Below are 72,089 nucleotides of genomic sequence, written 5' to 3' on the forward strand. Positions count from 1 at the left end.
CAAGCATATTCTCTAGGTGCTAGCCTTTGTTGTCGCAGAGTAATTCCATCTAAGGGCATATGAATAGGTACTATATATAAGTCACAACCACATAATAATAGACCTCACCAAATGAGATCAAGTAGGGCTGCCATACAATGGTCAAACATGATAGCTCAATGAATCTCTTAAGGATGGCTTCATGCCATTTCGGCCTACCTACCCGAAGTCCATCATTCACACAAGAAGGATATAGTTACGACTTTCAACTTCAAGGATATCATAATCTTCTAACTAGGTTGAAGGTTACACATAAATGACCCTCTTAACTATGCTAAAGGTCATATTTCAATCATACATACACATACATGAAAAATATGCTTTTGCCTACTAAGTCAAGGATATATCTTCACATTCTTCATGTATCAAGTAAGTGACAAAGGTCTACCAAAATAAGACATACTTCATTATCATCTTATCACATGTACAATATCATTCAAGTAGAATATAGGAACAACCAATTAAACAACAGATCACCCTACAAACCTTATAAAACATCACTATAATTCATAACTAGACTCATATAGTCAACTAGGAAGATTCACACTCCAACATCAAGTATACACATATAAGGCATCATTATCGTCTATCATGGTCACAGATAACCACTTAGAAAAACACATTATTGAACTTCACATATACACATAAACCATGTAGGCCTTCACAATGATCACATATTCAAGTTACAACATGAAAATATCATAATTCATAAAGTAATACCGACAAGGTCACATTCTTTCACAATTCATAAAATAATGCAGAAGAGGCCACATTGTTCACAAGTATAGCACATAAGCACCGCCTGTAAAAGTGGACCATACCAAACATCATAATTGAAATACCTATAATACACAATATAGAGAAGTTTATATCAAGATACCACCATTCCAACCATAACATCTCCAATCCATAGCCAATTCAACAAATTCAATCCTCAAAGGCTCTTACCAATAGCCATAGTCACCAATGCAACTCAATAATCACAATATATAATGATACAAGATAATAAAATAAGAATTAATCAATTTATCATAGGCTACATACAATTCTAACATGCTTCTTCAATAACTAAATAGCCTAAATCAAACTACACAAGAAATCAATATAATTGAAACAGGATCAAATCACCCATGATATAGTCAAAATAAGAAATCATGATTTGCATGGGTTCATGTAGTTTTTCGTATAAACTCACAAAATTAACATAAATTCAATCATAATTCATTGATTTAAAACATTTAATGGAAGAACCTATGTCTAGATAACAAAATAGGACAATTCATCTTTTGGAAAGATCTTAGAAATCACTTCGAAGATTGGTTCCTTGTAGAAAAGAGATTCAAGGATGAAAACCCATACCTTATGTGATGATTATCCACGAAATTGAATTAGAATATATGGATAAACCAAGCTCCAAGCTCCAATACCCTTCAAGCTTCAATGGTGTTCAAGAGAGTTCTTCTTTGGGTTTGTTGTTTGATTTTTGAATAATGACTTGACTTGGAGTTATAGATTTATAAAACTAATTAAAATACCCTAAATATACCCTAAAAACCGCCCAAACCATTTTTATAACATTAGATAAATTTCCCAAAGTAGCCTTGGCTTGGCCGAGACACCTACAGAAAATTTGCATGTGTCAATCGACGGATCAAACTACGCCCCTTAGATCCACCTACAGACCGTCCTGGTGGTCCGTGGTTTGGGTAAGCGGATAAACAAATGGGATCTTAATCTCTCCAGGATAAGTATAGACCCACACCCATATCAATGGGGCATCGATTGACCTAAGAGGCATCGATTGAGACGGGTTTTGGTTGTCTTTGCTCATAAGTTGGGTCCTCCTCAAGGACCCTTAGGTTTTTCCTAGGGTATTTTTACCTAGATGTTTCCAACCCAAGTACACTAGCATACTTGTTAGGAACATCTCACATCAATTTCGACCAAAATGAACATGTAAAAAATGCAAAGGAACAACTAAACATACAAGCACGTCTCAATGTAAATCTTTCGAACATCATGGACGTTTGACCTCCAAACTTTAGACACTGCTTCATAACACAACTATAAACTATTTTAAGACCTTAAAAATTTATGAAGCACATGGTTTTAGCTTCACCTAATTTATTTTAGAAGTGTTACATCGTGGTTCCACACTTAGTCAGATTTCCCTGAGCTTTCACACTGACTTCGCCTGGTCCTCGTACGATCCTCACCTACAGGCCATAACTCATTCTCCTTTAAGTGCCTCTGCAGGTGAACTTTTTTTGCAATTTCTTCAGTTATCTCTTTAAATCTCCGCACCTGAGTTTGTTTCCTAAAATTACAACAAAGCACATAAAACTAACACAAAATGACCCTCAAACACGCACAAATCATGAGTGAAATGTATCATCGTATTAAAAATTCACGGTACATCAAGGTGGGCAGCAGAAACTGACCTATTGTCAAAAAAATTGTAGAAAAAGCAATGGACAACGTGGTCTAGTCCGTTGCTTTTCTTGTTTTTTTTAAAAATAATTTCCAGAAAAGAGACGAACAGTGGCCTTTTGTCCGACACTTTTTTGGGATTTTCCAAAAAATGAAATTTCTACAGAAGTGACAAACGGCGTCGCATTTTGGAAATTAAAAAAAACATATCGGCAGAGTATGCCGCTTATGTTTAAAAAAATTAAAAAATAATAATAATAAGTTCACGACAGTGTCCGTCGCTTTGGGAAAAGCATTGAGAAAAAAAGCAAACGACGAAATTGCGCCGCACATCCGTCGCTTTTCCCAAAAAAAGCAACAAACTGTGTAGCTTTTGTTTGTCACTTTTTGGTTGTTTATTAGTAGTGATTTTTTACATAGTATAAGGATGTTTTTTGCTCACTTAGATAATATAATGATGTATGTTAGATTTGAGCCATAGATAAGGGATGATTTTAGCCAATAACTCGCCTGAAGACTAAAAATTCGAAGATTTATAGAAATGCTTATGAAGTTACATGAAAATACATATGGACTTGTTGACCAAGCATCTTCTATCTAGTGGTTCTGAAGAATCTAATGTAGTAGGAACTATAGGTAGACATAAAGAGATTGACATTGATTATGATTAAGAGGTTAAGTATTTAAATTATGATGGGATTATGGACCTATGATACAGGGAATAAATGTTTAAATTATCAAACGGATGGCTATTTGATAGAGTTGGAAATCGTGATCACACAAATAGGCACAATAAGGAGAACTTCAAAAATGATTGCACTGGAGTTTATGTACCTCCTACAAATAGAGATAGGAATGATAATGGAATAGGTAGCTCAATAACGGAAAATATGTTACTCAAAGCACTGCAAAGGGTGGAATCTATAGAACATCTAAAATGTGATCTATCAAACATTAGCCAAGTGGATTCACACTCCATTTCTATAAAGTAGTTAGAGTACCAAATAGAGAAATTGTTTGCAACACTAAATTAGAGAAAGCATGGTACAATTCTGGGTGATACTGTCAAAACCCAAGGGTGGATGGAAAGTGTATGACTATTACTAGTAGTAAAATTTCAAGATACTCCTTGATCCAAATCGTGCAAATATTGAGTATAAAAAATATGTCGATTTTGAATTAGTATTGAGTTAGAGGTTTATCAAAAGCTCCTTGTTGATTCCAGAGAGTCGAAGAGTATGAAAGTCGCCCTAGAGGAGGTCAAAGGATTCAAGAGAATAGATGAGCCAAAATAGAGGTTTTACAACCTCTACCAAATATTCCTAGATCACCACCTCCATTTCCACAAAGGTAGAGAAACAAAGGTAAGAATGGTAAGTTTTTTAAATTTAATTCTATGGTTTGATAACTTTCAATGAATAACCTTTGGTAGAAATTTTTTATCAGATGCAAGATTATGCCAAATTCATGAAAGATCTGGTTCCAAATACAAGACATTTAAGTTTGAGGCGGTGAATAATATCCATCATTGTAGAACTATTGTTACAAGATCCTTGGTCCTGAAAAAGGAAGATCCTAGATCATTGTGCATTCAATTTGGCCAAAGTGTTGTTCGACTAAGGGGATAACACAAACCTTATGTAATTTTCCATATACAAACAATTAGGATTTAGAGCCGCCAAACCAATTACTATGAGGTTATTGATGGTTGATCAATTTGTAAAGAGGTGTGTGGGTATTGCGTATGATGTGCTTGTAAGGTTTGAGAGTTTTGTCTTTCTAGTAGACTTTATTATTTGGATTCCGAGGTGGAATTTAAAATTCCTATAATATTAGGGAGGACATTCTTCTCCATAGGTAGAGCGATTCTAGGCATAGAAAATGGTAAGCTCAAGTTTAGGCAGAACAGTGAGGAGGTGAAATTCAATGTGTGTCAATTAATTAAGCAACCACGAGATATTATTATTGTACCATTGATTGATGTAGATTATGAAGAATGCGCTGATGTTTGATTGGTCATAAAGTTTGATGATGAGTTCATTAAAGATAATATGGAAACTGCAATTACTTTGAACGGCATGAGAGGATATCCTTATTCCGTAAAGAGGTAGACCTAGACCTGAAGAACATGCATGTTATTGTGGTTGTATATTTAGTTAAGGAGCATGTACAAGAACCAGTGGTAGTGCTGAAAAGGTTCAAGAGAGCAATTAATTGGACCATTACTGACATAATTGGCATACCACTTCGAATCTACACACACAATACCTAGTTGAAGAAAGATCGTAGCCAGAGTATAGACGCCTAAAGAGGCTAAAACCACCTATGAAATATGTGGTGAAAAAAGATATCATTAAATGGTAGGTGCATGCAATGTGTATCCCATCTCAGATGGTAGTTGGACTATAGGAAATTAAATAGACGGACCCTAAAATACCATTTTCCAATGCATTTTGATTAGATGCTAGATCAGTTGGCATGTAGAAGCTCGTATTATTTCCTTTCTGGCACTTTTACATTCAAATGCATGTCTTTTGGATTGTGTAATTCACCATCCACATCAAAGGTGTATGACGTCTATATTTTTTGACATGTTGAACCTATACTTAAGATATTTATGGTGACTTGAATATTGTTGGTGATTATTTTGACAAATGTTTGATGAATCTTAGAAGGGCACTACTAGAATGTGAAGAGGTCAAGTTGGTACTGAATTGGGAGAAATATCACTTCATATTGAATAAGAGCATTGTGTTTCATTACAAGATTACTCAGAAGGGTTTGGAGGTGGATATGGAAAAGATTGAGGTTATTGAGAAATTTCCCCTATCATCTAATTTAAATGAATCAAAAGTTTTCTTGGTCATGGAGGATTATACCAATGATTTATCAAGGGCATTTCCAAGAATTCACACCCTTTGTGCAAATTGTTGGAAAAAAGTGAAGTTTACTTTTCATAAAACCTTCTTACAAGCTTTCAAGTGTCTAAAAGAGAAATCGATTTCGACATCGGCCAACATTGCTCTAGATTATTCTAAACCTTTTGAGGTAATGTGTGATTCTAGTGGTATATACTGGGGAGTTGTTTTGCAAAAAAAAGTTCAAAAAGATCTTGCACCCCATTTATTATGCGAGTAAGTCACTGAATAGAGCAGAAAAAAACTACACAGCCACAGAGCAAAAATTGATCGTTGTTGTCTATGTTTTCTTAGAAGTTCAGGGTGTATCTTTTGGGTACAAAGGCAATAGAGCACACACATTATGTTGCAACGAGGTATTTGATTATGAGGTCAAAGAAATAAATGGTAATTAAAACTAAGTAGTCGATCACCTATCCCCGCTTGAGGCTGAAAAAGAGATGTTGATGAGCTAGAAATTGATGAATGATTTCTAGTTGAACATGTAGTACACACAACTCTTCACCTTATTCCTTGTTTTTTTTCTTTTATAACTAACTTAGTGATATTATATCAAAAGACTTGATCTTTCAACAAAGAAACAAGTATTTGCATAATGTAAAAAATTACTTCTGGGATGATCTATATTTTTTCAGCTTGTATGTTGATAAATTGATTATATGATGTGTGCCTGAAGCTGAAACGTTGAGTATCTTAGAGTTCTGTCACTCATACCTAGTTGGAGGGAACCATGGTGGGGGTTCTCACTCCTCAAAAAAGTAATCTTGAGTGATTATTACTGCCCGACTATTCATAAAGATGTATATGATTTGCTAAAAGGTTGTGATATGTGCCAAAGGCGGGGAGAAATATCAAGGAAAATTAAGTTTCCTAAAAATCTAATCTTGGAGGTGAGGTTGTTTGACATATGAGCATCAATGTTATGGGAGTTTGTGAGATCTTATGATCAAAATTACATTCGTGGGGCAGTTGATTATGTCTCCATATGAGTAAAACTTGTGACATTAGCAAACAATGATGGGAGGAGTGTTGCTAGATTCTCAAAGAAGAATATTTTCTCTAGATTTGGTACCCTTGAAATGATTATTAGTGATGAGGGCATATTTTTACCATAAATTCTTCAAGACCTTATTAACAAATATAGAGTAAAGCAGCATAAAGTGACTACCCATACCATCCGCAGTTAAGTGGGTAAGCTGAAGTGTCAAATTGGGATATATAAATGATATGGACAAAGACTTTAAATTCGAATAGGATCGACTAGGCAAGGAAGATTCATGATGCACTATGAACGTTAATAGAAAACTTTCAAGACACCCATTAGTGTGTCACCATACAAGTTAGTGCTTGGAAATACATGTCGTTTTCCTGTGAAGCAAGACCATAAGGCATAGTGGGCATCAAAGAAGATGAATCTAGGTTGGGATGAGATTGCAAATCGAAGGCTAGATCAAATAAATGAGATAGACGAATTCTAGTTGAAGGTGTTTGGAAGATCTGCTCTCTACAAGGAGAGGATAAAACTATACCATGACCGGTGGATTAAGAAAAAGGAATTAAATCATGAGGACTTGGTGCTCTTTCTTAACTCGAGACACTAATTAATTTTGGACAAATTAAGATCCACATGGTTAGATTTGTTTAGAGAGGCACAATTTTTCCATTCAAAGCTTTAATATCAAAAGGTAAGAATTTCAAGGTGAAAGGACAGAGGGTTAAGAAATATATAAAGATGCCAGAAGGGGTTTAGGCAATGGAATTTGTGTAACTTGATAAAGTCTGAGTAATCAAGATACTTGAGTCATGCCGCGACGTTAATCAGGTGTTATGTAAGAGGCAACTGAAAATTATATATATATATATATATATACACACACACACACACATTATAGGTATGTTTTGTATCTTGTTGATATGTTTGAAAGAATTATTAATTGTGCAAGCCTAGGAAGATGAAGTTTACTATTGGGAGATGGTGGGCTGATATAACAAACTGTTCAAAATCCAACGATTATGTGCCATAAAAATGCCTAAAATTAAAGCATATTATTTTAGAATGACGTGAAGGGTGACCTGTTGTCATAATTATGACGGATTGTTACACTCGACCATCAGATCCATTTTTCACACCGCATTTGTGGATGTTTGACGAAAGTAATATAATAAATGATGGACCATCGCAGGTTTGATAGATTGTCATGTGAACATGCATACCCAAGTAAGCTCATTTAACCCTAACATCAAATCTGACCCATATCCTAGCCTAAGAACAACACATCTACCCTCTAACTTGACCCACAGACCTAGAATTCATATAACCCTAATCAACTCACAAACAACAAAACACATGATTCCCTATATTATTAAACCATCATCCTCCACGTCTTGACCATTACACACTATATCGTTTTCCTTCTAACTTCTCATCTCCACAACTCGAATAACAAGCACAAAAAGAGGATGATCAAATTGGAATTGAAGCTTCATAAAACTTATTTTATATTTCCATATCAATTTCTCATCTCAAAAAGTATGTTGCTTGGTTTAAACTTGATTTAAATGATTATGGTGTGTTCCTATCGAGATATTGGTATTACACGTGGTCAAATTCTAAGAAACCCCAAGAGATTAAATAGTGATTCTAATATTTGTTCTTATGGGTTGTAAGTGAATTTGTCTTTGTGTGTGTGTGTAAATAATATACATACAAACAAATAATAACTAAAAATCCCAAAAATATTTTGAATTTGAGTGCTAAATGACGGTTCCCAATGATAGATTGAGTGATGACATTCTTAAGGGAAATCATCATTTTGGTAATTCGATTATCGTAAGACAAAGGAAAAGTCTAAGTACCCATAGTGTTTTCGAATTTAATATGAGAGTGAAGTCTGAGTAACCTTTGATGTGATTGAATGATAGTTGATATTTTTTTATGCTATGATATTCACGACTCATTTGATTGGATAACATTAATAACATAGTGAAACATCAATGAATATCTTTGAAAAAAATTGAATATGGCTAATGTTGATACACTTGATGGACCATTACAATTGTGGCAAATCTTGAGAGCCATCATCAATAAATCTAAAATAATAAGGTTACTAATAAGGCCTTGATAACTTGTCCAACTGACTGTCATACCAGTGATGAGCCATCAAAATAAACATTAGAAATGGAAAAATAAATTAATAATTGGAAGACATGTGTTCTATGCTGTTGAGAACCAATAACAAACAAAGTGATAGTCCGTCTCACTGATGATGGTCGACCAATGGTGACTAGTTGTTTCATTTTGCACTTTTTCATATGTGCTTTGCTATAATTGTGTGCAACAACATTTTTCTAAAATTGTAATTATGATGTAATACCTCACAAATTAAAAAGTCAAAAAGAAAGTGAAAATTATGATTATTGGCTCTAAGGTAGATTACAATTCCTTTCTACGGGTCGTAGGAAGTCATATGGACCGTAGAACAGGAATCTTAGACTTGGGGGTTGAGTTTTTAAAATTTCAAGTTTTTGAAGTTTGACCTACGACTGGACGATAGAGTTGTAGGAAGTTTGAACTTTCATGGATGGGTTCCATAAAAAGGTTCTATACTTAGTGATATTTTGAACTTAACCTTAGGTTATGCACATAGGATATACGGACCATAGGAATTTAGACGAACTGAAGGAAGGTCTTATGGTAAGGAAGGTGAATTGGGTTTCTGAAGTTGATTCTAAAGTTCACGATCAGTAGAATTTCTACGGACCGTAGGTATGAACTGTAGAAATTGTCGGACCGTTATTTAAAAGGGTATATGAGTCTTCAACTATGCATTAAATGCATATACCATGTACTTTTACCCCTACTTTTAAGTCCTACAACTACTCTTAAGCCCTAAAACTACCCCAACTCTCTCATTTACTAAAATATCCAAATCTCATTTACATTCATCTTCCCTAATTCTCTCGTGAGTTCAAGAAGAAAATTTTTGGTTGCAAACTTCAAGTCTCCTATTCCTCCTTTTCTTTTAGGATCTGATCTGCAAGGTATCTAGCGTTTTATCAATGGTTTCATTCACCCATTGAGCCCCAAAAGTTTCTCAATTCTTCAAGTTTAGTTTCACTAAATTGATTAGGTTTACAATCAATTCTTCATGGGTTCGTATTGCGGTGATTCAATTATTTGATTTTGATTTTTTTAATATTTATTTTGAGTCAATTACATATTTTCCTATTTTTTAATGTGAACCCACACATTATTCATGATTTTGACTATCAATTGTTGAAGGCATGAATTTATGAAGAAATTATGAATCTAGGAATGAAGTTTTCACGAAAGCTATGCATGATTTATGATAATGAATGTTTTATGATCTAGTTTTCTTTAAGATAAACATCAATGAATTTGTGAAAAGTTTTCTCACACATGAATAAATTGTGAAATGTATTCTCACATTATGAGATAATAATTGTTGAAAGTTTTTCTCAACATGGTTGCTTAAGCTTGGATTAGTAACTTAGTTGCAATTTTTCATGTCTGATGATATGTCTATGTTAATGACTATTCAGTTGTGATGGTTACTTAGCAAAAAGAGGATATTGAGATGGAGGCTCTCCTGTTAGTAAAGGTCGAATCTTTAGTAGCAATCTCCTTGTCCTAACTACATGGCCCAGAAGGATTTGTCTTAGAAAGACATAAGTAGTGGATCCATCAAAGTTAAAAGTTAAGGTCCTTACCTTGGCAAGTAAGGACATCTCCTTTCAGTGTGGGAGCAAGACACCAATTTCCATGTTATAGCTCACATGATTTATGTCGGTTAATGGTAAATATCTCACAAAATAATATATGCTTTCTCTTAAGATTTTATGAGCATTTCATTATGATTTTAAGATACATTAACCATGTTGATAACTTATGATTATTCTTTAAATATTCTACTAAGTTTTATCTTGATCACTCATATCAAGTTTATCATTTATGTCCCCTTATGATCATTTTTTACATTTCCATGCATACCCCTCATATTTACTACATTCCATTTACTAATACATATTTGTGTCTACATTGTCTGATTATGTAGGGTGTGAAACTTCTTGTCCTTCCACTTGTGGCTAGTGTCTTGATCATCCACATTCAGAGTTGGTGAGTCCTACTATTTAAAGGACCATGTCACCTTTACTTTATTTCTTATATTTCAGCCTTCATAAATTGTACGTAGTGTAGGGTTTACCTCTCGACCATTTCGTTTGATATATTAGAATGGCTTGTCAATACTATGATTATACTTCTGATTTATGTCAAAATAATTTATGATATAAGATGTTGTTTTTAAGTTCTCATATTTTCTATTATGTTATGGTGTATGCATATCACGTGGCTAATGTAGGTCCTCTCGGAGTCATATATACTATGTCACTTCCAGTGTGTACTTTGGATAGTGACAAACGTGATATTCAGAGAATAAGGTTTTAGAAAAGGTCCTTGGATGTTTGAAAAGCCGTGTTGAATAGAGTCTTGTTCATGAATGTGAAGCGCGTCATATTTATGAATAAGTGTCTACAAAATATTTAGGAAACTTAAATTTTTTCATTACTCTAAAATCGTGTCATAGAGTTTATCTCTATAAAGATCCTTCTCCTAAGTATTGTCAGATGTTTTTCACCATATGGACCTTCAAAGATCTTACTTGGAAAGGAATGCAAACAACAGATTTGTGGAGCCCGAGATTACTAAAGTTTCTATTGATCCTTTGGGGGAGCAAGTGATTCATGTTGAATACTGTGACACTTCCCAAGTGTTATCTCAAGCTGTGAAGGGTTATGAGGATCCTCAAGAGTTCATCGATGAGGTATATAATATAGTGCGACTAATACAATTTTCTATGGTGGAGAAGAAAGAATTGGTACCAACTCAAAGGTGTGGCTAAAGTTTGGTTCAACCAATGCAAGGAAGAGAGGAGGTCGATGCGGGTCCTCTTGATTGGGGATAAATTCAAAGGACCGTTTATTGATCATTTCTTTCCTTTTAATATGAGAGAAGCAACAGTTCTTGAGTTTATTAATCTCAGGCCGACATTATTTAATGTGGGATTTACAAAGGTGCTTGAGTTCATTAATCTCAGGCCGACATTATTTAATGTGAGATTTACAAAGGTGCTTGAGTTCATTAATCTCAGGCCGACATTATTGAATTATTAGAGAGGCCGGCTGAGGTGTTCGTTTAATGGGTTTTCTATTATGTTAGATAGAAAATGATGAAAATATAAAAATAAGTTAAATAGTGCTAAGTGTTTGACAAAACAAATTCATGATGGGAAACCATCATATCTCCGAAAGCTTGCCAGCTCCAATAGTGGAGACTAACACAAGAGATGTTAAAAAGAGGCTTCTGATGATCCACCTTACAGATTAACACACCTCTAACAGATTTCAGGAAGACCATTATGAAGGTCTTTCTTACCAAGACACAGACAAGGGACAACAAAGTAAGTAATGGACTTTCACACCTGTGACGGGCCATTAGGTGAAGCGTTAGGTGAACCTAAGGGGGATAGTTTTTGATTTTTAAATTCCATACATAGTAGAACTATAAATAGTAGGATCTATTTTATCATTTTTAAGCGAAGAAAACAGTACGCTTGAATGAGAGTTTGTTCAGACTTGATTTTCAAAATGAAAGCTTGTGTGATTGCCTCTTTTTGTAAGTAAATTCCTATTCAATGAATCCAATGCATGATACACTTTAAATTATTATGAGTGGTTAAAACCCACAACCTAGGGTTTTAGAATCCATGACAACTTAACCTAAACAAAGGTTGCTTATTGAATAAAATCGATATCGTGATTGTATTTCTTATTTGCTCTTGTATCACAATTGTTTTCTAATGGTTGTAGACATTAAAGCCAGCCATAGGTTTGAATTCTTTGAGGAAAAATGTGTAAAACCTAGGAAAAAAGTTAATATGAGGATTCAAGATTTCAAACTCATTTAATAGTTGATGTTGTAGAAAGACTAACCAACATTTTGTAAATGTCATTGATTTGAGGCTATCACTTTTATTTCAATAAATTGGTAAACTGGCCTTACAAGGTTGAATTTGGTAAGAACCAAAAATAAGTAATACAGCCTTGGTGAGCATAATCTAATTATAAATTTTCAATTAAAATTAACATTGTTGAAAGATTCTAGTTATATGTTGATAATTCAAAGCATTCAAATTCTTCCAAACTTTTCCTTTCCATTGTTAAATAACAAACTAATAGTAAACAATTACATATAAATTAGTTCTCACCTTATTTCTGATGGGATTTGACTCTTAATCTTATTAGGTTTTTATATTTAATAACGTGCACATTATATTTTTTGTTGGAGGTGTAATTTGGGTGTATCAGTATTGTTGTCTAAAACCTTTGGAAACTCTTGTAAATGATTTCATACATCTTATTAGGGTTAGACTGTCAATTTCATCAATCAAGATCCACTTCTCAAATTTCAAATCTTTAGATTCTTCAAGAAAACTAGGGTTCCTCATTACCATGCCTTGAGTTCAAAGATTCTATCAAGATTTTTCCATTCATCTATGTAGAATTTCATCAATGGATATCATTTACCATTAAATCCCAATGAAAGCATTATTTTTCAATTAATTAAATTCTATAGAATCTAAGGTTCCTATAAAAACATGACTTATTTCATATTTGAGTTCCAGAAAAGTCCATGAATACATTTTTTAACCTAAAATTCGGTATTTTAGCTGTTTTCATTAGACCTCCGAATAGGAAATATTTTTTTCTTTGAGATTGCATTGGTTAAATTACATGTTTTATTCAGACTGGTAAAATTTTTCATGATCAGTTGTACCTTCGGTATTTTAGTTCCAAATGTATATAACGCTTTCATATAAAGTGATATTATTTTAGACACAACTTTCAGTATAATTAAACTATCCAGTATTATGCATTTTACTAATATAATTTAGTTTGGAGTATTACTTAGCATCAAGTGAATATACGGATGAAGGTTCATCTGTCAATTACCACTAAGACCTTTTATAAATTTCTAAAAGTCATACAACTATGTGTAACCGCAGGTTTAAGGATTATCCATCAAGAGTAACACCTTACTCTTTTTCCAATATCAGCATAGTGGATACATGTTAGACAGTGCTCGTACATACAAGTTGGACTATGGTTAGCTAAGCACAAGTATATCAATTAGATATTGAAAGACCTTGTATTTTAATTGCTCATTTAAGTGTCGATTAGTTACATGCTTATTACTAGGCCACTGTATCAACTTATTTATTTAAGTTTATATCTATCTCCTTATATCATATTTAGTTTATTAGATTATTATGTTTATCTCACATACTCGGTACATTCAAAGTATCAATCACATAAGTCTTTTCAACTATATTAAACGCTTAGTATTCAAGTCGTTGTTAGTATGATTTTGTATCCTCTCATTAGTAGAGTTTGGTAAATCCTCATCTTTTAAGGACAAGAACTATTGTTAGTTCCACTACAACAAAAATAAATTTTAGTGGCAATAAATAGACATATTAATAAAGATTACTAAAGTTTTTACCAACACTAATTAAGTATCATTAGATAAAATATCACTAAAGCCGTTAGGGACATATACATGCTGCTAAAAATACATATTTAGCGATAGTTGCTAATTAATTGTCGCTAAAGATCATTTTTTATGTAGTGTTCTTTCATTTAGAATTTATGTTTTAGGATGCTTGAGTTAGCTGGGGGCTTGTCCCATCAGCTCATCTTAATAAGTCCTTTCAGAAAGTTAGGCAATAGTTTTTGCTTTATGGTTTATTCAAATGAATTATATTTTGACTATTCAGTTATTTCAGATTTGTTTATTGTTATGTTTCGCTAAAAGACATTTAGTAGTTATTTTAATCTTATTGTTATGATAGACTTAGTGTTAGCTTAGAATCATTTGTGCCTTTAAATAATTTAGTACAACTAATGGATAGTCTCAAATCGCAAAAATTTTAATCTATATGTATTTGTAACAACTCTACAACTAGAAAGGAAAAGTTGTAGAAAATTTTGTTTTAGTATGAATGATGAGTCGATGTACAAACTGTATGAAATTCTATGGCTAGTAGGAAATAATTTGAGATTTTAGAAAATGTCATGTCCGAGATGATGTTGTACAAATAAGCAGGACAAACTTCAAGAATCGTTACAGGTTGTAGGAGAGATCCATAGAAGTGATCCAAACTTAGTGAGATAAAGTATGCTTTTAGATAAAGTATCAATGATTTGTGAATGGTTTTATCATATTTGAAAAAAACTCATGATTTAGATGCTTGAAAAGGGAGTGTCTTATGAACTAGTTTATGAAATCATGGTTTTGAAAGGAGCTACTCTATTATGAACTTATGATTGATTTTATAGTCTTGCTTTTTGCTTTTCCAAGTATTTTTATACGATTATGGTTATTGATTTTCTGTTGAGATTTACTTCAAACCAAGAGGACTTTGAGATGGAAGATCTTTCGTTAGCAGAACTTAGTCATTTGTTGGCAGAAGCATCTCTTTGTATCTAACTATGTGCTACCTAGGATTGTATGAAATGACCTACCTAGTGGATCCATCATAAAAGTAATGAACGAAATGTAGTTCTACCTTTTCAAGTAGATTCCTTTTTTCGGTGTGAGGTTCATACTAGATTCTATGTTATAACTCACATGGTCTTATTATTGGTTAATGGTAAATATCCCACAAATGAACTATGTTTTCTTCAAAATCTATTCAAACCTTTTCTTTATAATTTTAAATTATGCCTCGACCTTGTTCATAATTTATGATTTTCTCTCTCTAAAGTCTTTTATTACATTTACTTGGTCATGCATATAATGTTTAAAGTTACACATATCATTATGCTTATGTTTTGTGCATTTTCTCATACTTAGTAAAATTCAACATATTAATGTATATTTGTGCCTATATTATCTCATAATATATGGTTTGATGCTCCTCCTCCTGCACATGCTTAATTTGAATTGCTCCGCTTGAGCGCTTAGATTGGTGAGTCGTCATGGTACTATGGTAAATCCGTGGATAATTTATTTGCTTTTATAGTCATTTTTGTTTCAGACTTGTACACGGTGTATAAGTTATGGCTCAACCACTCGTATGATGTTATAAAGACTTATGGAAAACATATTAGTGCTCAGCGTATTTCTTATATATTATATTGGTATTGTTTAGGACATCTTATGTTTTAAGACATATTGTGTATATCTTGAATTGTATTTTATTACCTCATATTTATGTCAAATTTCTTGTTTAGGGCATGTTAGGTACTATTTGATATGTCATGTTTAAGGTGTACATTGGATCATGACAAACTAGGTATTTAGAGCATCAAATTTTAGAAAAGGTCCTAGGATGTTTGACAAGCGAGCCGAGTAAAGTCTTGTTCAGTAGTGTGAACGCCATCACATTTATGAATAGGAGGCTACATGCCAATTAGGAAATTTCACTTTTTCACTACTCTAAAGTTTAGAGATCTTCTCTATAAAGGTTTTTCTCTTAAATATTGTTCGATGCTTTACAGGATATGTCTCAGACTTAATGAAAGAAGGAATGCAGGTAATGATTTGGAGATTAAAGTTTGTCATGTGTCAGTCAATCATTTTGCCTTACAAGTGTCTCATGCAAAATCTCCAACCACTTTTTAAGTGTTAGCTCAAGTTATGACATCCCAAACTAATGCAGGTTGTTGCTCCAATGAATACAAATATGGTTACAACTGCAATAATGTGAGGGAGATCACTAGGATTAATTCCTCGGAGTTCTTTGGGTCAAAAGTTGGTGAAGATCTAAAAGAGTTTGTTAAGGAAATACACAAGTTTATGGAGATTATGGGAGTTGCACTAGTAGAAAAGGAAGAATTGGTTGCCTACCAACTTAACTATGTTTCTGAAGTGTTGTTCAACAAAAAGAATGAAGAGAGGGTAATTGATGTGAGTCCTCTTGATTGGGAGAAATCCAAAGGGGCTTTACTTGATCATTTCTTTCCTATTAAATGAGGAAGCGAAGATGCTTGAGATCATCAATATTCGTCAAGGAAATATCAATGTGAAATCGTATGCATTGAAGTTCAATTAATATACAATATTTTCTACTACCTTTATTGTTGACTCTAGGTCAAGGATGAGTAAGTTTGTGCCTAGTGTGTCTAAATTGGTGGTCAGAGAGTGTCACACCTCGAGTCTACCCCCGGGCACGAATATCGGACCTAGGATCACAAGTAACCCTAAGTTAACCCTGCTGTATATAATAAGCATACTAAAGTAAATTTAATCAATAAATATTGTGAGGATCATGAGATAATTTGAAATGATGGGGAATACCCATATACTAAATCTTAATATATGAAGTTCAGAGTTAGAATATAAAAGAGAATCACACTCTAAAATTGAAGTAAAAGCTAACTATACCTGAAATAAGCATCTAAACCGACTAGAAGTGTTGGGATATGCCCCAACTAAATCTAGAAAAACTGAAAACGAAAGACTAAAAGTAATAAAAATAATCATGTCACTAGTTGCTGAGCCGAAGATCCAGAACCAACCTATGCGTGATCTGACAATTGAGGATCTGAACCTACATCATGAGAAGATTTAGTGGAAAGTATGTGTTTGTACTTGAAAGGTATTGAGAATGAGGGATAGAGTAAAGTTGAAATAACATATAACTTAACAAAGCAATAAAGCTGAGAGTTTGAATAAAAAGAGAAATAAAACTCTAAAACTAAAGCTGAAACTAATTATGTCTGAAATAAGCCTCTAAACAGACTAGATGTTCTGGGACATACCCAAGCTAAATCTAGAAAAACTGAAAACTAAAGACTAAAAGTGATAAAAATAGGCATGTCACTAGTACTCGAAGAATGAGGCTCACCACTTATGTTGCTGAGTTGAAGATCGGGTACAAACTTATGTGTGATCTGACTGTTGAGGACCAGAACCTATATCAGGAGAAGATATAGCATAGAGTATGCGTCATTACTTGAAAGTAATTGAGTATGAGAGATAGCATAAAGCTGGAATAACATATAACTACACAAAGCAATAAAGTAGTAACATAGTCTGAACATGATAAGGATACGGAAATATTGAACATAACTAAACTAAATGTAACGGCCAAGTTATAACATGCTAATATTGAATAGTAACTTGATCAATGCAATAGAGTATAACTTAACTACGAGAGCTACTAATAACCAATATAAAACCACATTAGCTAAATGTAAAGTCTGATGTATACGCCCCATCAAGAGGACCCACTACACTCGGCCAAAGGTGTAGAGGCATGATAGTGTGATCACTAGAATGATATCTATATAGGGGACTTACACCCTGCGTGACTCGTACTTCTAGGACTATATGGGTGACTGATCGTTGTCAAACTCAGTATTATGCTGCTCCCAATAGACTAAATGACTAACACATTGTGACTGAGTTGTTGTAATATACTAGATATCTCAAAACTAACATGTAAACTTGGAATATATACACATTGATATGCTGATAATGACATATTCAAGACTGAGGTATGTATAACCTCGCATGTGTAAATCAAAAGACCTAAAGAAATACATAAATAGGGTTCTGAAATTCATGCAAAAATGAAGTAATAACATGACAATATGATTTGAAACATGTAATAACTAACTCATGATAATGTGTTGAAGTTATAGAACTCCTAGGTCTAGTTATGATAAAATAATCAAGAATGTGATTGAATTCATAGGGACTTATTGAGAAAAAGGAATCCACTAGTGAAATCCCACATACCTGGTGACGGATTCCATGGAGAAATCTTTCGATTTTGGGTTTATTATTGATGGAATCTTATTATGTTCTTGAATAGGTTTTTATGCCTCTTTCTTCTCTCTAGGTTTTAATTTTCTTAGTTTTTATGAAACATCTGACTTAGGTAAGTTCTAGTAATGTTTCTAGGCTAAAACTAACCAAACCATGTAGTTTAGGATTAAAACGACGTAGTTTAGGAGTCCTACAAAATAGGAAAAGATCAAAGACTCTGACTTAAAATAATAATACGACCACTTTCACGGACCATGAAAGGGACCACAGACCGTGAAGACTCTCATGGTCTTCACTTGGTCCTGTGGTTCTGAAGACTTGGTCCACGAGCCACTACCACGGCCCATGTAAAGGACCACTTGGGCTGAGATCAGGAGGCCCATGTTTGGGAGGCCCAATGGTTAGAATTCACTGACGTTCCCATGACCTGTCACTAGGAAGGTCCTCGTGGTCCTCACTTAGGTGTAGGATGTTAAGGGGTTGTCTAGGGGAGGCTACTTCCTCAACTTCTATGGATTCTACCATGACCTGTCTTCAGTACTACAGAGCGTGAAGGTCCCCAGTGGTCCTTACTTTTATGAGAGGGTATGAGGGCTAGGCTTTATAGGGATACTGTTTAAGGCACTATGGACGATGCCATGATCTGTCTTCAAGACAACGGCCCGTGAAGGGTCTTGTGGTCTGACGTTTGGGCCTGGTGGATTTTAACTCTACACCATGGGCAAGTCAACGGATTGTGGACCCTATCAACCCTATCGTGGCTAACTAGTTTAGGTAAGTTTCTGCAAATTTTTTCTAGGTCTGCTTTTCGAGGTATTTATTAGGAAGATGGATATCTCTCGTTTGATGATACATACCCAATAGATTGAAGAGGAAAATCTAAAAAACAAATCTTGGGAGTCTAATGGGTGAAGGATTGATTATGGTGACGTTTCTAATTCTAAGTCAGATGGACATAGACATCCTCAATTACGGAAAAATTTATCTAGTCAAGGTTCTTCACGTTTTTCAAAATCAAAGTTCAACAAAGATAGGGAGTCCAACCCTAGGTCTGAATGAGACGGTGGTTGTGGACCATCTATTCAAGCTTTCCACAAGTATGGAAAGAGTCATTCGGGAAAGTTCTAATCCAATACAAATGTTTGATATGGTTGTGGGAAGAGTGGTCACAAGGTGAGAGAGTGACCTTTTCTCACTAAGAAAAATGATGGTAGGCAAGCTTAGCCTAGTGGTTTTGGTTTGGGTTCTCCTCCTCAAAATATGTTTTTATGCACTTCAAATTTGATAGGATCATGAGGGTTCTCTAGATGTTGTGATTGGTCTGTTGAAAATGTTTCATCACAATATATATGTGTTACTTGATTCGGGTGTTAAATTTTCTTTTGTGACTCCTTATGTGGTCCTCAAGTTCTTTTCTAACCATTTTCAATCTCTATACCAATTAGTGATTCTACTATTTCTAAACAAATTTATGAAAAATATCTTGTTTCGGTTTCTCATAGAGGCATCTATGTTGATTTGGTAGAGATTGATATGTTAGATTTTGATGTTATTCTTGGGACAAATTTGCTTCATTCTTTTTATGCTTTCATAGATTGTAAGACCCGATTGGTTATATATCAGGTTCCAAACAAACCTATCTTAGAATGGAAAAGTGGGAAATTCAACGCCTAAGTTTTAGTTTATATCGTACCTAAAGTATAGAAAAATAATTTCAAAGAGTTGTACTTATCATCTTGTTTGCGTTAGGGATACGAGTTCTGAACCCCCCTACTCTTGAGTCAATTTTGATCGTAAATGAGTTTCTAGAGATATTTCTTAATGATTGTCCTGGTATTCCCTCCTAAAGAAAAATAGACTTCAGTATTGACCTACTCCAAATACACAACCTATATCTATTCCTTCTTACCAAATGAATCTGGTAGAACTTAAAGAGTTAAAGGATCAATTGAAGGATTTTTTGGCTAAGGGTTTCATCCGTGTACTCTCAGGCATGGGGTGCTCCGATGGTGCTTGTACAAAAGAAGTATGGTTATCTTCGTATATGCATTGACTATTGACAATTGAATAAGGTTATAGTGAAAAAGTAAGTATTCTATTATTTGGATTGATGATTTTCTTGACCGATCTAAAGTGGGATTCTCTTTTTGAAGATTGAACTTCGGACGGGTTATCACCAATGAAAGGTAGAGAAAAGTGACAGTCTAAAAATGGCTTCCAAAATAGGTATGGTCACTCTAAATTTGTGGTGATACCATTTAGTTTGTAGTATGATTGACTCTCGGAGTGAGGAAGAGCAATATTTAAAATTTAAAAATTGTGTTTCAAATTATTAAGGATAGTTAATTGTTTGATAAGTTTAGCAAATGTGAGTTTGATTGAGGTTAGTTGCTTTCCTTTGCATATTTTGTCCGATGAAGGTATACAAGTCGATCCTAAGAAGACCAAGGAATTTAAGTATTGGTGTAGACCTTTGTCTTCTTCAGATGCATACGTAGTTTCTTGAGTTTGGTCGGTTACTATTGAAATTTGTGAAAGTATTTTCTTCTTTGCTTTTCCTTTGACGATGTTTATCCAAAAAGTTGAAATTTCTACAGTCACAACTCTGTGAGAAGAGTTTCCAAGAGTTGTAGGATAGATTCCAGCCCTTTTACCAAAAGAATCGAATGTTTTTGTGGTATATTTTTATTCTTCAAGAATTAGTCTTCGTTGTGTCTTAATGCAACATGGGAAAGTCATTGTTTCTGCTTCAAGGCAACTGAAGGTACATGAAATGAACTATCCAACACATGGTTTTGAATTGGATGCGGTGGTTTTTGCTTAAAATATTCAAAAACATTACCTTTATGGTGTTCATATGGATGTATTTACCGACCACAAGAGTTTGAAATATGTGTTCACCCTAAAAGACTTAAATCATTGCCAAAGAGATGGCTTGAATTGATTAAAAGATAACAACATGACTATCCTTTGTCATCTATGTAATAAAATCTGGTGGCAGATGTTCCTAGTCAACTATCGATGGAAAGTGTTACTCATGTTCAATATGGTAAGAACGAGTTGGTTCGCAATGTTCATACATTGTCCTGATTGGGTGGTCGCTTGGTCGATTTTATTAAGGGTGGTATGTTGTAAAAATAGGTTTGGAATCGTGTCTCATGTCGGATGTGAAGGCTAAGCAAGACCTTGATCCAGTTATGGTTGATTTGAAGATGTTGGTTTCCGAAAAAAATCATTAAAGCTTTTTCTCAAGGAGAGGATGGTGCCCTTCGATACTAAGGTCGATTATGTTCTCCAAATGTTGAGGATTTGAGGAATTAAATTCTTGTGAAAGGTCAAAGTTCTTGCTATTCTATTCACCCATGAGCAACAAAGATGTACTGTGATGTGCGAGAGGTCTATTGGTTAAATGGGATGAAGAAGGATATTGAAGAATATAAGTCTAAGTGTCCTAATTATCAGCAAGTGAAATTTTATCATTATAAATTGGGTGGTTTGAATCAAGATATTAACATTTCTACTTGGATGTGGGAAGATTTGAATATGGACTTCGTTACGAGTTTACCTCGTACTCATCGTTGGTTTGACTTAATTTGGATTATTGTGAACTGAATGATAAAGTCAGCTCATTTTTTTAAAGTGAAGACTTAATTCTCTATTGAATATTATGCGAAGAATTTTATTTAGGAAATGGTAAGATTGCATGGACTGCCTTAATACATTATCTTTGATCGTGGTACTCAATTTGCGTCTCAATTTTAGAGGTCTTTCTGAAAGGGTCTTGGTACTCAAGTGAAGTTTAGCACAACTTTTCATGGTCAAACTGATGAAGAAATAAAACTTACTATTCAGACTTAGGATAATATGTTAAGAGCTTGTGTGATTGACCCGAAGGGTAATCGATGATTATTTTCTTTGATTGAGTTTGCTTTTAATAATAATAATTGTTATCATAATTATTAGTCAATTATCCAAATGGATCCATTTGATGATCTCTATGGTAGGAGGTGTAGGTCTTATATTGGTTGGTTCAAGGCTGATCAGGTCGTTTTGTTAGGGTCTCAGTTAATATATCTATGAAAAAGGTTCAAATTATTCAAGAAAGGTTGAATATGACTCAAAGTCGACAACAATTTTACGCCGATTTTAGAAGAAAATAGTTTGATGTTGATGATTGAGTTTACTTGAAAACTCACCCATGAAGGATGTGATGAGATCTAGAGAGAAAGCAAAGTTTAGTCCCTGATATATGGGCTCATATCAGATTTTTGAGGCGTGTTAGAAAAGTTGCCTATGAGTTATAGTTACCTACCGAGTTAGTATCACTACATCCGATATTGCATATCACATTGTAGAAGAAGTGTGTTGGAAATTTGACAATCATAGTGCCATTGGAAATTCTTGGAATTAAGGAAAGTCTATCATATGAAGAGGTTCCGATTGAAATTTGGAACATCAAGTTCCAAAGTTGAGAAATAAAGAAGTTGCTTTCGTGAATTTTTTTGGGAGAAATTAATTAATTGATGGTGCAACTTGAAAAATCAAAGTCGATATGATGTCCAAGTATACTTATCTATTTCTCTCTACTTCTATTCTAGATTAAGGTATTAGTTCCTCACGGTTAATTCATTCGAATTATGCATTTTAGTCATTTCATCTTCCCATATGCATGCATGTTCATGAAACTTGATTTTTGATGTCATGATTAAGGTTGGAGTGATTTCTTCTTGTTTATGTACATTTTATGTGATATGCATGCATTTGGGTTGTAAGATCTCTCTCTATACTATATTCATGCTCTCTGAGTCTAATTCGAGGACGAGTGTTTTCAAGAGGAAGATATTGTAACACCTCAGAAATTGAAAAGTCGAATTGGAAGGAAAGTAACAAAAATTTTTGTTGAAGCGAGTTCTACGAGTTGACCTACTAATATAGAAAGTTCTATTAGTCGCAAAAAGGAATTCCTAAGAACCAATTTGAGTTTTTGGAAAATTTCAAGTCATTGATGATGGTCTATGGATGAACACAATGAATCGTACAAATTCATGTTACAGACCATAGAATCGATTTGTAGAAGTGATGCAAACTTAGTGATATTTTGGGCACAAACTTAGGTTTTGGGGGTTGGTCCTATAGACCGTATAAAGTTCCACGGACCATAAGAAGGGTTTCGTGGAACTCAAAAAAATGTTGAGTTTTAGTGACGATTTCTACAGTTGACCAGGATGGTCTGTAGAAAGTCTTACGGACCGTAGGTCCAACCGTATACCCTGTCCGACAGATTTGTATTAAAGGTGTTTTGATATTCTCCTGCCTAATTAACTCCTAAGCTATGTCGTTTTGGCCCTACAAATATTTTTACTCTTTAACACCTAAATCATTGTGTCCCATTTAATCAAATTCACAAATTATCTCAAAGAATTTCTTGTCCAATTCTCTTTCAAGCTCCAAGGAAGAAAATTAGGGTTTCAAGAACTTCAATATTTTCTTCTCCATTTCTTTTGGGTTTTTATTTCTAAGGTATGTCGGAATTCACCAGTGAATCTCTTTCGTCGATTGGGTTCCAAAAGAAAACTCAAATCTTCAATTCAATTTCACCTAGTTCTCTTAGAGTTTTATGTGATTCTTCATTAATTCAATTTTATTGTGATTCAATTACTTATCTTCAATCTTATTATGCACGATTTGATACAATTACATGAGTTTTCATTGATTTCACATAAACACGTCCCTATGCCTATACCTATTTTATTGATATGAATGATAGGTTATGAATTTATGAATTATGATCATGTTTTTTGAAAATGATGACGTAGGACTAAACAATTCTTTTAAGATAAAGTGTTAATGATTTGTGAAAGGTTTATCACATATGAAAGAGATCATGATTTAGATACTTCAAAGCAAAGTGACTTATGAACAAGTTTATGAAATCATGATTTTAAAATGAGTTACTTTATTATGAACTTATGATTGGATTGATTCTTTTTATTGTTGTCTTTCCAATTATTTTGATACGATTACGGCTATGTCTTTTTTCTTTGGGATTTACTTAGAATTGAGAGGACTTCGAGGTGTAGTCTCTATCTTTAGTAGTGGTCGAGTGTCTAGAAGAATTCTCCTTCTCCTTAACTATGTGCCTTGTAGAATTGTTTGAAATGACATAACTAGTGGATCTACTACAGCAATAATTAATGAAACAGAGTTCTACCATGACATGTAGGTTCTCATTTGGTGTGATGGTCAATATCAAATTTCATGTTATAGATCATATGGTATTATTGTCAGTTACATGTAAATATCCACAAATGAACTATGTTTTCTTAAAAATCTAATGAAAGCATTTCTTTAGGATTTTCAAGTATGCATTGACCTTACTCGTGATTTATGATTTTCTCTCTCATAGGGCTTTTATTATGTTAACTTGGTCATGGAATCATCATGCTTACATTTTGTGCATTTTCTCCATACTTAGTACATTCACCGTACTAATATATATTTGTGTCTATATTATCTTATAATATATGGTGTGATGCTCCCCCCGCCCCAAACGTGCTTATCAGGGTTGCTCTGCTTGATTGCTTGGATTGGTGAGTCATCATGGTCCGAGGGCAGTCATGGATACTTTATTTGCTTTTATAGTCATTTGAATTTCAAACTTGTACATGGTGCATTGTATATGAGTTACGTCACAATGACTCATACAGTGTTAGAAAGTCTTATATCACACTTATTAGTGGTCCGCGTATTTGTTATTTGTTGGTATCAATTATGTCATCTTATGATTTTCTTATTTGTTGGTATCAATTATGTCATCTTATGATTTGAGATTTATATTGATTATATCTCTTGAATTGTTTTTTACCACGTCATGTTTATGTCAAGTGACATATTTAGGACATCTTAGGATGTTATTTGTCATGTCACATCTAGGTGTACTCTGTATCGTGACAGTATAACTTGATTGAAGAATGATACATCAAAATAGACCAGACAAAACATATTTCACCTAAATTCTTTTTCATACATGATCATAAAAAAAAATTGTGAAATAGAAATTCAACAGACCAGTTCAAATTACAATCTTGCAGATTTATACACTAAGGCATTGTCATGTCAATATTTGAGAAGTTATGATATAACATTGGAATACATTATCTCTAGGATATCAAATAAAGTTTTCATCATATGATGAAATACACATTGTACTCTTTTCCTTAATCATGTCTTGTCTCAATTGGATTTTCTTAATAGATTTTTAATAAGGCAACATTCAGTACATATTATAATATGATTGTACTCTTTTTTTCTCGCTTAGATTTTCGTTTTTCTATTAAGATTTTAACGAAGCATATTATATATGAATTATATCTTAAAAAAGTGTTGTAAATTCATTAAAATTTGAATTGTTCATTTACTTAATGTATGTGAACTGCTTATATCCATTATAATATACACTTAAAAGACATTTGAATAATGACATCTCTAATTCTATTCTACATATCTTTGATCTATATTCTTTTACAGTATACTGTTTATTTCTTATAACAATTTCAAATAGTTTTATGAGATTGCACTATAATATCTGGGTTTTTTTTTAATTAAAATAAAGGGAACAAGCATGCATAGTAAAGTCAGGCGAAAAGTGAATAAGATAGTTTTCATCTTTACTTTGTGACGTTATTTTCTGGTTTTTCAGATTTTGATTTAGTAGTTTTCAGTACTGGTTTTCAAGAATTGTTTTTCCGTATTCATTCTTTTATTTGTTTATTAATTTGAGAAAAAAATATTATCATAGAATTTTGAATCTTAAGAAATAATATTAAAAATAAATAATTAAGAATCATTTGCTCTGAAACACAAGGTATAATAATCTCAAGAATAAAATACAGTGAATAAATTAAAACTTTAAATTTTTTATAAAATTGAATTTTTTTTAAAATAATTAATTGAATATATACTAGATAAAAATATTTATAATTTTTTAATTTGTTAAAATAAACATGTAAAAAGGAACAAGTAAAAAAAGAAAATTAAATGATAAACAGAGGGAGTAGCAACTATTGTTAAAGAAAGAAAATATTATATTTTTGTAAAAAGGAACAAGTAAAAAAAGGAAAATTAAAAGGTAAACAGAGGGAGAGGGAGTAAGCAACTATTATTAAAGAAAGAAAATATTATATTCTCTGCCCCAACAATAACTTTTTACAATACTAAATATAATTGTCCAATAATATTAGTCTAAATTTAAAAAATTAAGAAATTATTTATTTTTATTTCTATTATATTATTATCATTAAATACTTTCTTTGTTTTTAATTAGTTATTCACTTTTGAACTAACATATTTATTAAAAATATATATAATTAACATTGTGAGTTTACCATTTTGCCCCTTTTACTTATGAAGTGGATAAATTAAAACTTAAGATTGTCAAAAAAATTGTCATTTTTTAAAATAAAAAATTGAAGAGATAATAAACTAAGAAATATTTTTTCTTAATTTAATAAAATACACAAATAATTAGAAACAGAGAAAATATAATAGTCATCTAACATCTTTTTCAAATATTAAATTTAATAAAATCAAAAATCATATTATAATATTACTCTATTATTTATTATTTGTGATGTATGAAACTTTTCGAACAAGAGTAATATTGAAAGAGGGAATAACAAAAATAGGGCACAAAACACAGCATTTTACGTTGAGGCTTGTAGGTTTAAAAAGTCCACTTCAACTTTATTTAATGACTATGTTTTGTGTGGCTGCTTTGCTTAGAGATGGGAGAATCAGAATTAGCAGTGAAAAGAAAAAACACTTAATTAATTGTTTTGGTGTATACATTGGAAAAGTGCAAACAAATTGTCGTAATAAATAAAATATGTTTTTTTCATTTAAAAATCATCCCCTTGTTCTTTAAAAAAAGTCATAAATCGGAACAACAATTATTTTGATTTACTCTTTTAAACTATTATTTATTTGTGACTTATTTATATTTTTTTATTTGAAAAAATAAAAATTATAAGAGTAAGATGAGAATATTTTAAATTAATTTTAACATAATTTTATAAATTAACAAGTACTAATTTAATATAATTATCCATAATAAGATAAACAATTAATACAAAAACTATGTTAAGAAATATACTTACGATTAGGAAATAAGAACTATTTTTATGAACTTGTTATTAACTAAATAGAATCTATTTAATATATTTTCTTGATTACATAAGAAATCACTTATGGAAATTGTTACAAGTTTGCAAAAGATAATTTATATTTTTATTGCATAATATACCACGTATTTTAAACCAAAATAATAAAGTAAAAACACCAAATATAAATTGGAGGGAATGTGTGGTATTTTAGCGGGATATAAATTTAAGGTTTTTTGAAATTTATAGCTTGTGTATATCTTTGTACCTAAAAAAATATCTCATAAAAAAGCTAATGAGAATTTAAAATTAAATTACTTTTTATACATTTAAATAAGTGGATGAAATGAGCTAGTAGTAGGTAATAAAGTAAATAGGCGTTTGACATGAACCTGGTAAAACTGGGAAAAAATATTGATTTGGACAATTAAGTTAAACTTTTTTGAAAGATAATTTTACTTTACAGCAATTTGTTTTAAAAGTAGTAAAGCTTTGTGAGAGAATTTTCATTGAACTTACTTGAAAATCGATTTTGTTTCACGCCATTAAGTTTGTTAATGTAACGATCCACTAGTCGTTTTGAAAACTAGGACTATTTTGATTCCTTTTGAATACTTAAAGGGGTATTTTTAAATTATTCGATAACTACGAGTATCTAGTTGATGAGAATTTATTAAATAATTAACATAGTAATAGTTAATGGGGCATATGTATAAATACTTCTTAAAATTTGACTTATACAAAAAAAAAATAGATTAGAAGGTTATTTTAGAAAAGGAGATAAAGGTTAGAAACTACCTGTGGCGGTGAGTGCAGAACGTGAGGGACAACAAGATCTTCAGGTAGGAGGCAAATTGGAAAAATTTTCTTGATATTTTTATGGATCATAATGATATTATGTCAACGGTTTATTATTACTTTGATGGGTTATGAGGTTTTGAATTAGAGTAGTGCGAGAATATTATTGTTTAACTTTTCCGTGGTTGAAATTGAATTTTTACTCGTTAATATGAAATTTTAATGGCCATAGTTATGCAGTGCAGATGGATTGCCTATTTATTAATATTATCCTTAGTGGATAGGAAAAGTTGATTGGAATAGTTACAGGGAACAAAATAAAACGAGTGGCAGGGAATCATTTAGTTTGTTGTTTCTTGATAATATTAGTAGTATAGGTATTTGTAGGTAGAGAGTTGCAGGGAATCATTTAAAGATCATATTAATGTGTATTAATGGAGGGGGAAACTTTTGGGTTTAGGCGGTCACAGTTTGTGACCAGCGATTACATTTTTAGTTGTGAAAATAAAATAAAATAGAATAGTTTGGTCACATTGCAAATTCAATTTAATATATTGAGATAGGTAATTAATTATTAGGTGTATATTATAGATCTAACATTGAATTCTAGGGTATTTGGAGAGCTTAAGGTTAAATTCTTGGCTTGAAATTTAACAAGTATGATAATTTGGCATACACATTATATCAAGATTTGAAGCTTGATTAGAAATATGAGTGAGTTTTAGGGTCTATGATAGACATACTATAATTTGAATATCTACAAACTTTTTTACTTACGAATATTGCATAATTGGTAGATCGTGAATGTTCTGAAGCCTTGCGGAAAGGAAAGGAAAAATCTTGAGGATTGTGACGCGTGTTCTACGTTCGATGTATGTTAAGACTTTTAGACTTGTTGAAGGACATTTTCCTAATTAAAGATTAAAAAATAAAAATAGACAAAGGGGTAAGGGCGAAAGATGGGGTCTCGTATCAATGGTGTGACGGGCATTGGTACAAGTACTGGTGTTATAAAATGGAAAGTTACTACTATGGAATGTGGATTGTAATTTGAGAATTTGCCAAAGCATATGGGCATTAGCTGATATATTATTAACATGAAATTTTGATGTGATTGTGTTTTCTTTATTACACCCGTATAATTGTGATAATTGAGGTGGTTATGTATTATGTTGATACTGATTGAGTGAGATGCATCATTATCCCCTTATATTGATATAATATTGTATACATGCATTGACATGAGATTGAGTATGGTGAGATGTTAAGATTGTAATTTGGGCACGTGGAGACCGTCCGTGCGGAATTTATTTGATATTATGATGGTGTGTTGAGATCATCCGCACAGACACGTGGAGATCGTCCGTGTCGGTATACGGACCTTGCGAGTCCCCCATGGGTCATGAACTCTCGATGTATTTCCGAGGAGTATCATGTATATACGGTTGAGTGAGTACTGGGTATTCTGAGACATATCATTAAATGGTATCATATTGCATTGCATTTCATCCCATCATTCATTCTTGATGATAATATGTTTCCTTTGGTGTTTGGAAAATACTTAGTGTTGATTTCCTTTATTGATGAAACTTAAATAGTAAGTGTAATATATATATATATATATATACTAGTATAATCTAAGAATTTATTTTCTTATATAACTCCCGTCACTACTTCTTCGTTGTCGGTCAATGCGACATACTGGGTACACGTGGTTTCGTACTCATACTATACTTGTTGCACTCTTTGTGGTGCAGATTTGATTCCGAGTAGGAGCACATCTCGTGGAGAAAATTGAGTCCGAGCTTGGAGTTCTTGGAGTTGTGGTGAGCTTCTTGGCTGTTCCGTGGCCCACACCTCCCTCTATCTTTTATTCATTCTGTTATTAGTATTCAGATAGGATATTCCTTATGTTAGATTTGTCATTTAGTTTCAGACTTGCATCGAATTTTAGAAGCTCTTGTACTTAAGACACCAATTCTTGGGGTGATATGTTTTAGCTTCCGCATTTCGTACTTATAAGGAACTCAATGTTGGAGATTCTTGCTAAGTGTTAGCCTTTTACTCATTTATTGGTTTAGTTGGGTTAATATGTTGGGTTGGATTACCTATTGGTTGGGAACATAGGTGCAATCAAGACTTGCAAATTTGGGTCGTAACAAATTTGGTATCAGAGCCCTAGGTTCATCGGTCTCAATAGTACAAGAGCAATGTCTAGTAGAGTCTTACGGATCGGTATGAAGACGTCCATACCTATCTTCGACAGGCTATAGGACATTTAGGAAATATTCTGTTCTTTTATTCATTATCGTGCACACTTGACCTTGTAGAAATTCTAATCTTGATATCTCATTCTCTCTCAGATGGCGAGGAATCGTACATCGGCAAGTGGTGGTCAGGATCCTATTCCTGCGCCTGCTTCTGGGAACACTATCCGAGGTAGAGGTAGGGGACGAGCTCGAGGTCGGGGTAGGGGCCGTGTTGCAGCACCTGTGGATGGTCAAGTACCAATAGCTACCCAGGTTCGTGATAGGACCGTACCTCCTGATGCAGAGGTTATTCATGGGGATGTGCAAGATCGTGTCGAGGGGGATGGGCCATCTCAGGCTCCACCAGTACTATTGTCCCCCAAGTGCTTCAAGATACCTTGGCTCGTATGTTAGGAATCCTAGAGGGGATGGCCCAAGCAGGAGCTCTTCCTGTCACTTCTGATGGCTCAGAGACCCGTATTGGAGGTCAAACTCTAGATCTGGTATTTGCTCCAGATTCTCTGACTCCCAGGACTCAGGCAGCTGCCGCTGTAGCTCCTAGTTTGGATAGTATGGAGTTTCCAAATATGACATCACATTTGGTGAACAAGCCTTCTATGACTATTGATGAGCAAAAGATGTTTGGGAGGTTCAGACTAATGAATCCTCCTACTTATACTGGTGACCTACCTGAGGATGCATATGAGTTTATAGTTAGTTGTCATGAGAGGTTGCATAATCTTGGATTAGTGGAGTCTCATGGAGTTGACTACACAGCGTTTCAGATGACCGGCTCTGCTAAGCAGTGGTGGAGGGATTATATTAGTAGTAGGCCAGCTGGATCCCATCCACTATCCTGGACTCAGTTTACTCAGGTATTCCTATCCAAATTTGTTCCACGCAGTGAGAGGGAGCTCAAGAGGGCCGAGTTTGAGGGTTTGCACCAAAATGGTATGTCAGTTGCAGAGTATGAGGGTAAATTTCATGCCTTGGCTAGTTTTGCTTCGATGATACTTCCCACAGAGGCTGAGAGAGTGAGAAGGTTTGTTAAGGGGCTGATTATTCCGATCCGTCTAGGAGTTTCTCAGGTTAATGCTTCTGGGGTTCCATTCCAGAAAGTGGTAGATGCTGCTAAGGAGTTGGAGATGATTCGGCGTGAGGGATTTGAGCAGCGAGAGGGCAAGAGGACTCGTTATTCAGGTGATTATGGTGGTGCTCCGCCTAGGAGTCGGGGTTACTTGGGCAGAGGCTATCACCCTCAGTCCAGCAGACCCATTCATGCTGCTATACCAGCGTCTGAGGCTGGTTACGCTGGGCATAACTCTTCGAGCTCGGTGCATACTTCGCAGGGTTCATCTTCTAGACCTGTAGTTTGCGGAGGGCATTCTGGTCATTCAAGTTCCTCTCATCATCCTGCGTCTCGTAGGGGCTGCTTTGAGTGTGGTGATATGGAACACTTCGTGAGAGACTGCCCTAGGACCAGACGTGGTGGCTTACATCAGGGTTCTCAGGCTTCGACTTCCAGGGCTGCACAACATCCAGCTAGGGGTGGTGCACAGAATGGTAGAGCTGGTTCTCATTCAGGTAGAGGTGGTTCTCCTTCTGGTCGAGGTGGTGGTCGTGGAGGTTCACAATCTGATGGAGGTCGTTCTCACTGTTATGCTTTTCCAGGTAGGCCAGAGGCTGAAGCCTCAGATGTTGTTATCACAGGTATTATTCTGGTTTGTCATCGACCAGCTACTGTATTATTTGATCCAGGCTCTACTTATTCTTATGTTTCCACATATTTTGCTCCTAGTCTGGATATATTGTGTGAGTCTCTTGATTTGCCGATACGCGTTTCTACCCTTGTCGGGGAGTAGATCGGGTGTATCGTTTATGTACTGTTACTTTGATGGGGTATGACACTCATGCATATCTAAAGGTCTTAGATATGATAGATTTTGATGTGATTCTTGGTATGGATTGGTTATCTTCTTACCACGCAATTTTAAATTGTCATGCCAAGACCATCACTTTAGCTATGCCTAGAATTCCTATAGTAGAATGGAGATGTACTCTTAGTCATCCTTCTAAGGGTATGATATCATTCCATAAGGCTCGTCAGTTGGTACAGATAGGATGTTTGGCGTACTTGGCCCACATTCGAGATACTAGTATTGAGACTCCTATGCTTGAGTCTATTCCAGTAGTGACTGAATTTTCAGAAGTATTTCCGACCGATTTGCTAGGTCTTCCACCAGATCGTGATATTGATTTTTGTACTAATGTGGAGCCAGGCACTCGACCTATTTCCATTCCTCCTTATCGAATGGCACCGACTGAATTGAAAGAGTTGAAGGAGCAGTTGCAGGACTTGTTGAGCAAAGGTTTTATTAGACCAAGTGTATCTCCTTGGGGTGCTCCAGTGTCATTTGTGAAGAAGAAAGATGGATCTATGCGTATGTGTATTGACTATCGGCAGTTGAACAAGGTAACCATCAGAAATAAGTATCTGATACCTCGTATTGATGATTTATTTGATCAGTTGCAGGGTGCTTCAGTTTTCTCCAAAATTGACTTGAGATCTTGCTACCATCAGCTGAAGGTTAGGGCGGAGGATATCCCTAAGACTGCTTTTCGGACACGTTCTGGTCATTACGAGTTTTTGGTGATGTCTTTCGGATTGACTAATGCCCCAGCAGCTTTTATGGACTTGATGAATGGAGTGTTCAGACCGTATTTAGATTCCTTTGTTATTGTCTTCATAGATGATATATTGATATACTCACGCACTAAGGAGGAACATGAGAATCATTTGAGGATTGTTCTTGGGATTCTAAAGGAGAAGAAGCTTTATGCAAAGTTTTCAAAGTGTGAGTTTTGGCTTAGTTCGGTAGCATTCTTGGGACATGTAGTGTCCAAGGAGGGTATCATGGTGGATCCTAAGAAGATTGAGGCGGTTAGAGATTGGGTCAGACCTGCTTCAGTTACTGAGATTCGAAGTTTCTTGGGTCTTGCAGGTTATTATCGACGGTTTGTTGAGGGTTTCTCATCCATTGCATCTCCATTAACTAGATTGACACAGAAGGAGGTGACTTTTCAGTGGTCTGATGAATGTGAGGTTAGTTTCCAAAAGCTCAAGACTTTATTGACTACTGGTCCGATTTTGACCCTACCTGTGGAGGGAGAGGGTTTTGTTGTATATTGTGATGCTTCTCGGATTGGTCTTGGTTGTGTGTTGATGCAGAAGGGAAGGGTGATAGCTTATGCTTCGAGGCAGTTAAAGGTTCATGAGAAGAACTACCCTATTCATGATTTAGAGTTGGCGGTTGTTGTGTTTTCATTAAAGATATAGAGGCATTATCTTTATGGCATGCATTGTGAGGTGTTCACGGACCATCGTAGCCTCCAATATATGTTCAATTAGAGAGATCTGAATTTGAGGCAGCGGAGATGGTTGGAGTTGCTCAAGGACTATGACATGACTATTATTTATCATCCAGGCAAGGCAAATGTTGTAGCAGATGCCTTGAGTTGAAAGGCGGTAAGTATGGGTAGTCTAGCCATGTTACAAGTCGATGAGCGTCCTTTAGCTAGGGATGTCCAATCCTTGGCCAATAGCTTTGTGAGACTTGATATTTCAGAACCTGGTAAGGTATTGGCTTATATGGAGGCTAGGTCATCCTTGTTGGAGCAGATTCGGGCTCAACAGTTTGATGATGGTGATTTATGTAAGATTAGGGACAAAGTGTTAAAAGGAGAAGCCAAGGCTGCAATTCTTGATAGTGAAGGAGTTTTGAGGATTAAAGGTCGTATCTGTGTTCCTCGTACAGGTGATTTGACTAGATTAATCATGGAGGAGGCCCATAGTTCGAGGTACTCTATTCATCCGGGGGTTACTAAGATGTATCGTGACTTGAAGCAACATTATTGGTGGTGTCGTATGAAGAGGGACATAGTAGATTTTGTATCCCAGTGTCTGGATTGTCAGCAAGTGAAGTATGAACACCAAAAGCTGGAGGTGTGACACAGAGGATGCCTATACCTGAGTGGAAGTGGGAGCGTATTGCTATGGACTTTGTGGTAGGATTGCCATGTACTTTGGGTAAGTTTGATGCTATATGGGTCATTGTGGATCGATTGACTAAGTCTGCACACTTTGTACCAGTTCAGATTACCTATAATTCAGAGAAGTTAGCCAAAATCTATATTCGAGAGATAGTTCGTTTGCATGGGGTTCCTATTTCTATTATTTCAGATCGTGGCACTCAATTTACATCTCATTTCTGGCGGTCTATGCAAAAGGAGTTGGGCACTCGGGTGGATCTTAGTACAGCCTTTCACCCTCAGACTGATGGTCAGTCTGAGAGGACTATTCAGGTTCTTGAGGACATGTTGCGGGCGTGTGTGATTGACTTTGGTGGTCACTGGGATCAGTTCTTGCCATTAGTGGAGTTTGCTTACAATAATAGTTATCATTCGAGCATTGAGATGGCACCATTTGAGGCTTTGTATGGTAGGAGATGTCGATCTCCAATTGGTTGGTTTGACGCATTTGAGGTTAGACCGTGGGTACAGATTTGTTGAGGGAGTCCTTGGACAAGGTCAAGTTGATCCAAGATAGACTTCTCATGGCTCAAAGCAGGCAAAAGAGTTACGCAGATAGGAAGGTTCGTGATTTGGAATTTATGGTTGGAGAGAGGGTTCTACTTAAGGTTTCACCCATGAAGGGTGTGATGAGATTTGGAAAGAAGGGCAAGTTGAGTCCAAGGTACATTGGTCCTTTCGAGATTGTGAAGCGTATTGGTGAGGTGGCATATCAGTTGGCTTTGCCACCTGGGTTGTCATGTGTCCATCCTATATTTCATATTTCAATGCTTAAGAAGTATTATCATGGTGGTGATCATGTGATTCAATGGGATTCAGTGTTACTTGATCAGAATTTGACTTTTGAGGAAGAGCCGATCACCATTTTGGATAGGCAAATTCGAAAGCGGAGGTCCAAGGAGATAGCTTCAGTAAAGGTTCAGTGGAAGCATCGTCCAGTGGAGGAGGCTACATGGGAGACAGGGTCAGACATGAGGAGTAAATATCCTCATCTTTTTAGCGTTCAGGATAGCTCTTTTCCTTTTCCATTCGAGGACGAACGTTTGTTTAAGTGGTAGGTGATGTAACGACCCACTAGTCGTTTTGAAAACTAGGACTATTTTGACTCCTTTTGAATACTTAAAGGGGTATTTTTAAACTATTCGATAACTACGAGTATCTAGTTGATGAGAATTTATTAAATAATTAACATAGTAATAGTTAATGGGGCATATGTATAAATACTTCTTAAAATTTGACTTATACAAAAAAAAAATAGATTAGAAGGTTATTTTAGAAAAGGAGATGAAGGTTAGAAACTACCTATGGCGGTGAGTGCAGAACGTGAGGGACAACGAGATCTTCAGGTAGGAGGCAAATTGGAAAAATTTTCTTGATATTTTTATGGATCATAATGATATTATGTCAACGGTTTATTATTACTTTGATGGGTTATGAGGTTTTGAATTAGAGTAGTGCGAGAATATTATTGTTTAACTTTTCCGTGGTTGAAATTGAATTTTTACTCGTTAATATGAAAATTTTAATGGCCATAGTTATGCAGTGCAGATGGATTGCCTATTTATTAATATTATCCTAAGTGGATAGAAAAAATTGATTGGAATAGTTACAGGGAACAAAATAAAACGAGTGGCAGGGAATCATTTAGTTTGTTGTTTCTTGATAATATTAGTGGTATAGGTATTTGTAGGTAGAGAGTTGCAGGGAATCATTTAAAGATCATATTAATGTGTATTAATGGTGGGGGGAACTTTTGGGTTTAGGCGGTCACAGTTTGTGACCAGCGATTACATTTTTAGTTGTGAAAAAAAATTAAAATAGAATAGTTTGGTCATATTGCAAATTCAATTTAATATATTGAGATAGGTAATTAATTATTAGGTGTATATTATAGATCTAACATTGAATTCTAGGGTATTTGGAGAGGTTAAGGTTAAATTCTTGGCTTGAAATTTAACAAGTATGATAATTTGGCATACACATTATATCAAGATTTGGAGCTTGATTAGAAATATGAGTGAGTTTTAGGGTCTATGATAGACATACTATAATTTGAATATCTACAAACTTTCTTACTTACGAATATTGCATAATTGGTAGATCGTGAATGTTCTGAAGCCTTGCGGAAAGGAAAGGAAAAATCTTGAGGTTTGTGACGCGTGTTCTACGTTCGAGGTATGTTAAGACTTTTAGACTTGTTGAAGGACGTTTTTCTAATTAAAGATTAAAAAATGAAAATAGACAAAGGGGTAAGGGCGAAAGATGGGGGTCTCGTATCAATGGTGTGACGGGCATTGGTACGAGTACTGGTGTTATAAAATGGAAAGTTACTACTATGAAATGTGGATTGTAATTTGAGAATTTGTCAAAGCATATGGACATTAGCTGATATATTATTAACTTGAAATTTTGGTGTGATTGTGTTTTCTTTATTGCACCCGTATACTTGTGATAATTCAGGTGGTTATGTATTATGCTGATTCTGATTGAGTGAGATGCATCACTATCCCCTTATATTGAAATAATATTGTATACATGCATTGACATGAAATTGAGTATGGTGAGATGTTAAGATTGTAATTTGGGCACGTAGAGACCGTCCGTGCGGAATTTATTTGATATTATGATGGTGTGTTGAGATCATCCGCACAGACACGTGGAGATCGTCGGTGTCGGTATATGGACTTCGCGAGTCCCCCATGGGTCATGAACTCTCGATGTATTTCCGAGGAGTATCATGTATATACGATTTAGTGAGTAGTGGGTATTCTGAGACATATCATTACATGGTATCATATTGCATTGCATTTCATCCCATCATTCATTCTTGATGATTATATGTTTCGTTTGGTGTTTGGAAAATACTTAGTGTTGATTTCCTTTATCGATGAAACTTAAATAGTAAGTGTAATATATATATATATATATATATATATATATATATATATATATATATATATATATATACACACACACACTAGTATAATCTAATAATTTATTTTCTTATATAACTCACGTCACTACTTCTTCGTTGTCGGTCAATGCGACATATTGGGTATATGTGGTTTCGTACTCATACTACACTTGCTGCACTCTTTGTGGTGCAGATTCGATTCCGAGTAGGAGCACATCTCGTGGAGCAAATTGAGTCCGAGCTGGAGTTCTTGGAGTTGTGGTGAGCTGCTTGGCTGTTCCGTGGCCCACACCTCCCTCTATCTTTTATTCATTATGTTATTAGTATTCAGACAGGATATTCCTTATGTTAGATTTGTCATTTAGTTTCAGACTTGCATCGAATTTTAGAAGCTCTTGTACTTAAGACACCAATTCTTGAGGTGATATGTTTTAGCTTCCGCATTTCGTACTTATAAGGAACTCAATGTTGGAGATTCTTGCTAAGTGTTAGTCTTTTACTCATTTGTTGGTTTAGTTGGGTTAATATGTTGAGTTGACTTACCTATTGGTTGGGAACGTAGGTGCCATCACGACTTGCAAATTTGGGTCGTGACAGTTAAAAGCTTAAAATCGCTGACATATCAGCAGTTTTGTTCATATATTTTTTTAATTTTTAAAAAGAAAATTGATGTCATAGCATTTTTATACAAAAAAAAATATTTTTTTATTGAATCACTACCTAGACAGTGATTTTAGTGGGACTTTTTTTGGGGAAAAGCAGCGATTTGTGTGAATTTTTTTTTTTTAAAAAAATCGCTTCCTTAACAACTTTTTTAGTACTTTCTTAATAAAAAAATTATTCTGCCAATAGTACTAGTAAAATTCTCTTTTTAAAAATATCTCTGCTAATTATTTTTTAAAAAAATTATATTAAATATTGGTGATTTTTTATTTTATTTTGATCATAAAAAAATGCTTTACAATTCTTAGTAAAGATTTCACTAAGTGATTTTCTTTTTTTTTTTAAAAAAAAAATCCAAATTATTTGTTTTTTAAAAAATCAATTCAATACCATCATTTACATATAAAAAGAATTTTAAAAGTCGCTACCAAAGCCGATACGGGTGTTCATGATTCAGTTTGAATTGATTATTGGTTAAAATTAATATTAAATAAAAATTAATCAATTTTTAAATTTCTAAAACCAAACCCAAATTTAATAAAAAGACAGTCGATTTGGCTATTGTTGGTTTGATTTAGTTTTGTTCAATTTTTTTAGTTATTTCGATTTGAAAGTATATAGTTTGTTGAGGGATATGCATTTCGATAGACACAATTCATAGTACATAAACAATCCATAGAAAAACTGTTGTAAATTTTATTAAGTAAACTAGTCATAAAACAATTGAAAGAGAACTAAAAAAGTTTGTTACGTTGTTAGAAGACTAATTATTAAAAAGAGAAAACAATTCATATATATAGTGAAAAATCAATACTAGCAGAGTTGTCTTGAATAGACATATAACATATTAAATCTTGCATGTAGTGGCACTTGAGAATTTTTCCTAATTGACCAAAAAAAAATCATTACTCCAAACTAATCAATTATTATCTTCTTTAGTTTAGCTTGAGCTCTAAATTACTCAATACTCAAAATTGTGTCTGAATATTCTAGAAAAAAATACAGTATGTCAGGTAATATTTACAAACATAAATATGCTCTACCTTTTTTTTTTTAGAAAAGAGAACAAGAAAAGAGCATAAACTTCTATTATGGATCAAATTTTAAGAGCCAAAATTAAATAGAAGAAAGAATTAATAAGCTATAAAGTAATACCTTTTGCAACTATTTCAAGTTTTTGAAATTAAAATTTCAAAACCAACAAAAGAAATGAGAACATGTAACTAGTAAGTTAAAAAGTAGTATCTTTCGACTATTTCAAAAGTTTATATTTGTTATAAAGGATCTTCAATCTGACATTATGTATATGCTGAACGTAATCATTGTTGAGTACAAACAAGAGCTTCAACTGTCTTTGGTGGCAAAGAACTTCGATAACAATCAAATATACAAACACCAGCACTAAAAATAGATTCTGAAGAAACAATAGATGTAGGAATAGCAAGCATATCTCATGCAATTCTAGAGACTATTGGATATTTTTCAAATGAAACTTTTCACCAAGTTAAAATATTATCTTCTCTACATCGTCCATCAAATACTTCTCAAGATCAAATTTATCATCAACATTATCATTTTCTTTTTCAAGAATTGCCACACATCAGAAGTATCCATTACACTAACTTCACTCACCGTATCAGTTTTATCTCCAACAGTTTCACGAGAGTTCCATCAATAGAATTTTTGTAATGATTATATAAGTTAATTAAAGTATCAATTACTCTGTAAGATTTACTATATCCCTCCAAAGAATTATAATAATTCTTGAAAAAAATCACATACTTTATTTTGAAACGAGGATTCAACGCAACAGCAACCAACAACAACATATGCATATCATCAAAATCACCCTAATATTACATCTCATCTTCTTAGACATACTAGTCAAAAGAGAATTATCACACTTTGAATAATTGACAATTATTCTTTGAAGATTAAAAAGCTCATGAAACAAAATATTCGAAGTAATATGTGAAGCACTCGAAAATTCGAAAGTGATTTAATAGAAGATCTCTAAAAACTTTAAGGAATACATTAACATCTTTCCAGTCTTCTGAAGATGGATGCACTATCTTTCCACCTCAGTCAAGACAATATTTAAAGTACTTATGATCATCAATATACATTTTTGAAAATATCTTTACAAATTTGACGATAGTATTTAATATCAAATATGTAAAGTTCCACCTAGTCTCAACATGAAAACTCAAAAGACCACGAGTATGTAATTCAATCGTTTCAACATATGACATGATATAAGTAGTTCTTGCACAAAAAAACTTAATAAATTCCCCAACATTTCTTATTCGAGAAATAGACTTATTATGTTCACTCAATCCTTCTTTTAAAATCAAGTTTAAAATATGGACATTACACCTAACATGTAAAAAATTAATTTCCATGATAACACATTTCTAATCACTGATTCTTCCTTTTAAGTGTGTGATTGATGCATCATTAGTTGTTGCATTATCAAGTGTTGATGTAAGTAGCTTTTCTATTTTCCAATCTAACAAACAAGATTTAATAGCATAGTCTCACTTTTGTGATCTCGAGTTTGAAAAAAATTTAGAACCCTTTTTTTGCAACTTCCACTCATCATCAGTAATGACTATATACATAAAATTTTGGAGTGAATTTCATGTGTTACTAGTGATACAAACATGCTGACCTTTAACAAGTCCTTTAAGCTTTTTCTTATTCATATTGATAAATTTGTAAGCATTGTCTAGCAAATGTAATTTGAGATGGCAACTCATAATTTGACAAAATAAATGATATTAGTCTCATAAAACCTTCACCCTCAGTGACTCTACATGGTTATCCATCGATTATAACAAACTCGGCAATGGACCTTCTCACTTTGGTGACATTATAAACAACCTTCTCCAAATCTATTGGTCCCCCACTTTTAATAGGTTTAAGTGTTCTTTACTTTTTATCAAAAGACATTACAACAAATTCGATTATCAGGGACAAATAATTTTGTCATTTATAAATCATATTTCATCACTAAAAATCTTGTGAGACGCAAAAATAATTCATCACTCAGTCGTCACTAAATGTGTGTCTCTATAAGTATACAAAGACGATTTAGTGTTTCATCGCTAATAGTATTATATTAACTAAAAAAATATTTGTTTTAGCTAATAGTATGCTTTGTCACTAGGAAGGTTACTACTACCGACAAAGTTATATTGTCGCTAATTATTTTACTTCAATAAGCGGCAAAATCAATTGTCTCTAAAAATATATGCATTTCATAGTTGAACAAAATCTAATTTCGTCACTAATGACTATATTTTATATACAAAAAATTATTTTGTTCTTAAATGTATTAAGAATAAAATTTATCATTATAAAAATGATTTGTTTTCCTATGATATACATATATATCTCATATCTCAATTTTTTTCGGCCCCTGACACAACCTTAAGGTTGGAAGTGAAGAGTGTTTACCATCAGATCAACTGTCTCTTGTCTTTCATTTAATTTTTATGTTGTACTTCGTTCACTTCTTTCAAATATAACTTTTGTAGAAATAATATATTATATGATTATTTATACTCATACACAAATACATGAAATTTATCACCTACAATTCATTCAAATGTACATTATATTTAAATTAAACGTGTATCTTTTTAATATCTTTAAATATATTCAGTACGATTTTGTCATTTTTTTTGTAAATTTGAAAAATTATTCAGTACAATTATAAATTTTGTTTAAAATTGGACTTTTGATTTAAATAAAAAAGAGATAATGCACAAGTATCCCCTAAACCTATGTCTGAAATCTCAGAGACACACTTATACTATTCTAAGGTCCTATTATTCCCTTGGACTTATTTTATTAATAATTTTGTACCACTTTTCAGCCTACGTGGCACTATCTTGTGGCTCCACGCTAGTTGACTTTTTTTTTCAAGTTAGTGCCACGTAGGCCGAAAAGGGGTAGAGAATTACTTATAAAATAAGTTCAGGAAGGTAATAGTACCTTAGTATAGTATCAGTGAATCTCTGGAATTTTGGGTATAGGTTGAGGGGGTACTTGTGCATTTTTCCCTTAAAAAATGACTAATCGATTCAAGTTGAACATCGTTAATTATAGCTATAGTACTTCTTCATAATATATTTGAAATCCTAGTTTGTTCATTTTTTTTATTTGTGCTTCCATTTTTTTAGTTTATTTCAATTTTCACACTGATAGGAAAAGTTAATAGAAATTCATGAAATATATTGCAGCTTTGCAATGTCTAAACTTGTAAGTCGATGTTATTTCTATATAGTTACTCTATATGTACATATCTAAAATTACTATTAAATATGTACATATTTATAGATAAAAGCAACTAGATCGACTTAGTCCAGGTATTTTACCAATCACAAATCAATAGACACAAAAAAAAATTAGCACACACTTAAAAAAATTTATTTTTTTATCATGCTTAGCAATCAAAGTTTAACAAATACAAAATAAAAGTGCTAAACCAATAAATATCACTGATCAAATGGTAGAACTGTGCCCCACTCACAATACTTATAACCTGGATTGTATTTTTCAAATGATGCATTTTATAATTAGATAATTTAGTAAAATTGATGCATGAAACTTCTTTGTTTTTACAAAACCGATCAAATTTGTTGGTATTAATATTTTCACTTGTCAATTAACGAGATTCATTTTATTTCTTATGAAGCACTTGTATTATTTTATTTTTTTGTAAGTTATATAAACAATTATAGCATAAAAAATTGTATTTAGCTTTGAATTTTTTCGTAGCAGATATTTGAATTATTAACTACAAATTTGAAGTCGTCACTATTTAACACCTTACATATTTTGTGATAATTTTTTTGTTGTCACTAAATCACAGATTTAGTAAAGACAATAAAATATTTATCACCGATTATTTATATTAATAGTGACGAAATAAATATCATAATTAAATCTAAATTTTCATAACTAAAATTTATAATACTTAACTGTGAACTCTGATTTGTCGATATTGTAACAACATATTTTTTAGATGAAAATTTTGTATGCCTAAAATTTAATAAATAATAAGAAAAATATATTTTGTAATGAATTAGATACATTATTAGTGACGAAATAATGTGTCACCGATAACTTTTAAATTCGTGAGTGACATAACAAATGACACCGATTAATTTTTTTGTGGTAAACTTTAGTGGATAAAACTTTGCTACGAATTTTTATGTTTCGTCACTAAAAATATGTGTCACATATATTTAAGCATGATAAGTAAAATTTTGTTACTAAAAGCGAATAATTAGTGACGAATTTGATGTCATACTAGTATTGACGAAATAATGTGTCACTCATAACTTTAAATTTGTGACTAACACTACTTAACAAATGACACCAAATAATTTTTTGGTGGAAAACTTTAGTGGACAAAACTTTGCGACGAATTTTTATGTTTCGTCATTAAAAGTATGTGTCTCATATATTTAAGCATGAAAAGTAAATTTTTTACTAAAAGTGAATAATTAGTGACAGATTTGATATCATAACTAATAATTTTATAGTTATATATCATATTTGTTGTAGTGAGACTGGAAAGGGTATTTCATACACTTAGTAAATGTCCCAAAGATAAGAACTCTCATTCTTACTAGTCCAAGCAAAGTGTTTGAAACAATAGTTATATTTTCCTTTCACTTCACCCACTTTACTAGTAATCTCTGAAAAATGATCCTAAACTTCAGAGATTTTTCTACCACTTTCTCCCTAGTCCAGATTTTTTTTAATTTCTTCATAGGATATAGAGGATTGTTCAAAGAAGAAGTTTCTGAAAAATAATTAACTTTTTGCTTGAGTTTTATCTATTGTAGAATTTTCTACTTGAAGCTGAACTTCCAAATCTTCAACCTCTATTGATAGTTTCATTTGAAATTCACATAGAAAAAAGAAATATGAAAAATTTTCAATTTTTAAATCATTAGAGAAAATCAAAAAAAATATAATACAAAAAATTACCTTCAATCTTCACTTTTTCTTGTATTTGAAGTTGAGAACTTTAAGAAGATGGAGAAGAAAAGACCGATATGACTAAAAAAGACGAAGAGAAGGAGCAAAAGACTGCTTTGAGAATTTTTAAATATAAGAAAATTGCAGAATAAAGTTGCGTCTATATATATATATTTTTTAAGAATTGCACTATGAATTTGTTAGGTAGGTATGTAAAAATCACTTAAATAATAATTTTTTTGTGGAGTTAGAATTAGGATTTTAAAATTTAGACTGAAATTTTAGTGTTGGCTTAAGAAAATGTTAAAATTAAACATTTAAATTAATTAAAATTTAATAAAATATTTACATTTTATTTATGAATAATATATAATTAATTATAAAATAACTAAACTATCTTGTGGTCCCATCGTATGTTGACAACTTTTTTCAAACTAGTGCCACGTAGGTCGAAAAGGGGTAGAAAAATTATTTATAAAATAAGTTCAGGGGGTAAAAGAACCTTAGTATAGTATAAGTATGTCTATGACACTTCAGAAATAAGTTGAGGGGATAATTATGCATTTTCTCAAATATATATATGTAATTTAACGGTTGGGTTACTTTTTGCGGATATTTTTTTGTCGAATCAAAACCAAATCAAATAGTATCCGTTTTCAAAATTCAAAAATCAAACCTAACCAAACCAATCATATTTTTTTTTAATCGATTTGGTTCGAAATGCGATTCAATTTGATTGTTTAAATATATCCATGAACAACCCTAAAGGCAGCTTTTTAGTGATTTTCTTGGCAGTGATTTTGATGAAAATATTATTTTTTAATAAATAATCGTTGTCTAGGCAACGATTTTTGAAAAAAAAAACTTTTTTTAATAACAATGCTGCACCGCAGTAATTTTAATTGTTTTTTGAAAAAATTACCGACATTTAATAAAAAAATTTAAAAATAATTGGCAGCAATATTTTTCTTTAAAAAGTTAGATTTACTAAAATAGCTACCAAGTCAATGATTTAAAGAAAAAATTTCCACCACAAAGCAACAATTTTATAAAAAATAAAGAGAAGAAATTCCCACTAAAATAGCAGCCTAATTTTTTTTAAAAAAAAAAATTGCCAAAAACATTGCATGAGCAACGATTTCTTTTTTAAGAAAGGACAAAATCGTTGGTAAGTAAGCGATTTTGATCTTTTAACAGGCTTAACTGCGTGAAAATAAAATTGCTATGTCAGTAGCGATTTCATCCTTTTGGTTAAAAAAGAATTTAATGTACCCTTTTGAAATTTTTGGCAATTTTTTCCCTTTAGGTATCAGACTTTGTATACATTGATCTTGAATTTAGGAATGTCCAATTGAATGTACGAGTTTTTTTTGGGCACGGTGGCACAATATAATTGAGAATTTACGAAAAGTTTGGTAGAAAAAAATAATGCGGAGACTAATAACATAAGAATTAGTAATGTAGGGATTAGAAGTGCTGGAATTTATAATGCAGAGTATATTTTTTTATCAAGTGTTTGGTTCATTACTTTTTGACGTCATCTTATGTTTGGATTAAAACTCTACACAAAAACATCTTTCCAATTATACCCTTGCATTATTATGATATTTTCTATTTTATGTAATTGATCAAGGTAGATAATTACCGGGACAATATTATTTTTTATGACCTTCTACTAGCAAGAGAAACAATTTTGTTATCATGTTTTCTATTTTCTAACTTGAATTATTTGAGAGTAAATAATTATCATTTCTAATAACTTAATCACTTAAAACGTTAATTTTCAATTTAGAATAGATAGACCATCTACTATAAAACAAAAAAATATGGTAAACAATAATAGATCAAATAAATCATCTACATTTGCACATAAAAATTACAATTTATAAATTCTTCAAAAAACAAATAATTAGAAACCACATATAAATCAACAAATAATATATTAAATTAACATCACAAATGTCTTGTGGTGATATATTTACATTTTTAGTTAGTAACTGTTAAAGAACTCACATTTTACATATTTTATCGATATGTATTGCATTTATTTATTAACAGTCAACTCTCTCTAAATGATAAAATTTGTGAGTTAGTTTATTAAAATAAAATTTCTAGGACAAATATAAAACATAAAATCAAGAAAATAAATAAAATAATTTGAGGGGTATTTTTATCTTTACATAGACAAAATTATTAATATCAAATGGAAACATGTCAAAAGAACAGGTCCAATTAAGCTGACACAACGAGTTTACACTAGTGTTGTAAAATAAGAGTCACACTAGAGTTAGAATACTTATATTAATTAATATTATATTACAACTAGGATTAGATTATGTACTATTATTATTATTATTATTATTATTATTATTATTATTATTATTATTATTATTGTTATTATTATTATTATTATTATTGTCGTAGTAGTAATAAGTATTGTAATAGGACTCTAAATATAGTTAACTTAGAACTCTACAATTGTCTCCCTATATAAGGAGCTTGTAACTCAACATTATTTTCATCAATATAATCCTTGAGTTCTATGATCCTACACTGAGATTTCTACATGGTATCAGAGCATAAAAACTCTTTCACTCTCTTAGTATTGATTAAAAAAAAACATGTCAATTGCAATGGTCCCTTCTACTAGTACTATGTCGACCTCCTCACTACACCAACTCGTTGACACTTGCTCCATCAAACTTAAGCCAGCAAACTACCTCATATGGGGAACACAAATATCTAAATTGATTCAGGGGATGAAACTAACATATCTTATCTATGAACCAAGTAAAAATAGTTGTTTCGTTGGACAAACTGCCAGGAAAGTTGTAACGGTTTAAAATGATGCAAAAGATAATGACACCATTTATGATTGAAAGGAGAAAAATGTGTTGCAAAGAAGTTTGGATCCCAGGCTCATTAACCGAAGAAAGCATGTACCTATTGTGGGCTACTCAACTGCCAAGGATACGTGTGATTGCTTGAAAAAAAATTATATTCAAACAACAAAAGTAAATCAATTTTTCTAAATGTTTAGGTCTCAAATACAAGACTCTCATGATCGGGCAACACCACCTAGAAGTAACATGACGTACTTGACCTCTCAGAGGTTTTATACAAGCCCATAGTTATCATTCATCACATTGTCATAGGTAAATTTAGTGAAAAATTTTAAACTTTTAATAGAGCATCATATGCTAGAAACCTCATTTCAAATATATATATATATATATATATATAAATATAAGTCATAATACATAATTAAAGACTTCAAGTCTCTTATGCTATCTTAGACTCAACTTCATAGAATAGATTAGGGACACGTCCATTTAACATCATAACATAATATTTAAGCTATTACAATACATTTAAGGATCCCTTTTCTTGAACTTAGAGAAGCAATCCAAGCCCTTCACTTTAAGATACATCCTCTAGTCACCACCACTTACACCTTGTGTTAAAAGATGAAGAAGAATGATATTAGTACAAGAATGCACTAAGTATGATAACCATGCAAAAAAATGCAACAAAAAAGGACATTTTCCATGAAAACCATGCATCATGCCTTTTAGTAAAACTTCATAAAAACTTAAGATATAATAAACACAACATATCTTATACACTTCACATAAGTATGAACATTATTCATAACATCACATAAAGCCACATTATTCATTTAAAGCACATTTATCATATTCATAATATTATCTTATCTTTTACCTTAAGTTTTTACCTTCGCAAATAACCCACTAGTAGTGCAATGCATGAATAGTGTCCCATTCCACTACCCACTCTCAAGCATCACCTTAAGGTCACCAAGGTGCACGTTACATAACCTTGACTTACTTAAACATAAGCATTCATTGGAACATAGCATATCCTAAGACACCTACTTCACATATGAATTAACATGCTCCATGAACCATATATAGAACTCACTTCAAGACCACATGCAAGTCAATAGTATGAATAACATCATAATAGGCAATAATCAACAAAAGTACTTGAACTCCATATAATATAGACATCACAAGACCCTACTCGTAATCCCCATCTAAGCCTACTATTTCAATGTACATGTGAAGTCCCATAACCATACACATAACACATACTAAGTAAACCTACAAGGAGACTACAAGCCTTAACATGTACTTCATACATCAACAACACAAACATAGAGAATCTCATTCAAGTCAAGCAAGACCTCATCATATAATCAATAAGACCTATACTGTGTATATAAGGTAAGAACGCATTATATTGGCTCATACCATGCATATCATCACAACAGGTAGACAACACTAAAATGTCATGCATAAGAAACATAAACATAATCATATATATTAAAACATCTTCCTATAACTCCCTTCAAGATATACTTGTGCAATGCCTAGGTAAAGTCCTATACTCTCACCTACACTAAGAAACTTCCCTTAGGTTATCCTAGTTAGGCTCTAGTTCTTTACTTCCACTGTCCATTTTAATTTAGGGAAACTGTATCCTTAACCGACACTAAGACCATGGGTGCTAAACATGAAATTTGGTGTTGTAGAGCCTTACACCAAAAGAATGTGCCTACTTAGCCAAAGTAGAACACTAACACATGCTATCATACTCAGTGATATCACTTGCTAGATCCTATGTGGGAAGCATAGTTTATGAATCTTGGGGGCTGTCATGAAAACATCACTCTATGCCCTTTTTTGGTTATGAGGTTATCCTCCTCGTGAGGACTTATGTTGAACTCTACCTTCCCTCCTTGGGAAGGTGCCACAACTCATATTCAAACTCACTTGATTCTAAGCTAAGTTCCCTTTATTAAAAAGCCATTATTAATATTACTTATTAAAAGTAGGTTTTAGGAGATTGACTCCTAATATGCTTAGCTCATAGGTCATTTATGAGAGTTCATCAACCTAAATCATGTGAGAAGTCCTTTCACATAAACATATCATATGTTAAGCACCATCTAGTTTAGGGTACTCTTGGGAACACCTTCCAAGCGCCCCTATATTGACTAGACCGTCATACATGTGTGTGTGTGTGTATATATATATGTGTGTGTATGTGTGTGTGTGTGCGTGTGTGTGTGTGTGTGTGTGTCTGTGACCAAACCTTTTGCATAACACATTAGGGCCAAACATGTTCATACATTAATGTATAAGTATATTTATGAGAAATCCTTTTATTTAAAAACATTAAGACACCATGCTCATTCATACTTCATCATATCACTTAAGACATGTTCATATCTTAATCATGCATTCATATTTATAGACATAGATAACAACCTAGGAACTATCCTATTAAGGTACACATGTGCATTGCATAGACAAGGTCCCATACCCTTGCCCATACTAGTACACCTTTTAAGTCATCCTAGTTGAGGGACCACAAAATACTTCATGGACGCATATAGTTTACATGCATAGTAGTAGACATGAGTGCATATTAGAATACCCTTTCAATTAGACACCATGAACCTATGCTACTTGTAAACATGCATGAGGTGTGAGAGTGTGTACATTGGTCAACATGATCATATAATGGCAGCAATTCTAACATTCAGGCGTCCACCTTACAAAGGTAACAACACACATTCAAGTCCCTTAAACCATAGAAAACTCATACATAAAGTAATATTAACAATAGACCATACACAAAACATCATAACATAGGTGACAAGACATATTCGTCATTTATATCTAGGACTACTAATCATGCTTAAGACAACACCTTCATATAGAGGTTTGTAATTAGGGGTTGTGCTACAAAAGAGTAACCAGTCATCAATATACCTCAAAAATGTCAAACGTATAAACCCCTAACCCTAACATCTTCATTCACATATATGAAGCATCATCAACATAACCTAGATCATGAACTAGCATTGGAGATTAGGTATAATACTTCACATGTGTGATTATCATAACCACACTTCACCGCAAAAATTTGCCTTCAAGTCCATGATCATAACATATAGCTATATAGTTAAACACCCCCACCATAAGTGGACCATACCACAAAATTCCATACAAGGCCAAGCACATAGTAATTCTACAGAAAAGTAGAGAAAATAGGGCCAACTTCAAATTCCTCAAAGCTTTGATCATCCTTGATCAATCCCCATAATTCAAAATTAATATATGTAAAAAATATTAGCTAAATATACCATCATATAAACGAAATCATACTTCAAACATCATGGTTTCAAGATCACATTAGGTACACTACTTCATCAAGTCTATAGAAAGTAAAGGAATATAGATCAATTTACCAAATCCCTAAACCTTGATCATCATTGATAAATCATAAACAAATTCATATTGAATTCACATGAATAACAATAGTATTAGGCAATTCAACGTAACTGAAACATAATTTAATTACCATATAGTAAAGATCACAAAGCCCACACATAGACTAAATCAAGAGTTTGAAGGGAGCATGGGTTCATCATGAAATTAGATTGAAATTCACCTTAAAATCAATACATTAACATCAATTCATCATGAGAAATCCTTTGAATACGTTTTAAGAAAGAACCCACGGCTAGATGCAAAGATAGGAAGATTAATCATGAATTTCTTTGAAAACTTAGAAATGAACTCCCTAAATGAAAGTTCATTTGGAGATGAAGGATCACCATACCTTTCTACATGAGAATACCACAAGAATTTGAAGAAGAAACCATGAAAATCCAACCTCTAGCTTGAACTTGAGTTTTCCCTCCAATGAAGGTTTGAGAGAATTCGAAAGAGAAGAGATATTTGAGATTTTTATTTTTTTATTGGGTTTAGGGGTTTTGGCTTGGGAAAGGGGTTAAAAAAAGGTCATAAAAACAGTTTATAACCGTCTCCTAAGTTAAAAAATAACCCCATATTTATTGGGACTTTTAGACATGTCAAAATTGACTTTAAAACGACGCAACCGGATCAGGATAGTGGCTGCGCGTCGCAGAGGCAGCCTCAGATTCTGCCCCAAATAATTTTTTGAGGCAGTAGGGTGCGTGTTGGGTGCTTTCGCACAGGCACATTTAGTGTCAGGCGTAAGACGCAAGGGAAGTCCCCAAAACAAGCTGCTGCACGCTGCCTTGGCCAGCCTCCTTGTCCAATGTTTGGGTCCTCCTTGGGGGCCCTTAGGGTATCGTGCCCGAACGTTTCCAATGTAAATACACACCTTAACATCTTAAAGACATTCCATACAAGTTTGAACATCAAAAACCACTCGCAAAACCTCCAAACAAGCTAGTCATACTCAAGTCACACATGCACATCTCAAGAGCTAACTTTCGAACGTCTTGGACATTTTTGAACGTTTGACCTCCAAACTTCATGAAACTTAACACACCTCCTATAAACGTAATTATAACTCATATAAGGACCTCATAAGCCCATGAAACACTCAGAAGATCATAAAAACACTTAATACACCTTTGGTGACTAATCGTCGAACGTCTTGGTCGTCCCTTGACGTTGAACTTCCAAATCTTCTCAAATCAAGTTTACATACTATAAAACAATTGATGAACATATTTTAGACCTTTTCAGACACATGTGAGGCTCTAAGAATCTTTATTCATTTTCGGGGTCTTACAATATCCTCCACTAGGGAACATTCGTCCTCGAATGATACTTGGAACATTTTTAAATGCATTAAGGACTTTAATGACCCATAGAGAAGCTCAGAACATTCAAAACTTACAAGCAACACAAACTTCAAGTCATTTGTCACTCAATGCAACACAAGCAAGCAAAACCTCTATTCACTCACTCATGCTTAATACATCAAACACTTACGCACTTCCGATATTCATAGGAGGAACATCCATCTCCTAATAATAACATGGTCTTTACATTTTATTTCATCAGGAGCTTATCGTATATGACCACACATAGGCAGATTCCACAACACTTATGATCGCACAAAGGTAGATTCCACAACACTCAAGGAGCAAGTAAGCACTCATACTTCAATGCACATAAACTTGAGTTAGGTAAATTAACAAGAATCTTTGTTAAGTAGACCTAGTTACATGAAGGTCATACTCAACCCTAACATGTTTAGTTAAGTTTAAGGAGGACTGTCCTTCTCCTTAACACACTAACAAGTCTCTTGAGTTCACACCCAAGCAAGGCACAAAGTCAATTCATTTTAGAAGAGGAATTTTCAACTTCTACCAAATACATGCTCATTTTTCTTTCCTGATGAAGTCAAAATGGTAATTCATATCACACACATTACAACGATAGAAAGTCATTTCACATAGATTTCAATTTATAGCACGACAATAGCTTTCATAAACATCATCATTTAAAGAAATTCTTGCAAATTATAGGCACACATCAAGAATATTAGATACTCATACTATCACTTCTCAAGAGTGGGCCTACTATCATGCTTTCCAAACCATACAAAGTCACATAATTTTCAAGAGACTCATTATTTAATTTTAAGGAGACTCAATTTCTCATTAGTATTAGAACACCACACATTAAGAGTGACTTCACACATACTTCTTACCTTTTTCTCATGAAGTTAAATGCACCACTAGCATATCAATATGCACAATCAACATGAGGAAACTTGAATTTGATCAAAAATCCTTTTTCATGCAATTTAGGAAAACATGCCTAACATGGTGTCAAATAAGACTTACAAAACATATGGAGAGCATGCAACTCATACTTCTATGCAAGACTCCTATCTTGAACAAGATTCTAAGAACATTTAGTTTCAAGCTCAAATAAGAACATAAGGAAAAGATAAGAAATATACAACCTTACTATTCAATTCGTCATCTTCCACTTAAGGTATGCCCAATCACATAATCCCCTTAAACACCAAGGTCAAGGCAACTCAAAACTAACCTATATACTCCTCACACAAGAAGGTTAAACATCATTGATGGTTCTCACTCCTAGCCTCACTTCAAGGAGTCACTAACTCAAAGACAAAGGTGTAATACCTCAACCTTCATCATTCCTCCAAGTTCAACACCTAAAGGAATTCCATAACAATCAAGTTAGGTCATACTACCCAACCATGTAGGGTCTCAACTGTACCATGAATGCCAAGGTCCATGAAAACCATAAGGGAAACAATAGAGAAGACTTAGCCATAAGACCTCTTTATCTTTTTCAATACTAGAGTAAGGTAACTTCTAGTTCATTTAAACCCACATAATCACCCTACAAGGTAAGCACACGACCTTCTCTTCTTGGACCATGCCTATACAAAAGACTCCAATCCATACAAAGCAATCATGAAGCTTCACACATATAAACAAAGGCAACATTTGAACCATTACACATATATAAGGGAAACAATGAACACTTTTAAACACATATGCTTAGGCAACATGCATCCTTAGGTAGTAGCTAAATATTTCAAGCACAAGTCATAACATTAGGCTACCATCATGCAAAACCATAATGTAACATACCATTCCAAAAAGAAACTCAGTTTTAACCATAACAACTACTAACATGCTTTAACCATATCATAACATACATTTCTCAACATAACATGCCATTTCACAAAGCGCTCATAAATAGCCACAAGGGAATCAAATCTTTAAAGCATAGCGAAATTCAGCTTCACACATACTCATGAAATCATAAAACAAAGATAAGTTCCAATCTCACGGCGCGACATGAGAATGATGAAGAAGGAAAATTCTATCGTCCTATAGTCTCTCTCTCATAGATGTGTCGCGACTCAACACCAATGATCGGGACTCTACGACATGGAAATATGAGACTTTTGGAACCTAAAACCACTCTCACAAACCTCATGATCTGATACCACGTTTGTCATAATCAGAGAGCACCCCCTAGAAGTAACATGGAGTACTTTACCTCTAGGAGGTCTTATACAAGCCTATAGTTATCATTCATCACATTGTCATAGGTAAATTTAGCGGAAAATTTAAAACTTTTCATATCACATCATATGATAGAAACTTCACTTTATATATGTATATATATATATATATATATATATATATATAATATAAGTTATAATACATAATTAAACACACTAAGTCTCTTTTGCCATCTTAGACTGAACTTCATAGAATATATTAGGGACATGCCCCTTTAACATCATAACATAATATTTAAGCTATTACAATACATTTAAGGATCCCTTTTAAAGGCAATCCAAGCCCTTCACTTTAAGAGACATCCTCTAGTCACCACCACTTACACCTTGTATAAAAAGATTGAGAAGAATGGTATTAGTATAAGAATGCACTAAGTATGACAACCATGCAAAAAAGATGCATCTAAAGAGGACATTTTCCTTGAAAACCGCGCATCATGCCTTTTAGTAAAACTTCATAAAAACTTTGATATAATAAGCACAACATAGCTCATACACTTCACATAAGTATGGATATTATTCATAACATCACATAAAGCCACATTATTCATTTAAAGCACATTTATAATATTCATAATATTATCTTGTCTTTTACATTAAGTCTTTACCTTCAAAAATAATCCACTAGTAACACTTGGTGCAATGCATGAATAGTGTCCCATTCCACTACCCACATTCAAGTATCACCTTAAAGTCACCAAGGTGAACGTTCACATAAACATCACTTACTTAAACATAGGCATTCATAGGAACATAGCATATCCTAAGACACCTACTTCACATATGAAATAACATGTTCCATGAACCACATATAGAACTCACTACAAGACCACATGCAAGTCAATTGTATGAATAGCATCATAATAGGCAATAGTCAATGAAAGCATACTTGAACTTCATATAACATAGACATCACAAGATCCAACTCATAATCCCCATCTAAGCCTACTAGTTCAAAGTTAATGTGAAGTCCCATAACCTCACACATACTAAGTAAACCTACAAGGAGACTACAAGCGTTCACATGCACTTTATTCATCAACAAGAAAAGCGTAGACAATCTCCTTCAAGTCAAGAAAGACCTCATCATATATTCAATAAGACTCATACTATATAACACCCATAGTATGTATATAAGGTAAGAACACATCATATAGACTCATACCATGCATATCATCACAACAAGTAGACAACACTACAATGTAATGAATAAGAAACATAAAAATAATCATATACATTAGAAAACCTTTTTTAGATTTCCCTTCAAGAGCTACTTGTGCAATGCATAGGTGAAGTCCCATACCCCCACCTACACTAAGCCACTTCCCTTAGGTTATCCTAGTTAGGGTCTAGTTCTTTACTTCCATTGTCTATTGTACTTTAGGATTATTGTAGCCTTAATCACACTAAGACCATGGGTGCTAAACACGGAATTTGGTGTTGTAGAGCCTTACACCAAAGGAAGGTGCCCTACTTAGCTAAAGTACAACATTAACACATGCTAGCATACTAAGTGACAATACTTGCTAGATCCTATGTGGCAAGCATAGTTTATGGAGCTTGGGGGCTGTCATGAAAACATCACTCTATGCCCTTTTTGGGTTATGAGGCTATCCACCCCGTGAGGACTATGGTGAACCCTATATTCCCTTCTTGGGAAGGTGCCATCACTCATATTTAAGCTCACTCGGTGCTAAACTAAGTTCCCTTTATTAAAAATCCATTATTAGTATTACTTATTAAAAGTAGGCTTTAGGAGATTAACTCGTCATCAGCTTAGCTTATTGAACATTGATGAGATTTCATCAACCTAAATCATGTGAGAAGTCCATTCACATGGACATATCATATGTTACGCGCCATCTAGTTTAGTGTACTCTTTGGAACACCTTTCAAGCGCCATCTATTGACTAGACCATCATACATGTGTGTGTGTGTGTATGTGTGTGTGTGTGTGTGTGTGTGTGTGTGTGTGTGTGTGTGTGTGTGTATGTGTGACCAAACCTTTCACATCACACATTACAGCCACACATTTTCACACATTAATGCTTAAGTGTATATTTGAGAAATGCTTTCATATAAACACATTAAGACACTACACACATTCGTACTTCATCATATCACCTAAGACATGTTCATATCTTAATCATGCTTTCATATTCATAGACATAGATAACAACCTAGGAACTGTCCTATCAAGGTATACATGTGCAATGCATAGACAAGGTACAATACCCTTGCCCATACTAGTACACCTTTCAAGTCATTTATTTGAGGGACCACAACATACTTCATGGACGCATATAGTTTACATACATAGTAGTAGACATGAGTGCATATTAGAATACCCTTTTTCAATTAGACACCATGAACCTATACTATTTCTAAACATGCATGAGGTGTGAGTGTGTGTACATTGGTCAACATGATCATATAATGGCAACAATCCTAACGTTGAGGCAGCCACCTTACAAGGGTCACAACACACATTCAAGTCCCTTAAACAATAGACAACTCATATATAGAGTAATAGAAACTATAAACCACACACAAAACATCATAGCATAGCAGACATGACATATTCATCATTTATATCTAGGACTCCTAATCATGCTGAAGACAACACATTCATATAGAGGTTTGTAGGTAGGAATTGTGCTACACAAGAGTAACCAATAATCAATATACCTCAACATTGTCAAACGTATAATCCCCTAACCCTAACATATTCATTCACGTATTGTAAACATCATCAATATAGCCTAGATCATGTACTAACATTGGAGACTAGGCATAATACTTCACTTGTGTAATCATCTTAACCACACTTCACCACATAAATTTGCCTTCAAGGCCATGATCATAACATATAGATATATAGACAAGAAGGTAAACACCTCCACTATAAGTGGACCATACCACACAATGCCATTCAAAGCCAAACACATAGAAAATCTACAGAAAAGTAGAGAAAATAGGACCAACTTACAATTCCTCAAAGATTTGATCAGCATTGATCAATCTACATAATTTGACATTAATATATGTACAAAACAAAAGATAAAGATGCCATTATATAAATGAAATCATACTTCAAATATCATGGTTTCAAGATCACATTAGGTACACTGCTTCATCAAGTCTATCGAAAGTAGAGGAATATAGATCAAAATACCAAATCCCTAAACCTTGATCATCATTGATCACTCATCAACTAATTCAAATTCAATTCACATGAATAAAAATAGTAATAGGAAATTGAACATGATTGAAACATAATTCAATCACCATAAAGTAAAGATCACAAAGCCCACACATAGACTAAATCGAGAGTTTTAACGGATCATAAGTTCATCTTGCAATTGTATTGAAATTCTCCTTAAAATCAATACATTAACATCAATTTATCATGAGAAATCCTTTGAAAGCATTTTGAGAAAGAACCCATGAAGGATTACTATAACTTTCTACATGAGAATCCCACAATAATAAAAGAAGAAACCATGAAAATCAAACCTCTAGCTTGAACTTGAGTGTTCCCTCCAATGGAGGTTTGAGAGAATTTGGAAGAGAAGAGATATCTGGGATTTTGATTTATCTTATTGGGTGTTGGGGTTTTGGCTACGGAAAAAGGTTAAAAAAGTGTCCTAAAAATATTATATAACCATATCCTTAAGTTATCAAAACACCCCCATACCTATTGGGACTTTGAGACATGTCAAAATTGACTTTAAAACGACGCAATCGAATCGGGAAGTGGTTGCGCGTCGCAGAGGCAGCCTCTGATTCTGCCCCAAATTATTTTTTAAGGAAGTAGGGTACATGTTGGGTGCGTGTCGCACAGGCACATTCAGTGATAGGCGCGAGACGCAAGGGCGATCCCTAAAACAAGCCGCTGCACTCTGCCTTGGACAACCTCCTTGTCCAACGTTTGGATCCTCCTTGGGGCCCTTAAGGTGTCGTGCCCGGATGTTTCTAATGTAAATACACACCTTAACATGTGAAAGACCTTTCATACAAGTTTTAGCATCAAACAATACTTGCAACACCTCCCAACAAGATAGGGACACATAAGTCACACATTCACATCTCAAGGGCTAACTTTTGAACGTCTTGGACGTTCTTGAATGTTTGACCTCCAAACTGTTGGAAATTAACATGCTTACTAAAAATCATTATAAATCATATTAATACCTCATAATCCCATGAAACACTCATATTCACATAAAACACTTAAGACCCCTTTGGTGACTTGTCATCGAACGTCTTGGTCGTCCCTTTACGTTTAACTTCTAAATCACCTCAAATCAAGTGTACATACTATAAAACACTTAATAAACATATTTAAACCTTTTTAGAAAAATGTGAGGATCTAAGAACATTAATTCATTTTTGGGGTCTTTAAAAGACCTTCAGGACTGTCATGTTGGCAAAATACCACATTCCACTCTTAATCAATTTATTAATGCTTTTACCCGTTTTTATATGAGGAAAGATGAAGAATAGGTGTCAAAACAAAATCATAACATGATATTCTCTGCCCAAAAATGGTGGGGCATAGGAAGCAACAACATTAACTCTAGAAAAACAAGTTTCAAGCCTGCAGGAGAGGAAACAAGTTATCAAAACAATCAATATGGACCAGGTTCTCTGAACAATAAAAGTTTCCAAAGTGATAATAAGAAGAGGTATAATTTTGAGTCATGTGAAATCTATGGTAGGAATAATCATACTACTTTTAAGTGTGTTTACTGGTGGAACGACTTGTATCAATCTCTAGATGAACTAATACAAGCAATGACAAGACATCACATTCATATAGAATCATTGACAAAACAAGTTTTTGTTAGATGTTTGAAGCAAACTAGGATTAAACATTCCTTTACTCTCTAGCTTAAGGAGAAGTGTTGAATATGAAGGAAGCTGATGATTGAACATGTCAAAGGAATCGGTCCAATTAAGCTGACTGATTAGTTTACACCAGAGTTGTAGAATTAGAGTCACACTAGAATAAGGCTACTTATATTAATTAGGATTATAATACTAATAAGATTAGATTACGATTGGGATTATACTACAATTAGGATTAGATTATTATTATTATTATTATTATTATTATTATTATTATTATTATAATAATAATAATAATAATAATAATAATAATAATAATAATAATAATAATAATAATAATAATAATAATAATAATAATAGTAGTAGTAGTAGTAGTAGTACTAGTAATTGGTATTGTAGTAGGGCTCTAAGTATAGTTAACTTAGGACTCTACAATTGTCTCTTTATATAAGGAGTTTGTAACTCAACATTATTTTCATCAATACAATCCTTAATTTCTCTAAGTCTAGACGTGAGATTTCTATACATACATTTCAAATGAAAAGAAATACGAGGAAACATATTAATTCAACCAAACAAAAACAAAGTTAACATCAATAAACTTTTAAATTCTATGATAGAAAATAAATCTTAGGGTAAGAACTCACTCTATTTCAACCAATATCACTACAAGACCCAATATGCTTAAAGAAGAAACAGAATACTTTGAAAACCAAATCGATGAAAAGATCAAAACTTCATTAGAAATCTCAACAACATACTATGATCAAGTCAGATCTAAAACCCAACATTAAATTAAAAAGACAAATTGAAAAATTTAATTGCTCCAATAAAAACCATATTGAGCACTTTAAAATTTAGATAGATGAGAAAATTCAAAATTCGGCAAGAATTTCAGTCAACTTGAACACCTAATATTTGCCTAGTTCTATTTTGATGTAGTTGAAGCAAGACACCTCACCTTTACTTCAACAACAACAAATCATTTTAAATCGATGAGATGAATTTTCCTACAATACCTAGCTTGGGTTCTTCTCTTTTATCGTTGCCGATCAAAAACAATATTTCCCTTATGTGATTCTTTTAGATAAAGATGTCTCATGAAAATTGATTAAAGGTGAAGGCAATTAAATGACTAATGAAAATAAAGATTTTTGGGGTGTTTTTGCATTATAATTTGAATGTGGGTTTCAAGTTAATTGGGTGGGTTTTGAATTTGTTGGGTGGGTCTTTTAATATCATTTACAAAGACCCTTATTTGTCTATTTTTTAAATGTTTAGTTAATTAACTTCTATTTTTAAAATCTAATATAACCTTATGATTGTACTTATACAACCAAACAATACACATGTAATTAGGGACAATGCACAAGTACCCCCTCAACCTATGCCCGAAATCCCAGAGACACACTTATACTATACTAAAGTCCTATTACCCCCCTGAAACCTATTTTATAAGTAATTTTCTACCCCTTTTTAGCCTACGTGGCACTAGTTTGAAAAAAAAAGTCAACCATCATTGGGCCCACAAGATAGTGCCATGTAGGTCGAAAAGGGGTAAAAAATTATTAATAAAATAAGTTCAGGGGGGTAATAGGACCTTAGTATAGTATAAGTGTGTCTCTAAGATTTTGGGCATAGGTTGAGGGGGTACTTGGGAATTATCCCCATGTAATTATACTATAATTACGTTGTGACAAAAAACCCTGTCAACGTAAATAGTAGACTATATAATTACTACGCTTGTAATTATTATCCTAGTAATTACACTAATACCAATTACCATGTGACTTTCCAAACAAACTTTTACCGTATTATCTACTAGAGGTCTTGCGAACTTATAATTTTTAAATAAATAAAAAAGGAATAATGTACAATTAAAGGAAAAATTATGTAATTGGATAAATATTTGATATTTATAGACAACACAACATTATAGTTTGAGAAATTATAATATGTAGATATAATTTGAATTTTATAGATATTTCTATCTCCTCTCTTCCTTGCCTCTCTCCTCTCTCGTTTTATGCTCTGTCATACCTCTCTCCTCTCTTGTCTCTTCCTAACCGCTATCTTATCCATGCCCCCTTTCTCTCCCCATTCTCGGCCTCCTCTCTCTCAATATGATGTGCCACAAAATCTTGGCACATTTGATGCTTTAAAACTAAGGATTAGTACTAGAGTTGAGTGTATTTTTGTATATTTTGATGTGTTTTTTGAATATCTAGGCAAAATATCAGTTCAGAAAAGGGAAAAAAGAAGCAAAAATTATGTTGACCAGGGGAAGTTCACAGCCAACTTTACAGATCGTGAACTTAATTAGGGACCCAGGTTGAGCTTTTGAAAGTGATGAAGTGTTGGTCCTTGAGAAGATGAAGAGCAAGAATGAGGAAGTGAAGACCACGGAAGATCCTAGGGGTCGTAGTCCTCACTTCGGATCGTGGTACTTAATGTGCAGTTTAATCAGTGTGCAAGCACTAAAGAGTGGAGGAATGTTGGAACCAAGTGAAGACGACGCACGTTATCACATGCCGTGTTCCTCACTACAAACCGTGTTGCAGTCCGTGGTCTATATTCAAGTGACCAAGTTTGAAGACCCACTATTAAGAAGACCACGTGGCTTCACGGACCGTGAAGCCCTTGACGGATCATGGTAATGGCTAGGAAAGGGCCCAACAATTCAGTCATAAGTCAACTAGGACTCATTTTAAACATTCTATTTTGAATTACTTTAGGTCATTTTTTATAATTATTTATTAACCTACGTTTTACAGAGAAGAACAGGTGATTACTCTAAGCTTTCAATTTTTGGATCTTTGAATATTACTATCAGTTGGAAGTTTGTATTCAACTATCAAATTATCAAAGTGACTATTGATTTGCTATATGTTTTCATAAGTCATTCTCAATATGTTTTTATTAAGTGTTTATGTGAAAGCATGAGTGGATAAATACCACGATTGGGGTTTTGGGATCTATGACGACAATGTAGTTGTAAATTCGTAAAACGAGGCAAGCAGACCTCAACACTAATTGAGTTTTGTAAATTGACAATTGCCGTTTATACTTCTCATTTGAAGTGTAAGTTAAACGTAAAAATTTTTGGCACCGCTGCCGGTGAATTTCAATTCAAAAGTGTTTGACTATGTTTTTGTATGACATGTGTTTATATTTCATAATTTTACGTTTTTTTGGTGTTTGTGTATCTTTTAAGTGAGTTCACTTGTGTATGAACAACACTACAAGTAAAGGAGCCCAATTGTTGCCTTATGATGTTGAATTTCAAAAAAACATTTGAAAGATGTTTAATGCACAAGAACTAGAGGCTTAGAGACACATACTGGGTGTAGAGGCTGAAATTGATATTGCTAGGAATGTCAAGCGAACTGCTGGAATCATCTAACCTACAGTATCCTGCAAAATGCTGGAGTTAATCTGCTTGGGGAAAGAGATGATAACAGAGGAGTGGAAAGACTGATCCCTCCACATCATCATCCAATATCCCAAAGGAGTAGAGCTCAACACCCTCCTCACATGATATATGAAGAATATGATGCCGACTTGTTTGGAGCTGAAGACACTGGAGCTATAGTGTTACCTGTTCTACTTCCAGGTGTTAAATTCACGATCACTGGCACTATAATTCAATTGTTCATACTGGAGGGCATGTTAAGGGATGTAGTTGGTGATTATGCAAATTAGCATCTGATGAACGTTGTGGGAATTTGTAAGTCACAAGAGATTTTTGGAGTGAGTCAAAGAACGATGAGATCAAGGTTGTTTCCAGTGTCTCTTCCTGGAGAGGAAACTAATTGGTTGAAGGAGCTACGAGATGATTCCATCAGAACATGGGCTGAGCTAAGATAAGATTTCCTTGAACGATTCTTCTAAGAGTCAAAAGAGATTCAAATAAAGGATGAAACAATACACACAAGGATAAGCAATGCATGATACTTTGTGGAGATTCACCCAAAAGCTTAAGAAATGTCCTAACTATGACCTTACTGAGAGGAATCTAAAACAAGTATATCTTTAAATTATGTCACTAAAACTTGTTGTTGATGCAATTTGTGTAGGTTCAATCATGAGAAAGCCATTTTTTATGAGCATGCAACTGTTACATGAAGTTTCAAATAACAACATGGATTTGTAGACTAGAGATGCATAGGTAGTAAAGATTGGTTATACTTTGAGCTTTCAAATGTACCAAGACATGAAACATATGCGAACACAAATAGATTTTCTCACAAAGCATCTTGATGCCAAGTTTGAAAACGTAAATGCTTTGGGATAGCAAAACAAGTATGAAGATCATGATATTTACCTTGATGAGAAAGTTAATTATTAGGGTAACAAAAGAGGTTTCCAAAATTATAATTCTGGAAATCAGGGTTACAATGCTGGAAATGCATATCAGGTCAATGCTCGGACGATCAATGAAACATGCAAAACAGTGTGGGTATAGGAATGATCGTACTGGTGTTTATATACCCCCCACCCCATCGGTAATAGATATCAGGCAAGTGGTAGTTCCAACGGGTCTAAGATGGAAGACACAATGGCTAAGGTACTCTAGAAGGTTGAATCAACTTATGATGCAGGGGTAAAAGAAATGAGAGGGGATTTTTCTAGAATGAGTTAGTTGGTGGACTCTCATACCAACTCCATTAAACAAGTTGAGAAGCAGTTGGGGCAACTCTCACCCTTACTGAATTAGAGGAAGAATGATCACTACTAAGTGACACCATTCAAAATCCTAAGAAGGACGGATATTGCATGGTCATCACCACCATGAGTTGTTAATTATTACATACCATATTTTTGCAGGTACAATAAATGAACAGTTCTTGGAGCAAGCTAACAGAGATAAGGATGAAAGTATACAAGTAGATGACTTGGAGGAAATTTAGCCCAAAGCATAATCATCGAGAGGAAAGGAGAAATAGGTCAAGGAGCACTTGTCTGTTCAAAAAATTCTCAAACCACCTCCCCATTTCCCTCAATGGCTCATAAAGTAAGCTGAAGATGGAAAGTTCACAAAGTTCATCACCATGCTAAATCAACTTTCAGTAAACATCCCAGTAGTGGAAGCCCTAAAGAAGATGCTAGGATATGCCAAGTTCATGAAATACTTGGTTACTAAGAAAAGATTTGTAAGTATTGATTTTTCTAACGATGTTCACCATAGAAGCGCCATTGCGACCAGAACTCTGGTTCAAAATAAGGAAGATCCAGGTGCATTCATTATCCCATGCACCATTGGGTCAGTCAATTTTGCAAAAGCTTTATGTGATATGGGAGCTAACATCAATTTGATGCCATTAATTTTTTACAAAATTTGAGTTTAGGAGTATCAAAACCTACAATAATGATGTTTATGATGTTTGATAGGACAACAAAAAGATCGGTGGGAATCCTGCGTGATGTAGTGGTAAACGTGGACACTTCTATCTTTCCAACTAATTTTGTGATATTGGATTGCGAAGTGGATTTTGAGGTTCCCATCATTTTGGGAAGACCCTTTTTGGCCACAGAAAGAGCTTTGTTGGATGTTGAGAGAGGAGAGTTAAAAATTAGACTCAACAAAAATGAGGTAAACTTCAATATTTGCAGGTCAATGAAACAACCACGAGATATGAATGTAGTATATTCAATAGAGGTGGTCACTAATGAAGAAATGAGAGTACCATTAAAGAAAGAATGTAGAGAATGGTACCACACTTTTATGGTTCCAAGAAATTGTACTTGGACTTGAAAAACATTCCAACTGTCCAGCAAAACCATCCAGTGACAAGCCACCCGTGCTAGAAATGAAACAATTACCAGTTATCTCAGGTATGCATTTTTAGGTACTAATAAAATTATACCTATGATCTTGGCCTCAAACTTAAATGAAGAGCATGTACATGAGGTGATAAAGGTGTTGAAAAGGTATAAAAGATCCATTGGAAAGACCATTGCTAATCTAACTTGAAAACCCCGAGTATATGCACATACAAAATTCAACTTAAAGAGACTTCAGCCCAAGTAATGAACCCATATGAGTTGAACCCACATAATAAAGAGGTGGTTAAAAAAGAGATAATCAAGTGGTTAGATATTGGGGTGGTCTATCCTATTTTGGATAGCCACTAGGTCACTCCAGTGCAATGTGTGCCTAAAAAGATCTGGTATGAATGCGGTGGAAAATTCCAAGAACTAATTAGTCCCATGGAGACCAGTCACTAGATTGTTATGGACTACAGGAAACTAAACAAGTGGACTTTGACGATCACTTACCTATACCTTTTATGGACCAGATGCTTGATAGGTTGACAAATAAAGGGTGGTACTATTTCTTAGATGGATATTCTGGCTAAAACTAGATATCAATTGCTCCTGAAGATCAGGAAAAGACTACCTTCACATGTCCCTATAACTACTTTGTGTTTAAACACATGCCATTTGGGCTATGTAATGCACCGGCCGCATTCTAAAGGTGTATGATGTCCATCTTTTGAGACATGGTTGAGAACACTCTAAAGGTATTTATGGACAATTTTTTTGTAATAAGTGATAGTTTTGATAACTGTTTGTTAAATCTTAGCAGGGCTATAAAGAGATGTGAGGAGGCCAACCTAGTACCAAGTTAGGAGAAGTGTTATTTCATGTTAAAAATGCATAGTTTTGGGACACAAAGTATCACAAAAGGGGATAGAGGTCGATAAGGCCAAAATTGAAGTGATTTAAGATTACCTCCTCTAATATGTGTGAAAGGTGTTAGAAGCTTTCTAGTCCACGTCGGGTTCTACAAACTCTTCATCAAGGACTTCTCCAAGATTTCACACCCCATGTGAAAGCTTTTGTAGAAGAGGTGAAATTTTTCTTTGATGAGACATATATCAAAGCATTTGAGTTCCTAAAGGAAAAGCTAATTTAGCACCAGTGATCATTGGCCCTGACTGGACGGATCCATTTGAGGTAATGCGCTATACTAGTGGGACTGCACTAGGTGTGGTGTTGGGGAAAAAGTGTAACAAGATGTTTCATCTGATGTACTATGCTAGTAAGTCACTAAATGATGCACAACGAAACTATACAATCATTGAGTAGGAACTACTAGCGGTGGTCTATGAGTTTGAAAAGTTTAGAGCCTATTTGTTGGGCATTAAGGTGATAATCCATATAGACCATGTTGCCCTGAGATACCTCATGGAGAAGAAAGATGTCAAGCCTAGGCTGATCCAATGGGTTCTACTTCTCCAAGAGTTTGATTTTGAACTCAATGATATGAAAATATGTGAAAACAATGTAGTTGATCACCTATCTCGGATGGAAGCTGCAAAGAAGGAAGAGCTTGAGCTTGAAATAGATGATACATTCCCAGATGAGCAGGTATTAAATACAACTCTTGATCTTATCCCTTGGTTTCCTAATTATGCGTATGTTTCTTGTTAGTGATATAATGCCTGAAGGACTAACATTTCAACAAACAAAAAGGTTCATGTATGATGTGGGTAAGTATTTCTGGGACGAACCTTAGTCGTACAGGATTTGCGTTTATAACATCATCAGGCGGTGAAGTCCTTAGGCTAAAATGTTGCAACGTACAGGATTTGTGCTAATAACATCATCAGGCGATGCACTCCTTAGGCTAAAATGTTGCACATTTGGAGGCCTGTCATGCATCTCTAGTAGGGGGTCATCATGGAGGTGCTCTAATAGCACACAAGATAATCTTATGTGGGTACTACTGCCTTTCATAATGATTCAATATATGTGGTAAGGAGTTGTAATGTGTGTCAGCAGCAAGGAGCTATCTCTAGGCGCCATGAATTACCCATGACACCTATTTTGGGAGTGAAATTGTTAGGTGCGTGGGCATTGATTTCCTGGGTCTCTTTGTGAGTTCATATGGCCATAAATATAAATTAGTTGACATGCAGTATGTGTCCAAATGGGTTAAGGCGGTCGCTTTGCCCGAGAACAATGAAAAGAGTGTTACTGGTTTCCATAAAAAGAACATCTTCTCAAGGTTTGGAAAACCCAAGGCCATTATTAGTGATGATGACTATTACTTCTGCAACAAGGTGTTATGTGCACTTTTGACCAAGTATGGGGTAAAACAACACAAGGTGGTAACACATTATCACCCACAGACCAGTGGACAAGTGGAGGTAGACAACAGGGAGATTAAGGCAATATTGGAAAAGATAATGAATGCCAATAAGATAGATTGGGAAAGGAAGCTAGATGATGCTCTATGAGCATATCAGACACCTATTGGTCTGTCTCTATATCAATTGGTGTTTAGAAAGTCATGTCATTTGCTAGTTGAGCTTGAACATAGAGCGCTCTAGGCATAGGAGAAACTGAACCTCAGTTGAAGAGAAACTATAAGTTTGAGGTTGGATTAGATTAATGACATGGATAAGTTCCGTTTGAGGGCCTATGAAAGGTTGGCACAGTATAAGCAAATGATGAAGCTATATAATGACAAGCATATTGAGAAAATAATATTCACTCTTGGTGGTTTTATATTACTCTTTAACTCCAGATTTCACCTATTTCCAGGAAAGCTAAGATCTAAATGATCTGGACCTTTCAAACTAAAACCTGTTTTTCAATTTGGTGTTATTGAAATGGAAAATTAGAAAGGGGAGAGGTTTAAAGATAATGGCCAAAGATTAAAGGAATATTTTGGTATTCCTCATGACGTGAAGATTGTAAAATCATGCAAACTTGATGAAGTCTGAGTAATCAAGTAACCTGCATTGCACCACGACATTAAATTGTGTGGTTCTTGGGAGGCAACCCAAGATGTAATTGTATTAGGTATTTTCCCTTTTTTCCTTATTTTTTTTGTTTTTATAGAGTTAGTATGTGCTGATGTACGCAAGAGAGAATAAGTGGAAAATGCAGAAATTGGTGCAGACTACTCATTATGGGCAGTCTCACGGAAAATCGGTCGATTCACAAGAAACTTTACGGTTTGTCAACTTGAGGGAAAAAATAAGGAAGCTATTAGAAATTGCATAAAAAAATTCACGAAAGGTTTTACGGTCCGTTAGATGATGTACGGACCATCTATACTCTCTTGAACCTTATGTAAGAATGCCAAATTTCCAAGTTAACATTACGGGCAGTTCCACCAATCGTGATGCCTAACATGGGCAACTTCTTAGTCCGTCATTTTCCTCAGGTAAGTATTCATGTTAAGTCATTGTCACATACCAGTTCACAAATCGTGATACCCTTCATGAAACATTGCACAACCCATATTCCACAACTCTTTTTCACTACTGATTCGATCCGACCCACGCATAGTCTAATCCAAATCCAAACATATTTATTCTCTTCAATATGCAAAATGACCAATTATTCTTGTCTTTTATCTCCCATAATAACAATTTAAGGATCAACACCAATTCCAATCCCAAATTGACTCCAAATTCAATGCCATAATCCTATAGTTTCCAAGCATCTCAAGTCAAGGTCACTGAGTTCCCATTATCGCAATAGTTTCGTCCAAATTGTAAGTAAGTTTTTTTAACGTACCACAAGTTTCATATTGTTGGTAGGTAAGTTAAAATTTCTTGAGTTTAGTCAAAATTATCCCTAATGAGTGATAAATCACTGGAATTGCAATGAATTTGTAGTGGTTAGGTCGAGTGGGTATATTTGGAGTTGTATTTGTATGTGGGTTTATGGCAGGAGGTCAAATGCATTGGTATCACTGTTAGTATGATTTTACACTAAGGGGATGAGTAATATGAATTGTGTTGATGGCTAAAGAATTTTTAGGTTATAATCAAATGATTATGGGTGCTACAATAGTGAGGGAAGAAGACAATCGAGCAAAAGAAAAGTGTAAGATTGTGATAGGCTTTATGGACCATTCACACCATGGTCTGTGCATCCAATTGTAGGCCACACTTAAATTCTAGGCACCCCTCACCTACTATTCATGGGCATTCTCATAGATCTTAGTTGGAATTCAGTTACCATGAAGTCGTCTGTGAACATTACTTGGTTAAAAATTCCTGAGGTTCATTTTGTACTTTGATTTTATTCTAACTCCACGAGGGACTTCAAAGTTCATGGTGCATACAATAAACCATAAAATTTCTCTTAAATTCTACTTAGTTGTAAAATTTTATAATTTTTATGTACTCAATTTTGTTCATTTTTATTATATGGTCCTTATCGATGATAGATTGGGTGAAAACTTTCTTAAGGCAATGTGTCACGATGATAGTACATAGGGGAAGTCTGAGTACCAGATAGTGTGTCATTTTATTAATTTTATACTAATAAGTTTGTAGTTTCTTAGGTAGAATGTCTCCAAGAAGAAAGAATGCACGACAGCTTGTCCCCACTGCTTCTCAATCAAAGGGTCATGATGACCTCAAAGCTAGTGGTTCTGTGGCGCAACTAAATGTAATAAATGACGAACACACACGTACAACAACTAGATCATTGACCAAAAGGGCTATCCTCCAGGACACAACTCCACAGTTTGAAAAGGGAGGTGGTGGTACTAAGAGCGGGAATAATTTGAGGAAGTTAGTTTGATAATGCTGATGAAAGCCATTATGTTGATAACTCGGGAAGGCAGTGTAGAGTTAGAAAATGATTCTCGGGATGATACACACACCTCTTTGCATGTGGCGAATAAGGAAGTTGAAACTGGAGAACAAGAGGAACCAACTATCACTAATGATGCTACCGAGTGAGGTATGTGACTGCCCATGAACATAATCCTGCACTGAGACCAAAACTAATTGCATGTTAGCATTCAATGTGGATTCTGGACCTGTCTAAAGAATGTTTTAATCATAGAATCGTGACCATGACTGGAGGTTTCAAGAATCGGGAAATCATGCCTCAGATAGGGTGTGGTATCGGACATCAAAGCATTTCCAGACATCTTCCAGATCTTTCAGCTTCATCAGTTTGAGTGGATGTACAATGCACCTATAGACACCTGGCCAGAGAATTTCACTCCTCTAATTGAGCGACATTGATAAATTTTTATGTGGACACAGACACCACAAAACGTGGATAAAAAAGAGATAACTATTACCTATGGTCCACTCAACTCAATCATAGTTTGGGCAAAAATAGTATATATTTATCAAGATTCGATCAACATAATGTTGCACGACCCGGAATACTCTGCCTCAACAACAATTGGTCTGTTTGGCGGTAAACATCATGGATTACCACTGATGCTACGATGAAATGTAATAACTCTCAAGAAAGAGTTTTATGATGGATAGAAAAGAAGATTGTCATAGATGGGGAGAATGTAGTTTGGGTCACCTCCATTCCAATGCTCATTACTAAAGCTTGATGTACCGTGGTTTCACGATGTTTTGAATGTTTTTTCCTTCAGAGTTGTGTGTGTATAGAGACTTTTGTAGTACCTTTTAACATGTCTTATGTTTGTTTTGCACGAAAGATGTCCAGATATATAACGCAGAAGGCAGCTGAAATAAAGTACAGAAGCAACCCACGAAGGTCATCGATGGTCTATAGATAGTGACCATCGACTGAAGATCAGGCAATTAGATAAAACTTGGGGAAATCTGACCAAGTGTAGGGCTAAAGAGAGGATCGACGAACCATCCTATTCAACTATTGATAAGATCACAGATAGTCCCAATACCCGAAGTTTGAAAAATTCTAAGGATGGCGAAACGAAAGGTATCAATGAACCGTAGACTTATTAATGGACCGTGCTGTTGGTCCATCGATTGATTTAGAGAGGATTCCATATGAAGGAAGAAAACTAATTCAAAGTCTGGACAGACGGAGGCAGTTGACGTTTCGTCATTTCATCAACGGTCCATTTGTGGGGGTCGTCGATTACAGTCGCATTTTCAGACAACTTTCCTTGTTTTAATTCCTTTTAATTTAGGAAAATGTTTTCTATAAATAGGGTTTAAAACCTCTTTTTGGGGGGTAGACATTGTTACTTTTGTTCTAGTTTGTGTTTGGAGATTGGTTTTTGCAAACTTAAACATTAATTCAATTTTTGGATTTGGTTTTCAAGGTTTTCTTGCTAATTCAAGTTGATTTTTTGGATTTTATTCGAATTGTCAAAGTATGTTCATGATTTCATTCCTAAAAATTATGAATTGTGTTTTTATTTGCATGGGTAACTAAATCCACAACTAGGGTTGTGGGAACCATGGGTGATTAACAAGGTAAACCTAGATAAATAACAATTCTCAAATTGGATCTTGCATGTATTAATATTTTTTTCGTTTAGAAGTCCTTTTAACAGTGGCCAACGTTAGAACTCATCTTGTTGCTACCTGCCGAACCAAGGAGGTAGTTAATAAGAGAAGAATTATCAACATAGATTTAGTGGGATACTATCTAATAGGCTAGTGTCGATTGGTGCAAAATAACAACCAAGCCATACATCGGTTATGATGCTTAATATGAGGTAAAAGTAAGGGTTAATAGTGTATACACACGTAGCCGGACCAAGGTGCGAGGTGAAATTCTCTAAATGTCAGTCCAAGAATTTAGAGATACCTAACTTATCACTTTGCATGCAAATCACAAGGGAAGAATTATTATAGCTAGGAATACGGCGTTATGACCCTATAGGGAACACTTGCACCATAGTTTCTCTTATAACTTGATAAAAACTAAGTCTTTTCTTTTATTTACTTGTTTTACTTAGAATTTTTAACATAGATTTGGGTCACAAACCCCCTCTTAATTATTGCTTTTGAAAAGAACTTGACTAAATAGCAATAATTTTCTATTAAAGTTAAGTCTAAACCATTTTCCTTGTGGGGTCGATCCCAACCTACTAGTTGGGTTCTTTACTTGATACGACCGCTTATACTTCTTTAGAAAGGTGTTATTTGAGAGTATCAAGTTTTGCGCTGCTGCTGAGGAAAGTCGCATTTAGATTAACTTTAATAACATTGATTGAGTTTAGTCAACAATTTCCTGATTTTACTTTTCTTTTGATTTTGTTTCTTTCAGGTCTGGTTCTAGAATATGCCAAGTATATGGAGCTGAGAAGAACCTCTCAACCCATTCGTTCCAGAACTAAACCGTACTTTAAGGAGAATGAACAATAAACAGAACCCTGCTAACCTAGGTGATGGGGTAATTCGTCAGCTTCCATTGTCGGTTGATGTGCATAAAAAAGTGGTTGCGTATAATCCAGTGGATGCTGCTTTGAGGATGCATCCTCCATCCCCACAACCTCGAGAGTTCTATAGGGGTAAC

General features: G+C 33.9%; 1 long non-coding RNA gene across 1 annotated transcript; it reads right to left on the bottom strand.

Moving 5' to 3' along the window:
• Window positions 1-16,744: 16,744 nt before the first annotated feature.
• On the bottom strand, window positions 16,745-28,489 carry LOC104649227 (uncharacterized). Its single transcript, XR_743197.4, has 3 exons — window positions 28,200-28,489; window positions 17,318-17,384; window positions 16,745-17,020 (listed from the first exon to the last, which is right to left on the bottom strand). It is a non-coding gene; the product is annotated as an uncharacterized lncRNA (long non-coding RNA).
• Window positions 28,490-72,089: the final 43,600 nt, after the last annotated feature.

The sequence above is a fragment of the Solanum lycopersicum genome, chromosome 9, assembly GCF_036512215.1.
Source record: "Solanum lycopersicum chromosome 9, SLM_r2.1".
Taxonomy (NCBI): Eukaryota; Viridiplantae; Streptophyta; class Magnoliopsida; order Solanales; family Solanaceae; genus Solanum; species Solanum lycopersicum.